At 44.8% G+C, this 64168-nt stretch overlaps 2 protein-coding genes and 1 non-coding gene across 4 annotated transcripts in view; 1 reads left to right on the top strand and 2 right to left on the bottom strand.

Annotated features, from left to right (window-relative positions):
• The first annotated feature begins 16391 nt into the window (after positions 1–16391).
• SHISAL2A (shisa like 2A) lies at positions 16392–38753 on the top strand. 2 transcript variants are annotated; one of them, XM_081818426.1, is made up of 3 exons: positions 16392–16842; positions 23688–23827; positions 38499–38753. In XM_081818426.1, the coding sequence occupies exons 1-3, from the start codon at positions 16661–16663 to the stop codon at positions 38675–38677; spliced, it is 501 nt and encodes a 166-aa protein (XP_081674552.1). In that variant the 5' UTR covers positions 16392–16660; the 3' UTR covers positions 38678–38753. The 2 variants fall into 2 exon arrangements, with proteins under 2 accessions (XP_081674552.1, XP_006730778.1); XM_006730715.3 differs by lacking the exon at positions 38499–38753 and adding an exon at positions 33893–34173 and having other exon boundaries at positions 16403–16842.
• On the bottom strand, positions 32946–33018 carry TRNAK-CUU (transfer RNA lysine (anticodon CUU)). The gene has a single exon. It is a non-coding gene; the product is annotated as a tRNA-Lys (tRNA).
• Positions 38754–58747: 19994 nt separating the features above from the next.
• Positions 58748–64168, bottom strand: part of COA7 (cytochrome c oxidase assembly factor 7) — a 16382-nt gene continuing 10961 nt past the window's right edge. The window contains exon 3 of the mRNA XM_006730718.3: positions 58748–60024. Within this exon, the coding sequence (XP_006730781.1) occupies positions 59576–60024 (449 nt within the window). The 3' untranslated portion in view covers positions 58748–59575. The remainder of the gene's footprint in view (positions 60025–64168) is intronic.

Below are 64168 nucleotides of genomic sequence, written 5' to 3' on the forward strand. Positions count from 1 at the left end.
AAACTAATGATGTAATGTATGGGGATTAACATAAGAATAAAAAAAAAAATAGAAGAGAAAAAAAAATATTTTAAGTAATCTCTACACCCAACGTGGGGCTTGACCTCACAACCCTGAGACTAAGAGTCACACGCTCTACTGACTGAGCCAGCCAGGGGCCCCAAAACGAATGAACTAGAATTTCTAAATGCTACCATAGAAAAAGTTGTCCAAAAGTGAAAAAAGGGCAACTTGTAAAACAGAATGACTACATGCACACACACAAAAATCTGGTCTAGGGGTGCCTGGCTGCTCAGTCTGTACAGCATGTGACTCTTGATCTTGGGGTTGTAAGTTCATACCCCATGTTGGGTGTAGAGATTACTTAAAAATAAAAATATTTTTTTAAAAAATCCAGTATAAAGAAGTATAATATTTTTATCAAAAATTTTCAATATTAAGTGAGAGGGAGAGGAATATAGACCAAACTATTTTTTTTTAAGATTTTATTTATTTATTTGAGAGAGAGGGAGCATGAGTGGGGAGGGGCAGAGGGACAGGCAGACCCCCTGCTCCCTGAGCGGAGCCCGATGTGGGGCTGACGTGGGGCTCAATCCCAAGACCCTGAGATCATGACCTGAGCCAAAGTCAGATGCTTAACCAGTTGAGCCACCCAGGTGTCCCTAGACTAAACTATTAATGGTGGTTGTCAATGAGGGAGTCAGGGGAAAGAGGGGATAACAGGAGACCTTCACTGTCTTTGTTAAGTATTTCTGTAATGTTTGAATTTTGTATGTAAAATATGTATTTCACTTTTATAGAAATATAAAAAGAGGCTGCTAAACACTGAGATGATGGGCAAAGTCACTGATTGATAATTCATTAGCTAATAAGAATTTCATGTCCACTCCTCCCAAGGTCACTCTTCTAGAAGGGAGACTCAAATTTAAGTCCTGGCTGTGCCCCTGACTCATAGACTGAGCAAACTGTTGCCTCTCTGCTCTCTTCCATTTTCCCACTGGACAATGAAAGGGTTGAACTGTGCTTATAGTTCTTGCAGTGTCCCTTAATGGTCCCTCTCAAAAGCTACCCAGAGTAAATGAAGGCTCTCTGTGAGCAGACCACAAGCCCCACTGTGGTGGCCTCCAGCCCGCCCTTACACACCCTGCTCCAGGTTCCAGCTCTGCATATGCTGTGCACACACACATACACAATGAAATGCAGCAATCATAGGAATGTTCGTGATGGACACCTCAGAACCACATTCTCAATGGACGTCTCTCTGACCTATCTGCTTGACCTCTCAGCCACATCTGACATTGCTGACTGCACTCTTCTCCCTGACACATTCTCTTCCCTTTCATGCCACTATCTTTCTTGGTTTTACCCCTTTCTCTTTGAGTGCTCCCTCCTTCTCATATCTGTTGATGTCTCTTCCTCCTGCCCTCTCCTTCCCTGTTGGTCTTCCTTCTTCTCACTCCATGTGCTGCTCTTCTGCAGCCATCTGATTGTTCCTCATAGTTTGAACCACCATCAGTGCCCTATTTTTTAAAAAGATTTTATTTATTGGGGTGCCTGGGTGGCTCAGTCATTAAGCGTCTGCCTTTGGCTCGGGTCATGATCCCGGCGTCCTGGGATCGAGCCCCGCATCGGGCTCCCTGCTCTGCAGGAAGCCTGCTTCTCCCTCTCCCACAAAAAGATTTTATTTATTTATTTGTTTGGAGCTAGCTGGGGGAGGGGCAAAGGGAGAGAGAATCTCAAGCAGATTCCAAGCTGAGTGCGGAGCCTGTCATGGGGCTCAGTCCCTTAACCCTGAGATCATGACCTGAACCAAAATCAAGAGTCAGGCGCTTAACCAACTGAGCCATCCAGGTGCCCCACCATCTATGTCCTACTGACACTCAAATCTCTACCTTGTATCTATACTGGATTCATATTCACCTGCCTAGTGGGCATGTCTACAGACATTTCAGTTCAACATGTCCAGAACTAAACTCATCATGTCTCCCTGACACACCTCTCTCGTTTCCACTCAGCCTTTGCAAACCCCCCCAAAGCCTTTCCTTTCACACACCATTCATTCACTGTGCTATTATTTAAGCAACTGTTCTCCCTCTTCTCCTTAGCACAGCACCTGGCCTTTAGCATATATAATTTAATTCTAAAGTAAGCATTTTGAGCACCAGCTCCATGCTGTCCCTGATTAGAACCTACCTAGAAACCAAAGATGAGCAAACAGTTCCCCCAGAAATTTAGTCCAGCTGAGGATTTTGCAGTCCCAAGTAGGCCTTCATTCCTACGCTTTATCAGCATTCTGCTGCTCCCATGTCCCCTCTAATGTGCAACAGTTCCCTAGGAAAAAAAATCTCACTTTAAATCCTTATCACCTGTTACCTTAGTCATTGGCTAACCAGTATCTGCTAACAACTTAGGTTTAAATTAATCCCTCAGTAATCACCTAACACTTGAGTAGTTAATATTTGATTTTCTACTAGCACTTTATTTTCTAACACTTTATTTATAAGCAATATACTTTATTTATCAGGTTTTATCTCAGCACTTAGTTTAGCTATTTGCCAAGCCTTAATTATTAATCGATATTTTAGTTGTCTGCTTAAATCTTATACTGATCCCTTAGCTATCTGCTATTAGTTTAGAGTAAATTAGCAAACCAGAGACCACCAGTTAGGAGTTTGGACAGGGGTCACTTCTGGCTGTGGATATGATAAAGGCCTTTGTGTTTGGCTGACCTCTCCTTCATCAACTGGTCCCAGGTCCTCCAAGAAAGGGAGGTCCATTCTAATTGCTTATTTACGTCTCCGAGCTGGGCTAGAGTGTGGTGAGTGGAGAGTATGACTATGAGGGTGCTTCCTGGAAAGTTATGGTTGAAAGGGACATTCATTCATCAACAAATATTTCTTGAGCACTGTTTATGTGTCAAGTTCTGTACTAGGTTCTAGGGATACATCAGTGAACAAAACAGGCATGTCCTCAGCTGCCATGGCACTTAGAGAAGAGTGGGAAAGACAAACATCAGTGAGAAAGACATGCATTAAACAAATAATTACACCAATTATTACATAATTATGATAAGCACCAGGAAGAAGTATAGGGAGGCTGGCACTTGAGCTATTCTGAAGTTCAGAGGTCTCCCTGAGGAATGACATTTAAGCCAAGAGCTGAAATTTTATTTTATTTATTTTTAATATTTTATTTATTTATTTATTTGAGAGAGAGAGAGCGTGCACAAGGTGGGGTGGGGCAGAGGGAGAGGGAGAAGCAGACTCCCTGCTGAGCCAAAAGCAGATGCTTAAATGACTGAGCTACCCAGGTGTCCAAGAGCTGAAATTTTAATAAGAGTTAGGGGAAAGAGGGGCACCTGGGTGGTTCAGTTGATTAAGCATCTGCCTTTGGCTCAGGTCATGATCTTAGGGTGCTGGGATGGAGCCCCACATCGGGTTCCTTGCTCAACGGGGAGTCTGCTTCTCCTTCTGCCTGCCACTCCCCCTGCTTGTGTTCTCTCTCTCTCAAATAAATAAATAAAATCTTTTTAAAAAGTAAATAAAAAATTTAAAAAAAAAAGAGTTAGGAGAAAGAAGTGGGAAGTTCCTAAGTAGATGGAGGCCCTAAGGAAGGAAGATACTCAATAGGATGGTACCAGTGCTGTCTGGAGCCATGTGATAAGGTGAAGGGCGAGAGAGGTAGTCGGGCCAGATCATTCAGGGCCTTGTGTAATCCAGGTAAAAAATGATAGCGACCTGACTTAGCATGACAGAGCCTGTCTTCAGTCCCAAATCTGAAGGCCAAAAATAAACTCTGGGGCAGAGGCAGACACTGAACTACCAATAGGAGAAGCAGGCTGTTCTGCTGGCTGCCTGGAGGATAGATCACTATGGAGACCCCTGCGGAAGGCAGGCAGACCTGGCAGATCCCAGTTCCAGCAGGGCCAGCCTGGCAGTTGAGGGAGGGGATTGCCAAGGCCTGGGTCCCTATAAATCACCCAAGTGGACTCCACCCTGAGAGATTACACTGCAGGTGGTCAAAAGGGTACATTTCAAAAAAGAAACACTGCCTTGGGTATAACAAAAACCTCTGCAGCTTCCTCTCTTCCCCACGTCTCCTTTAGTCCCTACATCTTAGCTCTCACCTATGGCTTTTACCTCTTTATGTTAGAAAGGAGATTGGGCAGCTATAATAGGAAGCCAAAGTAAACACGCCCTCAAATAAAGTAAAAGTTTATTTTTATCCCATGTAAAGTTGGACCTTTAGCCAGGTTAATGGCTCTGCCATCCTTAGGATATTGCCATCATCTGCACGATCCAAGACAGCTGGCCACCTCAACCCTGTAGCTTTTTTTAAAAAAAGATTTTATGTATTTATGTTATGTTATGTTATGTTACGTTATGTTATGTTATGTTATGTTATGCTATTTACTGCGAGTGTGTGAGCAGAGACGGGGCAGAGAGAGAGAATCTCAAGCAGACTCTGTGCTGAGCACAGAGCCCGACATGGGGCTCGATCCCACCACCCTGAGATTATGGCCTGAGCTGAAACCAAGAGTCGGATACTCAACCGACTGAGCCACCCAGGCGCCCCTCAACCCTATACTTTTAAGTTAGGGCACTACAGTACATCCTACAGGTCAGAAGAACTTAACCAAATAGCCACTCTGACAAGGATCACTGAGAAATAAAGTTTTTATTTGTGTGGCCATGTGCCCAGATGAAAATTGGGAGTTTCATTAACGCCCACAGAAGAAGGGGAGAACAAATAGCCCCAATAGTTGTGGCGCAGGAAAAAAAAGCCCCATATGTTAACATCTTTCAAATCTTTCCCCTCTCCTTCTTCCTGCTACCATTATCCTAACTCAAGACTTATCATCCTTGGGGCACCTGGGTGGCTCAGTCGGTTAAGCGTCTGCCTTCGGCCCAGGTCATGATCCCAGGGTCCTGGGATCGAGCCCCGCATTGGGCTCCCTGCTCTGCGGGAAGCCTGTTTCTCCCTCTTCTACTCCCCCTGCTTGTGTTCCCTCTCTCGCTGTGTCTCTCTCTGTCAAATAAATAAATAAAATCTTAAAAAAAAAAAAAATAAAGACTTATCATCCTTCTAGCTCATCAGCTTGGTTCTAACTCCCTCCTCCAATTCATCCTTCACATCCTTCACAAGCTAAATGATGTTCCAAAAAGCAAATTTGAGCATATCATCTCTCTGCTTCAAAAGGAACTCCATTCCTATTCTTGGAGTAAATGCTCAGTTCCTTAATCTGTCATTCCAAATCCTTGTGCCTCATCTTCCATTTCTTGCGGTATTCTATTTACTGCTTCCTCCCATTGCACAGGTAAAAAATTTTCTCACTTTCCTTGATATTGCTATATTGATATTGCCTTATCCCTCTTGTATTCTTTGAGTATAAGAAATGCTTGTCTCAGAGTGGGTGTTCAAAAGGCATTTGTCAATTGACTGACCTCATTGTTGTCATCTATGTTTCTGAATGTGCCAAGGACTGTCTGAGGCCCTGCATCAGGTAGGCTCCTCCCACAGAAGGGGTGACCCATCTCAGCGAGATGGGAAAGCCCAGTCAGAAGACCCCTTCCTCTAATCCTTTAGAATATAAGTGTTCCACTCTGATCGCATGGCCAATCGAGCCCTGCTCATCATTCTCCAGAGGGAGTGCCAGGACCACCATTGTCTTTGGTACTAGTGATGCTTACATGGGGCACACTTCTTTTAAAAAATTATTTGTTGTTGGAGCGCCTGGGTGGCTCAGTCAGTTAAGCTTCTGTCTTCGGCTCAGGTCATGATCTCAGGGTCCTGGGATCGAGGCCCGAGTCAGACTCCCTGCTCAGTGGGGAGCCTGCTTCTCCCTTTCCCATTCCCCCCTGCTTTTGCACTCTCTCTCTCAAATAAATAAATCAAATCTTTAAAAAAAATTATTTGCTGTTTACCTGAAATTCAATTTTAACTAGCCACCCTGTATTTTATCTGGCAACCCTTCCCTGGTTTGAACACCATATAGTAGGGAGTTGAGCTAATAGCCTCTAAGATCCTTTCAACTCCAGGAAACAAAGATTCTAACTCTTCTGATTTACCTTGTTCCTCCCAATGAAAGCAGAAACTCTTGTCAGGATTAAAGTAGAAAAGCTGAGAACAATAGTTAACAGGTTAATCGACATGACCAATGACAATATCCACTTACCAGCTTGTGTAACCCTGGAACTATCACTTAACCTCGTGAAACCACCATCTAGCCAATAAAAGAAAATCAAGATGATATCTAATAAGTACTGTGCACTGTGCTAGACACTTCTATGTGTTCTCTCACCTGGAATATTCAGATAAACTAATGTATGAGAAGGCACTCTGTAAGTGGAAGTGGGCTGTAACAAATATGAAACAGTATTATCATCAGTGTAGTACTTGTCTGCAGTTGATTTCCTTTACTGACTCTTGTGGGGAAAGAAGCTTCCCTAGCTTGGTCACATTGCAGAGGAAAGACATTGTCTAGGACTCTAGAGTATAGACAAGTGGTTTTTAATTAAGGGTGATTTTGCTTGCCAGGGAACATTTGGCAATATCTGGGGACATTTTTTGTTGTCACAACTGGGGAATGGGTACTACTGGCATCCAGTGGGTAGGGGCCTCAGAAGCTGCTAAACATCCTATAATGCACAGGACTGCCCACCACAACAAAGAATTATCTCAAAACGTCAATAGGTTGAGAAATCCTAGTCTAGAGTATTGCAAAGCAGGATTCACATCCCAGCTCTGCTGCTTAGCAGCTGGGTGACTCATAAACAAAGTACTTTACCTCTCTGGGCCTCAGTGTCTTCCTCTGGAACTTGGGGGATATTGATAGCACTTAACTCATAAGCCTATTGGGATGATTAAATGCTAATACACCCACAAACCACTGCAGTGTCTGACACATAGTAAATATCCAGTAAATGATAGTTCTTCTTGTGGGTATTTAGATATTACTGTCTCCATTTAAAAGACGGGTAATTGAGGCTCAGAGAGGGGAACAGACTTGCCCAAGATCAAGAGAAAAGGCAGTTCCAGTCCTAGGGTTGACAAACATCACTAAGAATCTTTTGTAAACAAATGCTGCAGTTTTTTTTGTGTGTGGCCTTGCTCTCAGCAACGTGGAAGGAAGAGGAGGACTAACCTTTCCCAAGTGCTCACATACCTCTATCTCATTCCTATAAGGTAGGTATTTTGACGTCCATTTTACAGATGAGGCTAAGTAAGAACTCCAGATTCTCCCAGGAAGTGAACTGCCAAGTAGAGACAGGCTGATCTGGTACCAAAGTCCTTGCTTTTCCCTATTCTCTGCTTCCTGGACTCTGATAACACTCCAGCTAGGACAGGGGGTTTAGGGTTAGAGACATAATCCTGGAAGAAAGTAAGACATCCACTCCAGACTGCAGAAATCTTGGAGTAAATTCCAGAAGTGGCTGACTGGGCTGAAAAAGAACTGTGAATATGAAAAATGCTTACTAACATGTAAAGTGATGGATTCATGTTGAGACTAGAGAAGGAGGTAGTCATAGGAGTGTTTCCTTGAGCTTTGGGGACTGACAGATCCAGGACAAAACCGACTGGGTCCTCAGGTGAGTAGTTTAACCTTTCTGAACCTCGATATATATAATACCTACATATTTATATATGTAATACTCATATTTCAGAATGATTTGTTCAGTTATTAATTGCTTCCTTGAGGGGACACCTGGGTGGCTCAATGGGTTAAGCATCTGCCTTCGGCTCAGGTCATGACCCCAGGTTCCTAGGATTGAGCCCCGTGTCGGGCTCCCTGCTGGGTGGAGTCTGCTTCTCCCTCTGCCTATCCCCCTGCTTGTGCTCTCTCTCTCTCTGTTTCTATCTCTTGCTCTCTCAAATAAATAAATAAAATCTTAAAAATAAAAAAAAAATTTTTTTTAATTGCTTCCTTGAGGCATAGTTGACCCTTGCAGCCATGCAGGTTTTGAAGATGTGCAGCGGAAAAGACAAATGGAAATTGAAATCTGACCTGAACTCTAATTACCCAGCCTTACCTTTGGCATAGAGCTACATCAGGCCAGAGGAAGGGTCACTTTTTTTTTTTCTGATATGCACAAAGGAACCAAGGCAGCACCAAGCAGCAGCCCTGCCTTCAAGAAGAAGACCCTAAGCTGAGTGCAGTGAAACTGGGGCTGAAGCAGGTACAACTTCCCTAAAGAGGAGCCTGTAGTCTGAAGCTATAATTGCTAAATAAGATGATAGCATATGGAGGGTGCTCAATGAATGGTACATACAGTCAGGACAACAGATACTGCAAAAAACAATGATACCCCGAGAGTTGCTCACAGAAGGGCTTCTGCAGAAGGGGTTTTTTTAAGCTGGACCTTGAAGTGTGGAGAGGATTGGGATAGGCACAATGGGGGGAACTACATGAGCAAAGACTTGGGAGAGGAGGCTCTTTTCTTAGGTCAGACTGGTTAAATCAAAAGCCTCCTCTAGGAAAGAAGAGGCAGGTATAGTTGGAGAGTTAGGGAGAGTTCAGATTTTAGTGGTAAAACTGGAATCACTGGGGCCATTTCAACAGCTCAGGACAAGCCTTCAGAAAAATCTCTGTTGATGAGTGTGTGGTGGAAAATAATCAAGTGCAGGAAAAAAAAGAGAAAGAATTGCACAATCTGTCTCAAAACTCAAAAGAAAAAAATTTTGACATTATACTAGAGATCCTAGACAATGTAATAAAACAAGAAAAAAACTAAAAGGCATAAACTGGAAAGGAAAAGTAAAACATTATGTTGTCTGTGAGTAAATTACACTTTTATGTGAACATAAAAAATCTTATGGTAGTCTACAAAAAAGCTACCAGAACTAATAAGTGAATTTAGTAAGTTCTCAGAATATAAGGTGAATACACAAAAATAAATTATTTCTACATACTAGCAACAAACAATTGGACAATCACATTAAAAATGTCATTCACAATAGCATCAAAAACAGAGAAAAGGGACAAGTTTTACAAAATATATACAAGACTTGTACATAAGAGTACAAAGCATTGCTGAAAGAAATTACAGAAGAACTAAATAAATGAAGAGATATACCATGTGTATGGATGGGAAAACTAAATATTAAGATGTTAATTCTCTCCAAGTTGATCTATTAATTAAATGTAATCCTTTTTTTTTTTAAGATTTTATTTATTCATTTGAGACACAGAGATAGAAAGAGAGCATGAGCAAAGGGAGGAGCAGGGGGATAAGCAGAGGGAGAGGGAGAAGCAGGCTCCCCGCCGAGCCAGGAGCCCAACGTGCGGCTTGATCCCAAGACCCTGGGATCATGACCTGAGCCGAAGGCAAACGCTTAACCATCCAAGCCACCCAGGCGCCCCAATTAAATGTAATCCTAAGCAAAATCCCAGCAGGGTTTTGGAGGGCAGAAATTGACAAGCTGATTCTAAAACTTACAGGGCACCTGGCTGGCTCAGTTGGAAGAGCATTCAGCTCTTGATCTCTGGGTCATGAGTTTGAACCCCATGTTGGGTGTAGAGATTACTTAAATAAATAAAACTTTAAAACAAAACTTATATGGAAATGCAAGGACCTAGAATTACTAAAACAATTCTGAAAAATAGGGACAAAGTTAGAGGATTTACACTATTTGATTTCAAGACTTACTTATAAAGCTACACTAATTGAGACAGAATGGTATTGGCTTAAGGATAGATTCAGATCAATGAAATAGAATAGAGAATCCAGAAATAAATCCACACATTTATGATTAATTGAGTTTTGACAAAGTTTATTTATTTAAATAAACTCTACACCCAACATGGGGCTTGAACTCACAACCCTGAGATCAAGAGTCACTCACTCTTCTGACTGAGCCAGCCAGGTGCCCTTGAATATCCATATGTAAAAATGCACTTCAACCATTGCTTCACAGTAGACACAAAAACTAACTCAGAAAGATAAATGTAAAACTTCTAGAAAAAACAGAGGAGAAAATCTTTGCCATCTTGAGGTAGGTGAAGATTTTTTTAGATAGAACCCAGCAAGCACAATCTTAACAGAAAAAAAGTGATAAATTGGACTATTAAAATTTTTAATTTCTGCTTTTTTAAAAAAAGATTTATTGATTTATTTGAGAGAGAGAGAGCGCACGAGCAGGAGGGGGAGAGGGAGAGGGAGAGAGAAATTCTGAAGCAGACTCCATGCTAAGTGTGGAGCCCTATGGGGTCGAACTCACCCTGAGATCAGACCCGAGCCGAAAACAAGAGTTGGAAGTTTAACTGACTGGGCCACCCAGGCACCCCTAATTTCTGCTTTGGGAAACCACCTTTAAGAAAATGAGAAGGCAGAGGTGTGTGGCTGGCTCCATCCATCTAGCATGTGACTCTTGGTTTCCAGGTTGTGAGTTCAAGCCCCACACTGGGTGTAGAGATTACTTTAAAAAAAATAAAATTTTTAAAAATTAAGAAGGCAAATCACAGACTGGGAAAAAATATATAGCAATATATTTGATAAAAGGTTTTGTGTCTAGGATATATAAGAACTGTTATAATTCAATATGAATATAATGCAATTTAAAAATAGGCATAACAGACATTTTGCCAAAGAGGGTATCTGAATGATTAATGAGCACATTAAAAGATGTTCATCATTAGCCATTAGGAAAAAGCAAATTAAAGCCACAGTGAGATACTACGTCGTATCTATAAGAATGGTCAAAATAAAAAATACTGACAAAACCAAGTGCTGGGGTGGATGTGGAACCCTGCCTCTTTTTTTTTTTTTAAGATATTATTTATTTATTTGAGAAAGAGAGAGAGTCTGGGTGAGCAGGGACAAGAACAGAGCAGGAGGGAGAGAGATGAGCAGACTCTACACTGAGCACGGAGCCCAGTGTGGGACTGAATCTCAGGATCATGACCTGAGCTGAAACCAAGAGTCAGATGCTTAACTGACATAGCCACCCAGGTGCCCCTGGAGCCCTGCCTCTTATACATTGTTGGTGACGATACAAAATGGTACAGCCACTCTGAAAAACAGTTTGGTAACTTCTTATAAAGTGAAACATACGTCTACCCCATTACCCAGAAATTCCACTCCTAAGTATTCACCCAAGAGAAATGTAAATATATGCGTACACATGGGTGCACACACACACACAAAAGCATACATGTAAAAATGTGTATAGCAACTTTATTCATAATAGTCCCAAACTGGAAACAATCCAAATGCCTATTAATGTTGAGTGGATCAACAAATTGTAGTATTTCCATATAATGAGTATATTTCCACGTATTCAGCAATAAAAAGGAAGAACTATCTGTACACGCAACAATCTCTGAGTATCTCAAAGGCAGTATGGTGAGGAAAAGAAGTCAGACACAAAAGACTTACTATCCAATTCCATTAGCAAAGTTCAAGAACAGGCAGAACTTATCTACAGGGACAGAGAGCAGAGCAGTGGTGTCTAAGGCAAAGATGGGGGTGTAAGGGGGCACAAGGGATGGCAATGGGAGATGGAAATGTGTCGTATGTCAACTGTGGTGGGGGTAAAATGAATGTATATATTTGTCAAACTCACCAAGCTATACACTTAAAATGGGTATGTTTTATTGTTTATAAAATATACCTCAATAAAATTGATTTTAAAAAAAGGAAAAAAACCTCAAGAGAGGCATCACTGTATAGCAATAAAAGAAACTGAAAGGAATCTAAATGGAAAACTACAAGGCAGCAAACATGGATGAACGAGATTGAGCATATACATCAGTACAAAGCTCACTAACATAAGATTGAGTGAAAAAAAAATAGGTTCCAGAAGAATACATGCAGTATAATGATTTCTTTTTTTTTTTTTTAAGGATTTTATTTATTTGACAGAGAGAGAGAGCACAAGTAGGCAGAACAGCAGGGAGAGGGAGAGGAAGAAGCAGGCTCTTCACCGAGCAGGGAGCCTGACATGGGGCTCGATCCCAGGACCCTGGGATCATGACCTGAGCTGAAGGCAGCCGCTTAACCGACTGAGCCACCCAGGCGCCCCGATTTCTATTTAAAATTTTATCACATGTAGGGGTGTCTGGGTGGCTCCACTGGTTGAGCTTCAGACTCTTGATTTTGGCTCAGGTCATGATATCAGGGTCCTGGGTTCAGCCCCTCCTCAGGCTCTGCTCTCAGCGAGGGGTCTGCTTGAGGATTCTCTCCCTCTCCCTCTGCCCCTCCCCCTGCGTGTGCTCTCTCTCTCTCTCAAATAAATAAATAAATCTTCTAAAAAATTAAAAGCAGGGAGAGTAATACTGCATAGGGTTGTAGTGGGTTTTAAAAAGAGTGGATGAAAAGCACAGAACACAATCTTGAGATTACAGTGTTATCCATAAATGTGAGTTCTCCCTGCTCACCCCTCCCTCCTATAGTTTCTTTCCCTTGTGGTATTGGAGACTCTGGTCCCCGGACCTCAGTTGGGGAGGAAGGAGTTGGTGGCACAGGACTCTGATCAGTTACTGGCTGTGTGGGTTTGGGTAAATCACTTAACCTACCTGAGTCTCAGTTACTTTGCAAGATGGGAAGAATAACACCTATCTCAAAGGAAGTTTTCAAGGACTATATGACATACAAGATGGGAAACTACCAGGTATTTAGTAGGGTTACAATAAGTGCCTGCAAGAAGAACAAGCACTAGAGTAGGATTTAGGCCAAAAGAGCTAGAGGATTTTAGCATAGGCTCCACAGAGCTCAAGGGCTCCATGGTTAGAGTTCAGGGGGGTGGTCCATAAACTTGTAATGGGTAAAAATTACATCCTGTTTTCACTAACCTGTAATTGGAATTTAGTATTTCTTTCTGTCATGCAGGTAAGCAACAAATCACAGTACTATTCAGCAGTACCTGTGACTCTGTCACCAATAGAAATCATAGTTTCGTATTATATTACAATAGCAATATCTTGAAGATACTGTTTACACTCATTCACCACCTCAAAATTACAATAGCTAATAGACCAATCTCTAGATCTTGCTATTTAATGTTTAAGAAACAACATTCATAAAATAAATATACTTTTAAAGATTTTATTTATTTATTTGACAGAGAGAGCACACAAGCAGGGTGAGCAGCAGAGGGAGAGGGAGACACAGGCTCTCCGCTGAGCAAGGAGCCCAGTGTGGGGCTCGATCCCAGCACCCTGGGATCACGACCTGAGCCGAAGGCAGACACTTAACCGACTGAGTCACCCAGGCGTCCCATAAAATAAGTATTTTTTAAAAAATATTTTGAGGGGTGCCTGGGTGGCTCAGTCAGTTAAATGCCTGACTTCAGCTCAGGTCATAATTTTGGGGTCCTGGGATCAAGCCCCACATCAGGCTGCGTGCTCAGCAAGGAGTCTGATTGTCCCTCTCTCTCCCTCTGCCCCTCCCTCTGCTTGTGCTCTCTCTCCCTGTCTCTCTCAAATAAATAAATAAAATCTTTAAAAATATTTTGATAATGATTCTATATAACTGGTATTCTTGTTATCCTAAGTAATTTACTTTTTGTGGTTAAGAAGTACTCTTCTGAATAGGGGTCCATAAGTCTTCATCAGACCGCCAAGGAACCCTTGGCTATACAGACCTGGGTGCTTCCTGCCTGGGCCATCGACTGTTGTGTGACACTGGGTTTGTTATTTTTCAGGGGCACAATCATCCCTGCTTGGCTCACCCCACAGGGTTGTTGGGAGGAACAAATTAATTCTTGGCTGGGAAAGGGTTCTGGAAACTGCTGGCAGCTTCACAATTTTCCCAAAAGTCAGAGCAGAGTGCTTTCTACCTCCCAGCTAAACCCTGTCTCCAGGAGACCTCTATCCTTTCCACAGGATTTCCACTCCGCCCCCTTTACTTTCCATCTGGTAAAGAGGCCAAAGTGCACCTTCATTAGGGTATGCCATCCAGCCTCCAGGTGCACAGCTCAGTAGAAAGGTTTTCTGGGGGACAGTAACAATTCCCTCCAATTTTCATATTTGACCTTATAGTGACCCTTGAGGACACTACCCCCTCAAAATTCTTCCTCTCTCCTTCAGACAGTGACCACTCTGCAGCCATCGTCCCCACATTTCCCCTTTCACTGCCCTGTCCTATGATCATCTTGTGACTCCTCCACCATACTGTGTGTTTCTCAAGGGCAGACCCAGATCTGACCCCTCTCAGGGACTCCAGTGCTCAGCTCAAAAGCATGGCACACATTAGCATCTTAGAAGCTGGCCAAATGATGAAAGGTAACCTGAAACAGAGAGAAAAATCGGGGAAGGGGGAGAGCTAGGGTTTGAGTCCAGATTGCCTGATGCCCATGTTTATGCCACACACACCCAAAGCAAAGAATGGAGAAACTGGGGAGTCTCAAGGCACCACAATAGCTATTTCCTACTCTACCTACTCCTGTGAAAAATTAGAAGAGCTAAAGATCTTGTCATCTTAAGCTAGCCCCTGCCCATCTGTCCAATGAGAAATTCAGTGGCTTTCAAACCTTTTTGACCTGACTCAAAAGAAATGCACTTTACATTGTGATCTGGTCCATAATACATACATACATATGTAACTGAAATAAGCATTTTATGAAAGAATACTTAGCTTTACTATCCGCAGTGCACTTTTTCTGTTCCATTTAATTATTCTTTTTTATTTATTTATTTATTTTAAGTAGGCTCCACGCCCATCATGGAGCCCAACACGGGGCTTGAACTCACCACCCTGAGATCAAAACCTGAGCTGAGATCAAGAGTCTGACAACCGACTGAGACACCCTGGCATTCCTAATTACTATTTTTTAGAGCTAGCTGTGACTGATTAATTGGTTACATGTCCCACAGGTCTTTTTCAGTCCCAATACCCTGTGACTAGCTGAATGGGATATAAAATGGGACAACTAGGGGCAGCTGGGTGGCTCAGATGGTTATGCATCTGCCTTCAGCTCAGGTCATGATCTCTGGTTCCTGGGATGGAGCCCCACCTTGGACTCCTAGATTAGCAGGGAGCCTGCTTCTACCTTTGCCTCTCCCCCTGCTCACACACTCTCTCTCTCACAAATGAATAAATAAAATCTTTAAAATTTTTTTTAAAAAGTGGGATAACTAAAGCTCAGGAGTCTCTAGTCCTGGATCAGTGCAATTGGGGAAAGCTGTGTACCTCTCAAAGCCTCAGTTTCCCCACTGTACCCTGAGAGGACAGGCAATTTCTAAGGGCCACATATGGCCCCTTCAGACTGTGATCCCCTAACCCTAGTGAGAACACTGCTCTTGTGATCTGGAAATAATTTCTGAGAGTGGAAAGGTGTGCCGGCTTTGCTTCCTGGGGGGTGGGGTTCCATTTGGGATCATGTAGCCTCCTTGTCCTAGGCCAGGGTGGCAGGGAGTCTGAACAGAAGAGTGTGAATATGTCAGTACGAGTTAGCTGCTCAGGGAAGGAAGAGACAGACAGGCCAGGAAGCCAAAGGTTTAAAACTCCACTGGAGGGATTCCTGCCTGGCTCAGTTGATGGAGGGAACGACTCTTGATCTCAGGGTTGTGGGTTGGAGGTTACTTAAAAATAAAATCTTAGGACGCCTGGGTGGCTCAGTCGGTTCAGCACCTGCCTCCTCTCAGGTCATGATCCCAGGTACCTGGGGTCCAGCCCCTCCTCCCGTCTGCTTCTCCCCCCTCCCCCCACTCCCTACACAACGGTGAGTCTCCTTTTCCCTCTGCCCCTTCCCACCCTCCCCCCTCCGGCTCGTGTGTGCGCGCGCGCACGGCGCGCGCGCGCTCTCTCTCAAATAAATAAAATCTTAAAAAAAAAAAAAAAAGTCCACTGGAAAAGAGGCACAGTGAGAACCCCAGAAAGAACAAGGGCTTGGGGACTAGACAGACCCAGGTTAAAATCCCACGGACTTGAGGACTGGGGGAAATGACCTCTCTGGCACTTAGCTCTCATTTATAAAATGGGTTTGAAAATCCCTGGCCCTCTGGGTTGGTGTGAAGGCTAAGTGAAGTAGTGTACTAATCATCCCATACCTGACCCTGCGGTGTGGTCGCCGGCTGGCCGCTTGTGTCCCGCACGAGCCTGGGCCGGCCCTGAGACTGCCGGCGTCGAGCACAGCGCCGAGCACCAGGAGGGTGCTCAAGGGCAGCTGTGGAATCCGCGGCGGTGGCTTCGATTCCCGCCCTGCCACCTCGGACATGTCTTGTAGTCTCTCTGCGCACTCAGCACCCTCGTGCATAAACTGGGAACGCGGTGAGACGGGTGGGGGAAGCGCAGGACAGACTCGCGCCCAGGAGGCTCCGCCGGGTAGCTCCCTCCTTTCGGCTCCGCGGGTCGCCCTCCCATCCGGTCCCCCCGCCTCGCGCTCGCGCTCCGGCGCCCGCTGCCCCCCACCCCCCGCCTTCGCGCCACTCTCCACTCCCACCGCTCCTCCGCTCTCCTCCTCCTCTCTTTCCTCCTCCTCCTCCACATGCCCTCCCGCCGCGCCCGGTCCGCGTACCTGGTCGCCTTTCCCGGTCCTCAGGGACTCTAGGTCTCTAACTGCTGCGTCTCCGCGCCTCTCGCCGCGTCCCTCTGTCGCGCTGCTCCTCTCTGCTTTTTCTCTCCCTCAGTCTCTTTCTCCGGCTTAGTTCTGTCTCCGTCCGTTCCTCGCTCGCCCGGCCGTCTGGCGGCCCGAGGTGGCGGCGGGCCCGGCGCGGGGCGCGATGAGCGACGCTTGCACGAGCTACGTGAGCGCAGAGCAGGAGGTGGTGCGTGGCTTCAGCTGCCCGCGGCCCGGGGGCGAGGCGGCCGCCGTCTTCTGCTGCGGCTTCCGCGACCACAAGTACTGCTGCGACGACCCGCACAGCTTCTTCCCCTACGAGCACAGCTACATGTGGTGGCTCAGGTACCGGCCGTGGCGCTAACCCTAGCTAGAACCCCACTCCAGTCTTAGCCCCTCACCGCACCCTCAGTCCAGCGCGTGCAAAACCCTCAGTCCTCACCCACGTGCCCACCCCAGCATCAGCATCGACCCGCACCCGCCCTTTAGCCCTTCAGGCCCAATACTGACCTTTGCTCTCACCAAGCCAACTCCCTCTGTAACCCTTTCCCCCATCCTGACCTGAACCATTATTCAGATCCAAACTTGAACCTCACCCCCAACTCCACTGGAGAAACTTCAGTCCATCCCTACTCCCAGTGTCATCCTCTGCCACCCTGAACCCAGCCCCACATTACACACCAACCCTCTCCCTGACAAAATACTCCCATCTCCCACATTACAGGAAACCCAAACTCTACCCTAATCCAAGAGCTCACCAGGGTCCCCATCCTAATATTAGCCTGACCTCATCCCTGACTTTACTCACTCCCCAGTCAATATCCATCACCAGCCCCAACCCCCCCCCCCCCCCGAGTCCTCAAGGCAACCCACCTTGACTCCAAACATGGTCTATCCCTACACCCAGACCTCAGCCCCAGGTCTTACTCCTCACCTCATGCTACACCCCAAGTCAATCCCAGCCTAGCTGAGGCTCAACCCTTTCTTCCTCCTCATATTTAGTCATTCTTTCAGCTACCCCTTACTGAGCACTTAGCTGTGCCAGGCTGGGGGTGGGTACTGGGGATCTACTCTACTCCTGAGCTAAAGCAGAGGACCAAGGAATCAGAGCTGCATGCAATGTCATAATGCCACAGCAGAAGCCAGCTCAGTATAGATTAATAGAAGTGTAATTTGGGTGAATCCCCACCCAAAGGACCTCAGTTTCCCTGCCTGTTCAAGAAAGGGGGTGGATAGGCCAGTGTTGACATTCCTGGAACCAAGAATGGTGCTGAGAGGGCAGTGGGTCTCAGTTCCTAGCCGTCTCCAAAGGCCTCACCCAGAAAATAGGACCCGAGCCTGTGCCTGCTCTGGGAAATAGGTATCGGCAAAAATGGAGTGGGCCATCTCAGTAGACAGTGATTTTCCTGTTCCTGGAGGTATATGACCAGAGGCTGCATACCCTCTGGGTGGGAAAGGACATTCTGCCAAAGAAACCTCTCTGAGCCTGTCTTTATAACTGTCAAATGAAGAGGATGATAAATGATTGCCCTGATTTCTGACTAGGACCAAAGAGATAAAGAGGTGAAATCAACTTGACATATGCCACTGACAATTATAGATAATCACTTTTTCTAGACTGCTCAACCTGTAATTCTTTTTTTTTAATTTTTTTAATTTACTTATTTGACAGAGAAAAACACAGCGAGAGAGGGAACCACAAGCAGGGGGAGTGGGAGAGGGAGAAGCAGGCTTCCCGCAGAGCAGGGAGCCTGATGCGGGGGCTCGATCCCGGGACCCCGGGACCATGACCTGAGCCGAAGGCAGACGCTTAACGACTGAGCCACCCAGGCGCCCCTCAACCTGTAATTCTAAAACTATTTTCAGATGGCCAGGTTTTCCAGTCCTGCACATTCGGCTGCCATCTGTAACTGAGGATTTAATTTATTTTCTATTCAACCATATATTCATTCATTCCTTATAGCCTTTGCTTTGTGCCAGGTGCCATGCTCAGCAATAGGGAGACAAAAATTAATTATTCCCTGTCCCTGAGGAGCTCATCATCCATTCAGAGAGATATGACATGTACCTAGAGTATAACAATGGAGTATTTGCTGAAGACCCACTGTGTACTTAACACTGAGCTGGGTGCTGAAATATGGTAGCACTGACCTCCCTTAGAGGTATAGAGACAGTGTAGAACTTTGGGGCTGATTAGAACCCAGTCAGTCCAAACCGTGGCTCTGTCACTTAATAGCTATGTGAATTCGGCCAAATTATCTCCAAAGCTCTTTTCTCATCTTCAAAATGGCAATCGTACTACCTGTCTCGTGGAATTGTTGTGAGGATTAAGTGAAATAATGCATGTGAAAGTGACTAGTACATACTATATGTCCTCAGTAGAAGGGAGTTTCTTTCCCTGCTTCACAGGTGGGAAAGTGAATCTGGGAGTACAAAAGTGAATTGTCCAAGATCTTCTAGCGATGCCTTTATAGACTGAGATTTAAAGAACATCACCTAGGACGAACCAAGAGTTAGATGTATTCACACGTTCACAACCCTGGCATGTCTTCTGTCCATTTTACAGATGAGAACACTTGAAAGCAGTTAAGTTAATCTCTGGTAAGGCCCTGCTGAGAGCAAGTGGCAGAGCTGGGATGAAAACTCAGGCCTGTCTGGCCAAAGTCCGGGCTTGTCCTGTGGCACAACTGTCTAAATCTAGCCTGGCCCTCTCATAACCCCCTTCACTCAGATCATTTGAAAAGACACTCATTGACCCTCTACTATCTTCTGGGCACTGTGCTGGCCCTTGGAGACACACACCCCCTCAGCACCTAGCCAAGATCCCCTCCCTCTTCTAACATCTCCTTCCCTCTAACACCCCTGTGGTCCCTCCTGTTGCCTTCGCCCCTCGTGATATGTGGAATGCTTTAGTGGCTCAGACAATGAGGTGGAGGGTTGGATGGGGTGACCTCTGAGGTCACATCACATGTCAGTGTGCTCCCGTTCTGTGACCTCAAGGGCAGTGGAAAGGTTTAGCCCGCAGGGCTGACTTTTCTTTTCTTTTTTTTTTTTTAAAGATTTTATTTATTTATTTGAAGAGAGAGACACAGCGAGAGAGGGAACACAAGCAGGGGGAGTGGCAGAGGGAGAAGCAGGCTTCCCGCCGAGCAGGGAGCCCGATGCGGGGCTCGATCCCAGGACCCTGGGATCACGACCTGAGCCGAAGGCAGACGCTTAACGACTGAGCCACCCAGGCGCCCCTGGGCTGACTTTTCTTAGGCTTGGACATAACATGGTTCATAAACATCACAGACAGTTACAAAGTGGAGGAGAGGACCGGAGGGTCCCCCAGGACATCTAGGTAATCAATGTAGCTTAAACCCTAAAACAACCCTTCTAGAGTGCTCCATTGCAGGGTGGAGACCTTGTTTTGCTCTCAACTCCATTTGGCCTTTTTCATGAAAGTTGGTCCTTAAAAATATAAGATCCCCAGGTAAACAACTGTTTCCTTGGGTAGTGCTCAAGGAGAACTGCTGTCTTTAAAAGTGTGTCTCAGGAAGTGAAGACTCCCTGTGGAGAAGCAGCTGGTGCTATCACATGTCTGGTCCACTTTCCGAACACCCTCTATTAGCAGCCCTGTTTTTTACCAGGATGTGAGCCAAAAGGCAGCAGCCTTGCTGCAGGGCAGAATCGGTTGTCAGGCACTGTGTGTACACCACCTCATTTAATCTTTAGGGACACCTGGTGAGATAGGAACCTTTACAAATGAAGAAAATGAAGATCAAGAGATGAAGGATTTTTCAGTTTATATATGACAGAACCCAGATTTGAACTTAGAACAGCCTAACTCAAAAGCCCTAACGGAGAAATGTTGGACCGCCTCTCCAATTCTCTCCCAGGGGTCACAGTGTGTTATCTCTCTGAGAGTTATGGATCTGTGAACTCCTAAAAGGCTAGCAGCTCTTCAGTTTCCCACCCAGGGCAGGAAACTCTAACTTCACTGAAAAGTGTACTCATCCCGGTATTCTTTTTTTTTTTTTTTAAAGATTTTTTATTCATTGATTTGACAGAGAGAGACACAGCGAGAGAGGAAACACAAGCAGGGGGAGTGGGAGAGGGAGAAGCAGGCTTCCCGCAGAGCAGGGAGCCCGATGCGGGGCTCGATCCCAGGACCCTGGGATCATGACCTGAGCTGAAGGCAGACGCTTAACGACTGAGCCGCCCAGGCACCCCTCATCCCGGTATTTTTTACAAACCCGTGCAATAATAGAAAACTTACCACCTCTCAAGGCAGTCCATTCACCTGGGACAACTCTAATCATTTAAAGTTCATCTTCGGCCAAGCACAGATGTTTCCCCTTGGAGCTGCCTCGGTTGTTTCCAGCTCTGTCCTTGGGCCCTGATTCCTCTGTCCCCAGACAGACCATCAGAGACAGCGCCCGCTCCCTGTCTGACTGCTAATCTGGGATATCTCCTGCCAGCTCTCTCACCCATTCCTCAAAGGACCTTCTTTTTAGAGGGCCCTTTCCATCCAGGCAGCCACAGAGGTACCATGTAAAGTGTGGGGGCCCAACTGGAGCCCAAGTCTTCCAGATAATAGCCTTATAAACAGCATATCTCAAAAGGGGAAATAATGTTTGATTAAAGTACTTATAAGAACTAAAAGGTACTGCATGCTCAATATGGAAAATGTGGAAAGGACAGAGGAATCATGGGAGATCCAGTGTCTTAGCTTGGATTCCCCAAAAGACTTAGAAACAAGGATTTGAGGGCAAGTGGTTTTTATGGAAAGCCATCCTAGAAAACATGGGTTGAGCGTGGCAAAGTGAGGCAGGGAAGGGTAAGAGCAAATGATAGTGGGTCACCACTGGGGTCACTGGAACTTAAGCCCACTGAGCTCTGCCAGCCCATGTAGAAATTACACCTCAGAGTCATCCCACCTGAGGGCCAGGAAACTGGATATTCACATACAGTCTGTGTCAATCATTGGTTCTGTGTCGATGGGAGAAGGGAGGCATTAGTTTTCCTGCACTTCTCACCTGCTCAATGTACAGATGGAGACTGTTCTGGGCCCAGAGAAAACCCTCAGGCCAAGGGATATAGATGCTGGCATTTGAAACTCTGGCCAGAATATTCTACAATTACAAGACCCCATGGGACATGGACAGGACATCCACAGCCTGCACTACAACCAGAGACAGCCTGTTAGCATTTTGGTGTATTTCTATCCAACCTTACATATGTATAATTATGTATATGTTTATTTAAATTGGAATTATGTTATATATTTAGTATCATGTCCTACTCTTTTCACTTAGCATTATCTCATCAGAACTTATCCTTGATCTTTTTTTATTTTATTTTTTAAATATTTTTATTTATTTGAGAGAGAGAGCACGCACAAGCAGGGGGAGAAGCAGGAAGAGGGAGAGGCAGACTCCCTGCTGAGCAAGGAGCCCGATGTGGGATTCGATCCCAGCGCCCTGGGATCATGACCTGAGCCAAAGGCAGACGCTTAACCAACTGAGCCACTCAGGCGTCCCTATCCTTGATCTTAAATATTATTTGAAAACATGTTTTTAATGGCTCTAAACTATTCCATTGCAGGGGTGTTCAATAATTTATTTAGCCATGGGAAGACAGATTTTCCAAAGCTCTAAGGTGATTCTGCTTAGTGGAACTTAGCTATCAACTACCTGGGAAATAAGTCACCAGCTAGCTGGGAGCAAAATCTGGCAGAAGTGGCAAGGGCAAGAGTCTGGGGGTGGGGTCAGGGCGAGGGGTGGGCAGAAAAGCTGGTGAAGAAGTCATAGACAGGAAGGGCACACAAACAAAGCCTGCTACTTACCTATCCGCTACTGTTGGGAGAATATCTTACAGTGCCTGACACATAGTAGGTACTCAGTAATATTTACTAAATGCTTACTATGTGCCACGGCTTCTGCAAGGGGAGGACAAAGCTGATTATTTATGGTCTGGTTCTGCCTTCAAGAAACACATGAGGAATATGTTGAACACCTACTATGTGTCAAGAATATTACATATATTAGTCATCCTTACTACCTCCTGTGAAGTACTGTGTTTTGGGGTTTTTTTTAAGAGTTTATTTACTTAACAGAGAGAGCGCACACAAGCAGCGGGGAGCAGCAGAGGGAGAGGGAGAAGGGGACTCCCCACTGAGCAGGGACTCTGGGATCATGACCTGAGCCAAAGGCAGACGCTTAACTGACAGAGCCACCCAGGTGCCTCTGTGAAATACTGTGTTTTGACCATTTTCACTTTTCAGACAAAGAAGCTGAGGCTCAAAATGTATAATAACTTCATCAAGATCTCAGAGTGAGTTGTTACATATCTGGGTTCTAACCCAGGTAGGTTTGGTTCCAAAGCCCTTTGCTCTTTCCTGCCACATTGGGCTGCCTGACTCAGAGGGAAGTGCTAAAGGCCCTGAGGAAAGTGTCCTGGGTGGATTAGCCTGGCATGGGTGGGCAAAGGAGAAAGAAAGATGGCCAAGGAAAGCATTATTGAGGTCAGGAGACATTTGAGATGGGCCTTCAAGGACAGGTAAAACTCTAATGTGGGGAGATGATAGGGAGGAATCATATGAAGCAGGAAAGACAGTGACTCCCAAATGAGCCAGGAGGTAGTCGTCTGGAGACCAGGTGACCAGGGCCTGACTTGGGGCAGAGGTGGCAAGGTTGGAGGGTGAGGGAACAGCAGTGGGGAGGTCTTCTAAACATGGAGTCCACACTGGCGTGATGACCCAGTGGAGGGTGAGTCGGAAACTACCTGGAAGGAGGTTGGAAGGACAGCTGGTTTTTAGCTAAGGCCTACTATGTGTCATGATCTTTAAGAAACAGCATCATGGGGAGGGCTCTTTAAGACCATCTCCAGCTCCCTGGGGTGGGGATGGGGGGCGGGGGATGCACGTTGAAGAAAGTAGGGAGGGAAGGAGAAAACAGGAAGGGAAACACAAATTGATTCCCAATTATGTGGTGGCACTGACGCAAGTCGTGTCACATATGTGGTGAGTCCTGGGCACACAGCTAATGCTGTGTCTCATGCTTAGGCCCAAACGGCCTAAGGCAAGTAGAGACAGAACAAAAGTTGAAGGCAGCCTATGCCTATAACACCGACAACACTTCACGTCTAACGGGTTGCCTCCAAAGTCCCCTCCCGACACTCAGCACCCTCTGGTCTTCTCTCCCCAGCATTGGCGCCCTTGTGGGCCTGTCCATAGCAGCAGTGGTTCTCCTGGCCTTCATCGTCACCGCCTGCGTGCTTTGCTACCTGTTCATCAGCTCTAAGCCCCACACGAAGTTGGACCCAGGCTTAAGCCTCCAGCCTCCAGGTAAGAAACAGACCTCATGATTTCCTTGTAGTAAACAGGCTAGCACCTTTACAGAGGGGGGGATATTTTGATGATGTTTGGAACATTTGCCTCACGAGAGTTCCTAGAATATTCCGAAGCAGCAGCACATTTTTTTAGGAGGTTCATGATCTGAACATTTTCATCCCAAACTCTTCATGTGCTCAGTGTTTATCAAAATAACTTGACATAGTCAGCATTCTATTTGTCACACAAAGATTAATCCATCTTGTGGATTTTCTCAGACAGTGTTTTCAAATTCTAGCCTTAGGGAATGAAAACTGATTTTAATATTATCCCAAACAAAATAGAATTAATAAGCAAAATTTGCTGCTCTCCAGCAATTTGTTCAGAAATTAAGTACAGTTATTTTTCAACAATCTGAATTGCTGGACTACCCCCTCCTTCATTATTAATAAGCATAGGCCCTCTAGAGCCTCAAAAGGCCCCCCTGCCAAAAGGGTTGCTTTTTCATAAGTCTTTATTGCACACATTTTTACAAACTCTGCAAGGTACTGTGAAAGATACAAGTGCCTACTGGCAAGTGATCTTTCTCTGTAGTTTGGTAGACAACACTCAAAATGAGTATTATTATCTCCATTTTACAGATGAGAAAAATCAAGGCTAAGACAGATTAGATGACTTACTCAAAGTGTCACAGCTAATAAATTGTAAGGCTAAAATTCAGCCTCTGTTTTTCTACCTTGAATCATGTTCTTTCTTCTGCCTACCACACTGGGTCTGTGCAGATATATAATTAAGTACAAAATTGTTTAATACCAAATGTAAGGAGAATTTCAAAAAGGAGAGTAGATTTGAATGAGTGCTGAATTAGCAAAGGAGTTTGTTGAGTAAAAGGAGAAAAGGCATTCCAGGATAGGATAAATAATGGGTAAAAGTGTGTGGGCAGTTCTGAGTAAGACCTATGCAGTGACTGGGTCATTCACCCTGGGGCACCATAGGAAATAAGGCCAGGCAGGAATTTAAGCTAGGCAGAAGAAGCAGGGTGGCAATTAGAGCAGTAGAAAGGTGGGTAGTAGCTAAATTTCAGAGAAAGACAGAGAGGGCTTTTTTAGTTGTAAAACATTAGTTTTCCAACTTGACATCAACTTGTGCAACAAACAACAGCACAAGGACCCTTCTCAGATCCTGGTGACAATAAATAACCCTGCTGTTGCTGAGCACTGAAAAGCAGGAGGGATGGCTTTTGAGGGTAGAAGGATTCTTCTGACTCGCCTTGTAGTCAGGAACCTGGGAAGCAGTGGCTAGGGCACAGGAAGAAAGCCTGAGCATAGATCCAGACAGCCCAGGGAGACCAGACACAGCCCAGGCTTCAACTTTTATAGAGAAAAATCACAGAAGTTAATGAAATGCATAAAAGAACCTATCTCATGAGATATGGCATGTATGTGGATAGAAGGCTCAATATCATAGACATACCAGTTCTCCCCAAATTAATTTATAAATAAAATTCCCAATAAAATATTTCATGGAATTTGTCAAATTAGTTCTAAAATTAATCTAGAAGAGTAAAAGTGCAAAACAATTTTGGAAAAGAAAGAGGAGGGACTTGCCCTATCAGATAACAGACATTTTTAAAAGATTTAAGAATTGTCCGCTTGATATTGGCACAGCAATTGACAGATAGAATTGGGCAATGCAGTGGTCCTCAGTGGGGTGTACATTTGCTCCCCCCCCGCCCCCGACGCAGGGACATTTGGCAATGTCTGGAGACATTTTTGGTTGTCGCAACTGGGGAAGGTATCTCTTGGTAGAGGCCAGGGATGCTGTTAAACATCCTACAATACAGAAGACAACGCTCCACAGCAAAGAATTATCCAACCCAAAATGTAAATAGTGCCAATGTTGAAAAACCCTAGAACAAAAAGAGAGTCTAGGGGCGCCTGGGTGGCTCAGTCATTAAGCGTCTACCTTCGGCTCAGGTCATGATCCTGGGGTCCTGGGATGGAGCCCCGTGTCGGGCTCCCCGCTCAGCGGAAAGCCTGCTTCTCTCTCTCCCTCTGCTGCTTCCCCTTGCTTGTGTGCTCACTCTCGCGCTCTCTCTCTCTCTGTCAAGTAAATAAATAAAATCTTAAAAAAAAGAGAGAGAGATTAGAAACAGATTAATTAAAATACAGGAATTTGAATAAAACATCTAATTTTTTTAAATAAGGGGAAAAATTGGCAAATTTGCCTTCATCAAATGCAAATAGTCATGAAATAAAAATAAAACAGGGGTGCCTGGGTAGCTCAGTCAGTTAAGTGTCCAACTCTTGATTTCAGTTCAGGTCATGATCTCAGGGTCATGGGATGAAGCCTGAGTGGGCCTCAGTGCTCAGTGGGGAGCCTGCTTAATATTCTTTCTCTCCCTCTGTCCCTCCCCACCCCACTCCCTCTCTCTCTCCCTCTCTCTCTCTCAAAAAAAAAAAAAAGACATCATACATAATGTTATAAAACAAATGATGGACTGCAAGGATATTATAAAGATAAATACACACATGTAAACAATCCTCATTATTCACAGAGTTGATATTTGCAAGTTTGTCTGCTTGCTAAAATTTATCTGTAACCTCAAAATCAATACTTGCAGTGCTTTTGAGGTCATTTGTGGATGTGGATATGTGAAGAGCAGCAAAAAATTTGAGTTGCCCTATCACACACATTCCCAGCTGAGGTTAAACAAGTCTACGCTCTGCCTTCTTGTTTTCAGCTCTCATACTGTAAACAAGTGTCTATTTAGTGCCATGTTTTTTGCATTTTTGTGATTCTTGTTAACTTCACTGTTTAAAGTGGCCCCCAGGGGCGCCTGGGTGGCTCAGTTGGTTAGGCGACTGCCTTCGGCTCAGGTCATGATCCTGGAATCCCTGGATCGAGTCCCGCATCGGGCTCCCTGCTCGGCAGGGAGTCTGCTTCTCCCTCTGACCCTCCCCCCTCTCATGTGCTCTCTCTCATTCTCTCTCTCTCAAATAAATAAATAAAATCTTTAAAATAAAAAAATAAAAAAAATAAAGTGGCCCCCAAATGTAGTGCTGAAGTATTCTCTCCTGTTCCTAAGCATAAGAAGGCTGTGATGTACCCTGTGGAGAAAATACATGTGGTAGATAAACTTTGTTCAGGCAGGAGTTATAGTGCTGTTGGTCATGAGTTCAATGTTAATGAGTCAATAATATATACTAAACAATGTGTCTTCAAACAAAACACACAAACAACAAATTTATGTATTGGTCAGTTGACAAAACTGTTGTGACCAGAGGCTCACAGGCACCTAACCTTGTATTTTCCCTAGGAGCAATGATTCAGCATTCATTAATTCAGTGTTTGTGGTAACTTTATAGAATATAACTACTGTGAATAATGAGAATCAACTATATATAAAATAGAGATGAGGCTGATATCCAGAATATATAGGCACATCTTTAAACAAATGAGGAAAATGTAATTTACAAAAAAAGAAATACAAATGCTCAACACATATGAAAAAATGCTGCTCAACCCTACTAATGAGAAGAATGCGGGGCATCTGGGTGGCTCAGATGGTTAAGTGTCCAACTCTTGAGTTCTGCTCAGGTCATGATCTCAGGGTTGTGAGATTGAGCCTTGTGTTGGGCTCTGCACCAGGTGTGGAGCCTGCTTAAGAGTCTCTCTCTCCATCTTCCTCTGCCCTGACCCCCAATAAAGAAAGAAAGAAGAATCCAATTAAGGATGATGTAACTTTTTAATTTTTTTTAACTTTTTAATTTTTTTTTAAAGATTTATTTATTTTAGAGAGAGAGAGAGGAAGATGTATTTATTTGGGAAAGACTGAGAGAGAAAGAGAGTATGTGCACAAGTGGGGAGGGGAAAGGGAGGGGAAGAGAGTGAATCTTCTAGAAGACTCCCTGCTGAGTGCTGAGGGTCACTCAGTGGGCTCGATCTCACAACCCTGAGACCATTACCTGAACCGAAATCAAGAGTTGGATACTTAACCCACTGAGCCACCCTGGCGCCCCAATTATATAACTTTTTTAAACAATTACATTGGCGGGGTGCCTGGCTGGCTCAGTCAGAGGAGCATGCAACTCTTAATCTTGGGGTCATGAGTTCAAGTCCCACATTGGGGGTAGTGATTACTAAAAAAAATAAACTTTTTTTTTTTTAAAGATTTTATTTATTTATTTATTTTGAGAGAGAGAATGAGAGACAGAGAGCATGAGAGGGAGGAGGGTCAGAGGGAGAAGCAGACTCCCTGCTGAGCAGGGAGCCCGATGCGGGACTCGATCCCGGGACTCCAGGATCATGACCTGAGCCGAAGGCAGTCGCTTAACCAACTGAGCCACCCAGGCGCCCTAAAAAAAATAAACTTAAAAAAAATCAATTACATTGGCAAAAGTCCCAAAATGGATCATATTAATAGTGAGAAATTTGGGTGTGAGGAATTGATACTGTCATATGCTACTGGTAAGAGTATAAATTGGCACAACCACTTTGTGGACCAATTTGGCAATATCTATTTAAACTAACAATATCTATACCCTATACCCCATAATTCCACTTCTAATTATCTGCCTTAGAGAAATAGTTGCACTAGGAGAAGACTTGTACAGAAAGATCCATGATAGCTTGTCATATTTAAAACAAACTAAATGTCCATCAGTAGAGGAATAATGAAATATGATATCACAGTTAAAAAGAATGAACTAATTCTAAATAGACCACCTCATTTGCTCTTCACAGTAACTGGGCAGAGTATAGATCTTATTACTATGCATTTTACAGTTGAGGATTTTGCAGACGGGGACCCAAAGTCACCTAGTGAGTGAGTGACAGAGCCAAGTCAGCCTTACCTGCTCCTTTGTCTCCTTATCCCTGTGCTGTGACAGGGAAGTCCTCACTGTGTACCAGACGCTGAAACTTGACATGCACGATCTCATCTCATTTTCCCAACTATCCCAGTGCGGTAGATATTATTGCCCCCTGTCTTACAGATGCAAAAGGCAGGTGTCAGGGAGGTTAGATGATTTGCCCAAGGGTTTACAGCTTATAAATCGTGGAACTGGAATTCAAACACGTGTTTCTTTTTGTGTCCCCAAAGTCCCATTCTTTCTGTGTCACCAGGCCCGGTCTGTGGGGTGCTCCTGCTTGTGTCCTGCTCCCCTCCCCTCTCCCCACTTTATCCCCCCAAACCTTTCTGACTCAAACGAAATATAGTTCATGCCTTGGCCCTGTGAATGAAAACCACCCTCCTACTTTTCACTGCTCAGCCACCAGCTGGATTATTCAGTCTCTAGGGCTTGAGACAGCTTGTGTTCTTGCTTTTTGCTTCTTATTTTTAAGATGGAAAATGCATTTCCTGACCTTTTACTAAGTGATAGATTTCAGCTCTCTCTGCCTTTTGCCCAAACTCAGCTCTTAGTTCCTCCCCTTCATTAAGTGCCACGCTCTCCTTCCTCTGAACTCACAGCATCTACCAGGAGCCTCCTGTCCCTCCTGCATCTGAGACAGTTTACAGGCCCACTGTCTTACATTCATCAGAGCTTTACCTTTACAAAAATGTTTCATTTCTGTCTCCCTCTCTAGTAGGACATGTGCAGAGATCATTAGCCCCATTGTATAGCAGAGGAAACCAAGGGTTAGCCAAGGGAAGTGAATTAGCCAAGTCCACACAGCTAGTGAGCTTGTGTTGCTGAGGAGTCAACCCCAATCTCCCAGATTCTAAAGCCTACAATCATGGCACTGTATCTTGGGGCCATGATATCTGACTAGGGGGATAAGAGCAGAGTGGAAATGGACCAGAGTTTCTGAAAATAGATTCCTCCTGCTGCCCAGGCATTCTGTACTATCCCATCACTCCCACCCCAACCCCATCCCCCAAACTCAGGATGCAACATAGACCGTAACTTTCTTACTCTGGTACTCTGTGAGGAACTAGCTTGGTCAGAAGGGTGACTGAGTTCCTACTGTTATGCTAGGTGCTATGCTTTAAACACCTTATCCCATTTAACCTGCTCAACTACTCTGCCAAGTGGCTATTATCAACTCTATTTTGCAGATGAGGTGAATGAGGTAAATGTAGAGGTGATATTCCAACCTAGACACATTTAATAAGAGACAAAAAAAACAGGGGGAAAATGATAGGCAAGAGTTCAGTTCTCCCTCTAAAAGGTGTTGGTGGGAGATCCCTAATCAGCCATTCTCACCATCCATCAGCTTGGTGTTTTCATAAAGTTAAGCATACACTTACTCTATGTATTAGCTTCCTACAGCTGCTGTAACAAATTTCCACAAGCTTAACATAACAGAAATGCATTATCTCACATTTCCGGGGCCCAGAAATCCAAAATCAGTCTCACTGGGGTGAAATTAAAGGCTCCAAGGCAGAATCTGTTCCTCGCCTTGTCCAGTTCCCTTTGCTTGTAGCTGTATCACTGCAATCTCTACATGTCTCTTTACATCACTCTGTGTGTGTCCGTCTCCCTCTGCCTTTCTCTTATAAAGGCAGTGGTGATGGCATTTAGGACCCACCCAGATAATTCAGGATAAGCTCCTTATCTCAAAATCCTTAATTTGGGGCGCCTGGGTGGTTCAGTTGGTTAAGCGTCTGCCTTTGGCTCAGGTCATGATCCCAGGGTCCTGGGATCGAGCCCTGAGTCGGGCTCCCTGCTCAGTGGGGAGCCTGCTTCTCCCTCTCTCTCTCTCTGCAGCTCCCCCTGCTTGTGCTCTCCCCCCCACACCCTCTGTCAAATAGTAAATAAAACCGTTAGAAAAAAATAACACCTTAATTTAATCACATCTGCAAAATTTTACCATATAAGGTAACATTCACAGGTTCCAGAGATTAGGACCTAATATCTGGGGGCTACCATTCAGCCCACTGTACCATGCAAATCAGCAATTACACTCCTACATATTTATCCTAGAGACATGAAAATGTATGTCTGCACAAAACCATACATGAATGTTCATAGCAGCTTTATTTGTAATTGACAAAAACTGGAAACAACCCAAAAGTCCTGCAATGAACAGATGGTACAACCACCCAATGGAATATATGCAGCCATAAAAAGGAATGCACTATTGATACACACAACAACTTAAATGGATTTCAAGGGTGTTATATAGAGCGAAAAAAGCCAATCTTAAAAGGTTGTATACTATATAGTTCCATTTATATCACACTTCTGCTATGACAAAATTATAGTAATGGAGAACGGGTTAGTGGTTACCAGGAGTTAGGTTTAGGAGGAAGGTCCGAGTATAAAGAGGAAGCATGAAAAAGTTTCTTTGTGGTGATGGAAGAGTTCTTTATCCTGACTGTGGCAGTGATTATATAAATCTATATATGTGATAAACTTTGACAGTACCATACACCAAAAAAAAATATATATATATAAAAACTGGTAGAAATTGAATAGGATTTGTAGTTTAGTTAATCATATTGTATCAATGTCAGTCTCCTAGTTTTGAAGTTATTCTATGGTTATTTAAGATGTTATCATTGGGGAAAGCTACCTTAGGTGAAGGATAAGTGTACTATTTTTGTAACTTCTTTTTTTTTTTTTTAAAGATTTTATTACTTATTTGAGAGAGAAAGAGAGAGAGAGCTCAGAGGGAGAAGCAGACTCCCTGCTGAGCAGGGAGCCTGATGCGGGACTCAATCCAGGGACTCCAGGATCATGACCTGAGCCGAAGGCAGTCGCTTAACCAACTGAGCCACCCAGGCGTCCTATTTTTGTAACTTCTTATGAGTCTTCAATTATTTAAAAATAGAAAGTTCAAAACAAAACAAACAACAAAAAAGGAAATTTATTGGCTCTGTGGGTAAGAAGTCTAAAAGTGAGGTAGGCTTTATGCATGGCTTGAATAGAAGTTCACTATGTCGGGGCACCTGGGTGGCTCAGTCGTTAAGCGTCTGCCTTCGGCTCAGGTCATGATCCCAGGGTCCTGGGATCGAGCCCCGCATCGGGCTCCCTGCTCGGCGGGAAGCCTGCTTCTCCCTCTCCCACTCCCCCTGCTTGTGTTCCCTCTCTCGCTGTGTCTCTGTCAAATAAATAAAATCTTAAAAAAAAAGTTCACTATGTCGTCAGGCTTGTGGCTCTATCCTCTAAGATTCTTTCAACTCTACCCTCTATTTTGAGTTGGCTTACTCCTCAGGCTGACTTTTCTTATGGTAGAAAGTTGGCTACCAATAGTCCCTGGGGCCACCAGCTTTTTGTTTCCCTCTAGCCAGGAGAAGAAAGAGGGAACTAGCTCTTCCTTCAAAGTGTGTGGGGGGAGCTGAGCTCTACTCTGATTGGACCATTCAGGTCATGTGTCCACCCCTAAACCAATCATTGTCCCCAGGGAAATGCTATGCACCCATCATTACCAATCCATGTGGCAAAGGAATGGGATTATCTGATTGGCTCAGATCAACCCTACTCCTAGAGCTGGGATGGGACCAATACCACCCAAATATAATTGCTATTACCAGATGGGAAGAGGTGGAATGAATGTTAAGTAGTCAACTCCAATGTCCAATATAACTTCCTTCTTAAAATTCACTCTTCCCCTAGTTTCAGAGGCATCATTCTTCCTGGGTATCCCCAATCAATGGAGTTTTCTAGACAGAGAAGGTATAAAATGTCATTCCAGGCAGAAGAAACAGCACAAGCAAAAAATCAGAGATGTAAAGGAATGGCACTATTTAGGGCACAATAAAAACCTTGGTGTCGCAAACATCGAGTTCTTAAGGGAAGAGTGATAGTAATGAAGCCAAAGAGAAGGGAAGGGACAGTATGTGAAGAGCCTTGAATGCCACCCCAAGGATGACAGGTAATGGGAAGACATTGAAGGCTTTTGAGAAAGAACAGTACATGGACTCACTTGACTTTAGAAAGCTCTCTCCGGCTACAAACTGGAGGGTAGACTGAAGGAGATCCAACTAGAGGCTGTTCCAGTGGTCTGGGAGGAAGAAGATGAAAGCCTGACTGAGGGTGGTGGCCCTGAAGATGTAGAGAAATGGGTGAATATGGAAGATGGTAATTGGTGGAATCAGAGGGACTTGGTGACTCCCATTTCCGGCTTGAACAGTTGATATGCTATTTTTTTTTTTTTTTAAGATCTTATTTTAAAGTAATCTCTATACCCAACATGGGGCTTGAACCCACAACCCTGAGATCAAGAGTCTCATGCTCCACCAACTGAGCCAGCCAGGTACCCCTGAACGCTTGATACACATTTTATCCAAAAAGGCAGGAATGCTCAATTGTGTTAAATGCTCCTAATAAGTCAAGGGAGGTAAGGATTTGTAAGTGACTGTGGGATTTAGTGACAAAATGTTTTGAGGTATGTTGGGAGCAGAAACCAAGTAGATTTCGGCAGAGTAAGTCATGAACGAGAAGTGGGGAATACTAATGCCAAGTGAGCCTCCTTTCAAGCTCATATACAAGAGGAGGAGAGGATAAATCAGTAGTGTGTCATGGAATCTGTTCTTAAAGAAGAGAATAATGTATGTTTTAAATTTTTCCAGCACTTCTCTGCATGCTAGCTGTGTAGTCAGCCTGTATCCTCATCTATAAAATGAGTTTTTAATAGTACCTACCTCATGGGTTTATGGCCAAGGTCAAGTCTTCATTTTTTCCTAACAATTATTTATTGTCTGTCTCCTGCACTAGACTTTAAGTTCATTAGAAGCACTGACAGCTCCTAGTGAATGATGTAGTATGTTGTTAATAAATATTTGTTAAGCGAATGATGCATTTAAGACTGAGTGAGTCCGGGGGCACCTGGGTGGCTCGGTTAAGCGACTGCCTTCTGCTCAGGTCATGATCCTGGAGTCTCGGGATCGAGTCCCACATTGGGCTCCTCGCTTAGCGGGGAGTCTGCTTCTCCCTCTGACCCTCCCCCCTCTCCTGTGCTCTCTCTCATTCTCGCTCTCTCAAGTAAATAAATAAATAAATAATCTTAAAAAAAAAAAAAGACTGAGTGAGTCCTGCCCAAGGTAAGCACTCAGGAAAGTTAGCCAGGGTGCATGTGACTGTCAGGGAGGAAAGTCTGTAAGAGGAATGCCTTCCGCTTGCTGTTTTCCAGACCCCAAAGAGGAGGCGCCCCCTGACTGCCAAGGTGGAAATGCAGGCAATTCGATGGAGGTGCCAGGAGTGAGCATTCTTGGGCAGAATCACCCCTTCCTGAACCCATGGCTAGACTGCAATGAGGAGCAGGCTGTGGACCCCAAACTTCTGCTCCAGCACTGCTTCATGGCCACAATGACTGCCAGTGACATCCCAGGCAGCCCTCAGGAGTCCCTTGTCCCAAATCTAGACCCATGTGGACCAACCCCATAAACATCCAATAAATGTTTCTACACCATCCTTTTCTGGAACCTCTTTTCCATGAAAGGTGGGGGTGGGGATGAGCAAAGGGACTTTGGAGACTGGTGGGATAAATGAGGGCTTTTCCCAGCAAACCCACCCAGGCCCTGCTTTGGACCCAGTTATACTGCTCTGCCTGGCCTATTGTGGGTCAAAGAGAGTTTAGACATGAATCCCAGGGAAATGGTCAGTAACAACTCCAGGCAATCAGGGGGGAGTCTGGGGCCAATGGAGGCTCAGAGGAGCCCCTCACCTAACTTAGGGAGTCAGAGAACTCTGACTTGGTCTTCCTGTCACAGAGCAGGTATACTCAGGATCCCCCAGGAAGATGGCTGGGACCCAGAGGCAGCTGACTCCTACTTCTGCAGCTCTGCTACGAGGAACAGAATGAAAAGGAGTGTAGAGTTTGGTGGGGGGATTAAATTACTTAGTCCACACAAGGTACTTGAACAGTATTGGCTCATGGAAATCACTATGTGTTAGCTATCATCATCATCATCATCATTATTATTGTTATTGTTATTATTTCATTGTTAAGGAATCTTAGGGTAGGATGGCTGACTGCCACCCCTCTCCTGGCTGTTCTCTTCATCTTAACTTTGGCAGTAGCTTTGGGCTTTGCCTTGGAAGTGCAAGGCAAGGACTGAGGAGACTCAGTGGCCACTGAAAGCAGTTCTCAACATTTCTGACAGTGATATGACCTGCTGCTAGATTTGGCAACAGTAAAATGGCTACTCTTATTTGTGCATGGGAACTGAGCCAGCCAAGGGCACACGGTGGGGTGGCAAGGCAGGGTGAATCACCTGCAGAAGTGGCCTAGGCCAGAAGTCGAGAGACCTTGGTTTTGGTCTTCATTTGTTGTCTACTGTGTGTATAAGTGTGTGTGTGTGTGTGTGCATATGTGTATGTGTGCATATATGTCTCTTTTATGTGCGTGTGTGTGTGTATGTGTGTTTTATTTTCAGTGCTCTGAACCCAGCACCTTCGTCCACTTATCGTACATCCAGCAGTGTCTATTCTATGCTAGGACTTGCATGGATTACCAGAAACAACAGTGAATCAGCCAGAGCTGCTGCCCTCAAGGGGATCCCATGGAGGGCAAGGAGAGCACACAAAAGGGAAGTGGGCCCAATGGTGGCCCCTTATGCAGTCTGAGCAAGGAATAAGTGATGTCTGAGCTGAATCATCAAAGATGAGTCAAAATTTCCAGGTGAGACAAGGTCAGAAGACATTATGTTCAGAATACAACTTGTTCCAAATCAGAGCGAGCCTAACCCAGCTCAGGAACGGCAAGTTATCTTTTGGACAGAGAGCTTAGGGTACTTGTGTGTGTGTGTATGTGTGTGGCACGAGTGGGTGACAGACGGGAGGTTTAGTCACTAATGTTCTTCATGACCTTTCACAGGACAGATCCTGTCTCTCTTCTTAGTATCCCCATCAGTAAATTTCAGTTTTCCTCCAAACTTCCTGTGCTGAGCCTTCCAGGAAGATTCAAAGAAGAATCCAATACTGCCCAGTAATCCCCAATACTTTAGGCTGCTCATGGTCTGATGGGGGGACGTAATCTATAAATTGTAAAAACTCAGTTGGTCATCAGAGGCCTAAAGCAGTGGTTCTCACACTTCAGACTGCATCAGAATCAGATGGAGGACTTGTTAAAACACGGATTGCTGGGCCCACCTCTCTCCCACCTTGCAATGTCTGAATCTGTAGGTCTGGAGTAAGTCCTCACAATTTTAACTAGTTCCAGGTGAGGATGCTGCTGCTGGTCTGGGCCAGCGTTTTGAACATGACTGGCCAGGAAGAACAAAGAGGACGCAGCTAGAGAGATTAAGAGGAAACCTCACACTGAGCAGGTTCCCTAAAGGTCCAGTAGCACTTCCCAGCAGGAGCCTGTGTAGATGGGGTGGGAATAGGTAGAAAACAGACTGTGTGGGGCACCTGGGTGCCTCAGATGGTTAAGCGTCTGCCTTCGGCTCAGGTCATGATCCCAGGTTCCTGGGATCGAGCCCCATATTGGGCTCCTGGCTCAGCAGGGAGCCTGCTTCTCCCTCTCCCTCGGCCTCTCCCCCTGTTCATGCTCTCTCTCTCTCTGTATCTCGGTGTCTCAAATGAATAAATAAAAAAATCTTCAAAAGAAAAGAAAAGAAAACAGACTGTGTGTTACCTTTGCTGACCTATACATCCCAGACCCCATAAAGCTCTTCCCATCCCCCATGTTTCAGGTTCTCCCATTTGAATTCAATCAGTCCTCAGAGCTGGCTCTCACTGGGGTTGGCTTGTCTGTGTCTGGGGTCAGAAGCCAACTGCCCTCCCTGTGAAGTGGGAGCCCCCTTCCTCAGGGCCGTGGAGGAGGAAGGAAGCTGGGAGGGCTGACGCACAGACAGAAATAGTCTGCGCTCACCGCTGCTCCCAAGCACACATCGACCAGCAATTATCTCTTGTAAATTGCTTTCCCGGTTCTGTTCAGAACATGTGTGTGTGCCTGCCTGCCTGAGAACAAACACTCGGAAGGCACAGGGTGGAGGTGGCTAGCTGGGGAGTGGGCTCCAGATGGAGGGAAGCCCAAGTTTGAATCTTCAGCCAAGAATTAGGGAACTGTTGAATCTTAGACCTCAGAAATACTAGAACCTTGCACTCGCCCTTATAACATCCTGCTAGTTGGTTTTCCAGCCTCTCAAACACTCTCATTTGTTTATTCCTTCAACATTGACTGCCAGGGATTCTCTGCCAGAATCTGGGCTAAATGAAGTCCCAGTCCCTATCCTGAAGGAGCTCATGGCTATGGCATCTACAGGAGATCCCTAACACAGCTAAGGGCTTCAGGGAAGCTTCTTGGAGGAAGTGATGTCTGAATTAAGTCTTGAAGAACCCACTGACAGGTGAAAAGGGGTTTGTGATGCAAGATGGGGAACAGCATTTAAGGCACAGGGAATAGTATACACAAAGGCCTGAGCTAGGAGAGAGCAGATGGTGATTCAAGGGACAATAAATAGATCAGTTTGGGTGGACACTGGAGTCAAGGTGGGATGGTGAGAGATGAAGCTGGAGGGGTATGTGGGCCAAGTCCTGAAGACTTTGCCATAGTAAGGGTCTTAGGCTTTATCCTGAGGGCAACAGAAGTGACTGGAAAGGGTTTAGCATGGGAAGGAACTCAGAACCTTATGTGATAGCTTGCTTTCATGTTCTTCATGACACTGAAGTAAAATGTGTTACCCAGGAGCTCTGCTTTGGGGGCCTATTGAACACCTGCTCTTTTGGTTCCTGAGACCTCAGAAGTCTGAAGGGCAGTGATGGCTCACGTGTCCACAAGAAATGACTCAGGCCCTGGACTCTTATTAGGGGGAGGAGACCATTCCACTGTCATTAATGGTCTATGCCCAGTTAGCTCAGGGGCCAGAGCCTGGTACAACAAAGGCCCAGGCCATAGACCAGAGCCCAGAAGAGTGCTGTGCCTCACTCTGTCCCAGAGACCCAGGAGGCTCTCATGTGCATGGCACTGACAAGGGTACGAATGGCTCCTTGCATACCTTCTCCACACCTCACAGGATTAAGACCACCCAGAGTGGATGGTCCACTCAGGGAGTGTTGACATCCTGTGGTCCCAGCACTGTGACAAGCCCTTTAGGAGAGAAGATATAGCTCTCTAAGTCTTGGGGACTTACCACTAGGGATGAACCCCTAGGGAGCAGTCAGAGAATTCAAAAGCAAATGTCAAGCTGTGGGTTAAGAGCCATTAGAGTTGCAGAGAGTTTATAACAGAAGAAAAGAAATAGCCTTGGAAGCCTTTATGGAGGAAGTGGGGGTTGAATTTGATCTTGATGGATGATGGCAATATTTGAAGGGTCTCAATGAGGTAGAGAAAGTGTTCTATAATGTCAACTTTATATTTAAAGAGACTACTACTTGTGGCTCTAGGGCTTTGGACAAGTAGATCATTCATTCACCAGCCCTACCCCAGCCATAGTCATTCAACAAACACACACTTAATATCTTTTGTGTGCCAGACCTTGCTCTGAGCACAAGGAACGAAGTAATGAGTCAGTCAAAGTTCCTGTCTTTGGGGAGTTCTCAGGCTACTGGGGAAGCCTGATAACTTAAAGAGACAGTTACAATACAGTGTAGAAAGTGCTTTGTTCATTCACTGATTGAAAGGTGGTTATGCTAACTTTGTACATGGTGTTACATTAGTGCAATGTAACTTTGCCACCCCTCAGTCAAGGGATGCAATGTATTTTCCCATCCTTTCTTTCTATGCTGACTTTGTGATTTGCTTTAAAAAATAGCAAGTGGCAGAAGTGACACTGTGCCACTTTTGAATCTAGGCTTTAAAGAGACTTTGCAGCTTCCTCTCTCAACTTCTTGGAATGCAGTGTCACTATGCAAGGAGCCTGGGCTATCCCACTGGAAGACGAGACCACGCAGAAGCTACATGAGCTCTCCCCTGAGGCCCTCTAGACCAACCAGCTCCCAGTTGAGTGACCAGAAGAGTGAAACTACATGAGTGACTCCAGGTGAGATCAACAGAAGAACCACCAGCTAAGCCCAAAGTGCCAATCCACAGAATCATGAGCAAATAAATGGCTATTATTTTAAGCCATATGTTTGGGGTAGTTTGTTACATAGCAAGAGATTAGCGAGGCAGTTCTTTTCACATATTTTGTTAAAACTGTGAATGTGTGTACATGTCTTCTCCATTTGTCTGTGAGCTCTTCCTTAGAGGAAAGAAACTGTGCTAAATATCTTCTGTTTGCCACTCCAGATCCACTCTCTTCCCTTCTCCACCTCGCTCTGTACCTTGAGAGGGTTACACAAAGAGGCTACCTTGCCCTCTGCAATCTGGTAGGGTCTGGCCAACTGGAGTCCCGGCAGACATATCCTCCTAGCTTCCTCCCTGAAAGTTCACCACGGGTGCATCTCTGGACCAAGGGATAGGATTCCTGTCACATAGCCCTTACAACAGCTCTCTTTGTCCAGATTCTAGTAATTGCTCCCTCCCCTGCTCCTTTACGCCTAAGGGTAGTAACTAGTGCTCTAACATGATTACTAACAAATTACCCAGTTTGAGAATGCCACCTATTTCCTTCTGACATCCTGAATGATAATTTCTTATTCCTTATTCTATCCTCAGCTGCCACCTAGCTCACAGTATATGCTCAATAATGCCATTTGGTGGAGGAATGAAGATTCCAAGGAATCTGCTGTTCAAGTTACACTTTGATCAGAAAGACTGGGGTTTGGATCCTGACCCTGTAGTTTCCTAGCTATATGGCCTTAGGCAAATTTCTTCACTTCTCCAGAAGAGTCTCAGTTTCCTTATGTGTTAAATTTGGATAACAAATACCAACGCTCCAGGATTGTTGCTCAGATTATAGATAATGTTTGTAAAATGTCTGGTTCACAGTAAATGATAAATATGACTTTGGTGAGGAGGTAGCAAGGATTTCACAGCCATTTTCCCATTTCATTCTTATTACATCACTATGAAAATCCCTATCCATCTATCTCTCTCTCTTAGCAAACTAGGACCAGGAAAGGAAAACAGCCTGTGGAAGGCCACACACTGAGCTGGAAATAGTCAGAATTTGAATCCAGGTTTCTGATTCTTGGTTCAGCGTTCATTTTTGCCACACCAGGTGAGAGGTGGGGAGAGGCATGGTCTTGACACACCTCTCCAATAAGCCAACGGGGAAAGAAAAATAAATAAAGTGGGACCTCCCAGGAGAAGCCAGCAGGGGCCACCTGCCCCACCCTCTTCTTCAACAGAACTTTTTGGATTTTTCCAAGAAAAGGTCTTAGCTCGGCTGCCTACCTCATTGCCCAGCAGGAACCTTGAGAATGAAATCATCCTTCTGGAGACAGGATGAGGAAAAGTCATATTTGTCTGGAAAGCCCCAGGACATGAAAGCAGTGCATTTAGTTGGGCAGCTCAAGGCACTGAAGTCTTCTCCCTCATCTCTGCCCTCTTGAGCACCCCTTTTCCTTGCCCCACACTTCCTTCTCCAACAAAGCTTCCGGAACACTCCAGTCCTCAGTGACTGAGCCTTTCTCTGAGCTATCACAATGCCTGCCACATAGTAGGTGCTCTTTAAACCTTGTGGAACCAAAGAATGAATGTGTCCCTCCACATAAATATTCGTTCCCCAAATACCAATGTCCACTCTGCCTCCCCATTTGTTGGGGTGGGGGATCCAGAGACAAATCAGACAATGCCCACCCCTCACATGATCCTCATCTTAGCATTCGCCATCTCCAGTGTGTTTGCTAACAGTTTCATCAAACACTGTGAGAACTCAAAGAGCCCTCAGAGACCTATTCCTTTCAACTGTCTCATTATACAACTGGGGAAACCAGGGTTCAGAGAAACAGCATTCTGGTACAGAGAGGGGCACTGATTAGGGGTCAGGACAGCGGGGCTCAGATGCCGGCCCTGCCAGTGACTTGCTGCCAACGTGGGTCCTCCGGCTGGGCCGCGTTCTCCCCGTGGGCAACAGGGGGCAGGAATCACCGCCCGGCAGTCAGTGCTAGCGCGGAGAGAGGGATCTCGGCGAGGCCTTTCTCCCAGGAGGAGGGAGCTTCCTTTGTGAAACCTTCATTTTCAAAACCTCCAGCCCAGGGTTCCCAAACCCCGCCTTCTCTCCCGGCTGCCGTGTGTTACCATGGAGACCGTAAGCCCCTCGCGGCTCCCTGCTGTTCGGAACCCTTCCCCCTCCTCCATCTCTCCCAGCTCTTTCTCCCGCAGCTGCAGATTCCCCAGGGCTGATAAGCTCCCGAACTTCCCGAGGACAGGAATTATCCCGGTATGAAATCGGGGAAAACGGAGACCCAGAGAAGGGGAGGGGCCTGCCCCAGGCTGCACAAGGCGCCCGTCGCCCTCACCACAACCACCCTCCTGTGTGGCGGCGCGCTCCTACCCAAGGAGGCTTATTGTTCCTTTTTTTCTTCTTTCCGCATTTTTGGTAGTTTAGCTTTTTGTTCTAAGGAATTCAGAACAGGTTCTGACCAAATGCGGAGTGACTTGAAGTTCTGTCTTTACATTAGTGACTTCAAATCTATTCTTGGATAAGTTAAGTCCTTTGTGAACTGAAATAGTGCTGGATTGTAAAACCTGCCAAAAAGCTATTGCAGAATGTGCCCGCCCTGATTATGCTGATGCAACAAAGATAATCACATCTTAGAGCATTGCAATTTTCCAGAATGCATTAAGAAAAACAGTATAGGACCATGCAGAGTTTACACAACAAACGTCTGAGAATTTGGACACATTATGTATGCCAAGTAGTTAAAAGTGTTTCTATAACTCTAAAGGACAAGGGTATCAAAACCTTGGCATATGGAAAATAGAATTTATCCTGCAAAGCTGGATTCCAGTCCCAACCTGCTCATTTGGATCATCTTCTGCACATTACTCAGCCTGAAAGTGGAATACCACCCCCTTCTGTGTGATGGCTGTGCAGATGTGAAAGTACTTTGGAAGTTGTGATAAGCTCAACACATGTTATTTATTGTTATTAAATGAAGGCTGGAGAAAGATCTCCTAAATTTTTTCCCAAGGGCCTCCTATTGTCAGATTGTTAGATTCCGAAGTTTTCTATGATTAACATGTGTGATGCTAAAGGTCTAGATTCTAGAATCCTAAACCTGATTCTAATCCCAGAACCCTGTGAGTCTGACATTCTCTGATTCCATGCAAGTGTGAAGGCAAGGTCTGAAGGCCAGGGAGGGTGAAGACCCAGGTCAGCATTCTAGGCCCCTGGGGAGGAGCAGCTGTCCCTGCTGCCTGTCTGGGCTCACCCATGGAACCATAGCCTAATTCCCATCAGACCTGTCTTCAGCTCCTACCCTTCCTCCAACCAGCTTTCCTTGGGGCTTCATCACCTGTATTATCCATATTCATCACACATAGTCTCACATTAGGCCCAATTAAATCACTTTGCCAACACTGCAGGAATCAAAACCTCCCTTAATTATTAGGCCCAACAGAGGAGGCCCCCATTTAGGATGACTCCACCTGTCACCCCCCTTATCCCATACTCCAAGCACCATCCCCCAATCCCCCCACACCCATTAGCATAGCAGCTACAGGAGCATTCCTTTCTGCAGGTTCTGGTACATGGTGTTCCTCCCCAGTGGCCTCACAGGCAGCTGCTGACTCACCCCAGGTCGCTAATGCAGCAGGTATCCACGTATTTAGATGGGGCCGCTTCACTAGCTGCAGCAGCGTGGGTACATGTGAGCTTATACGTGTGGACAACACCAGGACACTAGCCCTGGGCTGTAGGCTTCAGACCTGGCTCCCAAGCCATGACTGTTAACAGGGTTACATTGAGCTAATACCTTTTTCTCTGTCTAAAGAGAATATTCTGGCCCTGTGAGCCTCACAGGGTGTTCTGAAGCTTCTGAACCAATGTGTCAACAGTAAATTGTTAAATTGTTAAAAAATGATGTGTTGTGATGAAAGTGATATCTAAATACAATATACCACTACAACGTTCATGGCCAAACGTTCATGGTCAGCCCCATACCAGCACCACCACCTAGCTATGTGACCTCAGGCAGGTCATTTTACTTTTCTGAACCTGTTTCTGCATGCATGCATGCGTGTGTGTGGTTTTTTGAGTGCTTAGTATATGCTGGGCACTGTGTCTGGCATGTTACATGGTTTACTCTATACCAGTCAGGATTCTCAGCTGCAAACAACTGAAACCATCTCTGGCAAAACTAAGCAAAAAGGAACTTTACTGGAAGGCTGCTGGATGGCTCACTGAAATGATGAGGAGACTAGAGAGCCAGACAGAAATCAGGAGTAGCTGGGCACAGCCAAAGTCCTCCGCAGGATCTGTCTGTTTAGGACAGACTCCACTTCATGCTACGCGGCCACGTGCTACTCACCACTGCCCTGCTGGTCTCTTGTCCCCACTGCAGCCTCTTGACATAATCTCTGTCCTCACCTCTCTGCCTAACTCCCACTGGACTCAAAGCCCTGGGGGGTGGGGAGGGGATAGACTCGGCCCAGGCCAGACCCACGTGGGTCAGGGGAAGAGTTGCTGCCCCCCTCAGCTTCCATATAGCTTGGAATTCCTCCAAATAGGCAAAGTATCTGGATGCTGGACAGCCATACGTGGTCAATGTCCACCAAAGGCTTCAGCAATCTTGAGTCAGGGAATGTTGCATTTTACAGAAGAGACTGTCTCTGAAGGGTTTGCTTACTGGTCACCCAGCAGGTAAGTGGGTACATTAACACTCACCTCACAGGAATGGAAGGAACAAATGGATGTAGGTAGTCAGCAAATATTAATTCCCTTTTCCCCCTGAGTAATAGATCTTGCTGGGAATGTTTGCTCAGCCATGGGGAAGGCTTTCAAAGACTTGTTCACATTCCCTCTGACTCTGGAGCTGGCCCCTAACTTCCTGGCAATACCCACAATTGTAGTTTATACCAAGGGATTGATTCCTATGCACACAGATCATCATCACCATCATCATCATATTGCCTTTGGCTCACTGGAGCCTCACAAAACCCGAGTTAGGTATTACTTGAGTTTACCATATGAGAACACAGGGGCTCAGAGAGGTTAAGTGACTGTTTCAAGCTCACAAAGCAAGTCAGAGCCCAAATCATATCCAGGTCTCCTGTTTCCAGGGTCTGCTCTCTTACATGGCCTCTGTTTCAAAGAAGCAGGCTGAAAGCAGGACATTCAGGATTCAATATAGACACAGAATGCCATGGCAGGAAGAGGCCTCAGAGTCTTTGCATTCTTTCTCCCTTTTTACTAATGGGAAAGCTGAGGCCTAGAGAGAAGTGCCCTGCCCAACTTCACACAGCACCGTCTGTGAAGCCTCTGTACAAGAGCCAGGGTTTGAATACAGCTCTCTTGCCTCTCAGTTTAGTGAGAATTGCCCACACGGCTAAGGAAGCTCGTTTGAAACTTGATGTAACTAAGATGGACAAAAGGGGGAGTACATGGCCCACCCAGCTGTTGGGATGAGGGCCTGGCTTAGGTGTGGGCCCAGAAGGAAGGACATAGCAGCAGGATGGCTGAGAAGTAGGAGGGTTTGAACCTCCAGAAAATCCTGTTCTCTCATAATCAGGAAATATCTCCAAACGTTAAGAGCCAATTATCTCATCCTGGTTGGAACGGACTGATACAGACTTAAATTTGTGGGTTATTAGAATAGTTGGGAGGAGGGATCTGAAGGCAATTAGATTAGACCTGGACAGATCAAACTCATGTGGCCCAAAGAACTGGACAGTCTGTGATCATTAGTACCTTCATCTGAGGCCCACACCCAGACACTGGGAATTTCCATCTGCCTTGGCCCTTGAGGCAGCGTTCCTACCACACAGGGGGCCCCTCCTCCCCTCCTGACTCCTTCCAGAGTCAGCTCAGATTGCATTCCTCTAGGAAAATTTTTTGATTCTTATGCTGGGTTGGGACCTACCCTGGTCTCCCACAGCCCCTACAGCTTTCCTATGTATGTCACATCCGTGACCATACTGGGTTGTCACTGTCTATGCGCCTGTCTCCTCCATTACAGACTGTTAACTCCAGCGTATGGAAGTCTGCTGCAGAGAGGCCTCAGCAAATGTTAGCTAACTGAGGGAGTGGATGGAGAAAAAGGGAAGAGAACACCCAGGAACACAGTCCTTACCTCAGTTCCTCCTCTATTCCCACTCTAAACTCCAAGCTAAGAGACATCAGTCTCTGTCCCATCCTAATTCCTGGATTTAGTTTCTGGATCCAGTTTCTTTGATAATGAAGCCTCAACTCTCTCCCAACTAACTCTGACCTGGCTTCCCCTGCTCCTGACCAGCTACGAGGACCCTGAGTTGCCTTCAGTCTAATGTCCCCAGAAAGTGAACTCTAATCCTGAGAGCCCCATCTGTAGGTAGCTTTCTGGTCAGCAGCTTTGCCAAGCTACCCTAGAAGAAAGGACATACAGGAGCCACAGACTGGCATGCCCTCTGGGCAGGCCCCGACATAGACATTGAGGACACAGAATTGAACAAGGTAGTCTACTGGGGTCTTGAATATGCAAGGTATTTGAGACATATCTCAAAGGAAAGTGGACAAATGCAGAAAGGAAAAGGCATCTCAGTGTGAAGTTGACAAAAACCCATGAGCCAGCCAGGTGCCCATAAATGAGAAGCTCTAGCAGCCAACTCGGTCTTTACTGGGCTGTTATAGGGCACTAAGCTAGGGTATATGGGAGTTAGAGTCTGAATCAGAGGCCCAACATTGAGGTAAAACTAAGCAAGGAAGATGCCAGAACATGTAGAAGGAGGTGTTTTAGGGAACCGGTTCCATCAACATTCCTGAACGTACTAATATTCTAACACACTCATGTTCCAGCACACTGCATTCTGTCACCTCGCCATTTCATTATGGGTGACATTCCACCCCTGCAACATTCCTCTCTGCCATTCCAATGTTCTGCCCCACCAACATTCCTCCATACCACCACTCCAACATTCTCAAATACCAGCACAATAGGAACTTCCAACCTTCCAACTTCCTTCTACTAAAAGCACTTATTTGTTTCTTGGTTCACTTATACCAATGGCTCTTAATATTTGGGAGAACACAAACTCTTTTAAGAAATTATTAAAATCTCTGTCTCCTTCTTGCCCAGGAAAAAAAAACATATATGTACATAAATTTTGCATATCATTTCAGATTTCCAGTGACCCTCAGCAGGGTCCATGAACTCTAAGGTAAGAACTTTAATTTTACCCTGCCTTAATCCAGAAAGACATTTAAAATAAAACAAGATCTAAGTTTAAGATGGGATAAGATAGAAAAAAAAAAAAACATGGTAGGGACAAAGTGGAGCCTGGAATGATGCAAAAAGTGCAGAACATAGTGACCTACACACTAAATTTGTATCCCACATATTTAGCTCTAAGACTTCCAGCAGCCAAGGTAAAAAGGGAAACCTGTTCACTTGCACAGTTCACAGTGTTCGTAAGATAAAAACAAACCACTTACTCTTTAGGGGACATACAACTATTCTTGGTATAAAGACCAGACAAGAATTTCTCCTGAGATCCTCATAAAGAATGATGTAATGGACCACGGCCTCAACAGGGCTCCCTCACAATAGACTCAGAGATGTGTTCTGTAGTACAGTGACCAATTCGTGTCAATTGGCCTGACACTTTCTCAGTTGGGTTTTTTTTTTTAAGATTTATTTATTTTAGGGCACCTGGATGGCTCAGTCGGTTAAGCGTCTGCCTTTAGCTCAGGTCATGACCCCGGGGTCCTGGGATTGAGCCCTGCATCGGGCTCCCTGATCAGCCAGGAGCCTGCTTCTACCTCTTCCTCTGCCCCTCTCCCTGCTTGTGCTTTCTTGTGCTCTCTCTCTCAAATAAGTAATCTTAAAAAAATTTTTTTAAACCCCAAAACCAAAAGATTTATTTACTTTATTTTTTTTAAAGATTTTATTTATTTATTTGACACAGAGAGAGAGAGAGAGAGAGGCAGACAGAGGGAGAGGGAGAAGCAGGCTCCCCGCTGAGCAGGGAACCCAATGTGGGGCTCAATCCTAGAACCGGGATCATGACCTGAGCTGAAGGCAGACGCTTCACCAACTGAGCCACCCAGGTGCCCCAAGATTTATTTACTTTAGAAAGAGAGAGTGAGTGTGTGTGTGTGTAAGAGAGCAGGGGGAAGGGCAGAGGGAGAGGGAGAGAGAGAATCTCAAGCAGACTCCCTGCTGAGCGTGGAGCCCCAAATGGGGTTCAATCCCAGGACCCCGAGAGCATGACCTGAGCCGAAATCAAGAGTTGATGCTCAACCAACTGAGCCACCCAGGCCCCCCAACATTTTCTCAGTTTTAACACTGAAAGTCTTGTGTCCCATGAGTCCCTTTGGTCCCAGACAAACTGAGATGGTTGACCACCTTATTTGTTATAGTTCAGTCAAAGCTTACCTAGGGTAAGATTCTAAGGTATCATGTATAATGAAAATATCCTTGGAAGTCCTTTCAATCATTCAACAAGTAAAGTACAGAACCATCACTCAATAGCACAGCCAATTTTTCCTCTAGTAATACAACAGACTGCTGTTTCTTTGATGGTATATCTGAAGAGACTGGCTTGCCTTAAATACTAGAATCATACTCAGTGTGGCAAAATGTGCACAAACTAAGGATTTTATGAGGCATGGAGGAACTGATACCAATGGAAGGAACAGCAGATTTACCTTTCCCATAACACACCATTCTGGGGAATATGCTAAATGAGTGAAATAATACTTAATATATTATTGGTCTTTCTCCTCCCATCTGTCTCTTTTTATTCACAGCAAGTAAAATTGAATTTCTGTAAGTTAAAAAAAAAAAAACAGGACCTATCTCATAGGGTTGTTGTGAGAATTAAGAGTTAATATTTATAAAGTACTTGAAAGAATACCTGGTACAGAGTGTTTGCTCTCATTGTTGTTAAATATGGATATGCTGGTGGGGCACCTGGGTGGCTCAGTCATTAAGCGTCTGCCTTCGGCTCAGGTCATGATCCCAGGGTCCTGGGATGGAGCCCTGCATCGGGCTCCCTGCTCGGCGGGAAGCCTGCTTCTCCCTCTCCTTCTCCCCCTGCTTGTGTTCCCTCTCGCGCTGTGTCTCTGTCAAATAAATAAATAAATCTTAAAAAAAAAATATGGATATGCTGGCACTCCACTGTATGTCCTACAGCAATCCTGGGTATTAAGTTGATGGCAATTTGGGAAAGATACTCTGTGGCAGGGATGAGAATTAGGACCCCAGCCCTTGGTAGTTCCAACTTCATGGAGGGTATAACACTTCCTAAACTTCTAGAGTTGTTAAGGGACTGCCTGCCTTCAGACAGTTCTCCCCAGCTACTGGGGAGAGGTCTTAGGTGTGAGTGGCCAGAAGACATCCTGGTGAGGGTTTTGCCCCTCTTAGTCCACTCCTTGACTTGGAAGATCCCCAAACACCAGCGAGAGGATAATAGCTCACCAAGCTCCCTCAGAGTCCAGATCACACACCCCTCCCATGCGGTCTGTGCTGGTCTTGGCGGGGAGCCCAGGCTAGCTGGGGTCTGTTCAGAGGCCTGGCATGAGGACTGAGCTGTCTGCCACACAGACCAATGAACTACCAAATGGGAAAACAGTTTGTACACTGTGAAGTGCTGTTCAGGTAAGAGACCAGGATTAGTATATAGTGGTGCTGAGTTCAGAGTCCAGAGAGATGCTGAGACTGGAGCTTGGGCAGTGACCACAGGATGAAAGGAGGGAGCAAACAGGTAATTATTTCAGAAGGCCTGGAGTGAGACACACTTAATACTTAATTATGCCAAGGTCAACAAAAGGCAAGAAATCCCAAGCAGCTGGGTTCCTGAATCCTTCTCCAGGCAGAGCGCACATTTCCCTGAGAATCTCAGAGAGGAAAGAAATAATAATTACTTGATTAGTTTACCAAAAATTCACCAGATGCCTACTCTGGTCTATGCACTGTGCATAATGGACATGATGTCTGACCTAACTCCTAAGGTGGGATCTCCTTGAAACTTCCTTGACTGTTGGCCACATTCCAACTCCATCACTTACCAACTCTGTGATCAGCAAGTCACTTACCTCTTCTAAGCCTCAGTTTAAATATCTATTAAATGAAAATAATGCTAAATAATACCCACATCATAGGATTGTCCTGATGATTAAACAAAACAATAACTAACAAACATATACAGTGCTTAGCATGTCTGACACTAAGTGTTTTTCGTATGTAAACTCATTCAATAAAAATAACCCCAAGAGGTAGGTACCATTCTCACCTTTTCCAGTTGATGAAAAGGAAGCACACAGAGGTCAAGTAATTTGCCCTAGATCATAGAGTTAATCAGTGGTGGAGCCAGGACTGAACCCAGGCAGTATGGTTCCAGAGCCTGTGTTCTTGACCACTCTACCAGCCTTCATTTCTTTTTTTCTTTTTTTCAATAAGCTCTATGCCCAGTGTGGGGCTTGAACTCATGACTCCAAGATCAAGAGTCACATGCTCTACTGACTGAGCCAGCCAAGAGCCACTATCCTTCATGTTTTCAATGAAGTGCTTAGCATAATTCCTTGCACGCAGTAAGCACCCAGCTGATATTAACTGCCATTATTATGACTATATTTTTAACAGCTTTACTGAGGTATATTTTACACATTATGATTATGTTTTGACTATTAGGAAACACTTTCTCACACTGAGCTGAAATATGCCTCAGATCATCCCCCTCCTCTGTGGGTTCCAGTTCTACCCCCAGAATCTCCTGAAAGCCCGTCTTCTCCCTTGCCCCATTCCAGTCTGTTACAGATTTTCAGTCACAGGCCAGACCTGCAATCTGGCCTCTTTCCTGTCTGGTGGTGACTCAGCCTTGGTCCATAGGGATTGACAAGCCTCTGACACATCCCAGGATCACTGTAGGTCAGGGACAGCGGCCTCCTACCTCAGAGCATAGAACCTACATCAAGAAACCACATAACCTGTAGGCCCAGTGAAATGAAAATGAAAATGCAAGGTTCCTTGTTAAGAAATTATTAAGAATTTTAAGGCTGTAACAGCGGAGCACTAAACCAAGCGTGGAGCTCTATAAAAATGAATGAAACCAGCCTGAGTAGCATCCTGTCTCTCTGGCTCTTCACCACCCACCCCACCTTCAGTCCATCCAGCCACGCTCCTGAGAGGCTGAGCCTGGAAAGCTCCTGGCATACCTGAGGAACACAGGAAACATTTGGCACCAGAAGAGTTAAAGCCCACTTGGAAAATCTTTAAAAAAAAAAAAAAAAAAATGAGACGCCTGGATGGCTCAGTCTCTTAAGCGGCTGCCTTCAGCACGGGTCATGATCCCAGGGTCCTGGGATCAAGTCCCACATCGGGCTCCCTGCTCAGCAGGGAGCCTGCTTCTCCCTCTCTCTCCCTCTGCTTGTGCTCTGTCAAATAAATAAAATCTTTAAAAAAAAAAAAGCCCACTTGGGCTCTGGAGTCCATCAATTAGCCTAAGTCTACCTTGAACCTCTCTGGCTGTAAGAGTTAGTCTGCCCACTTCCCCCCTGGCTCCCTTTGTTGGAGGCAGCCCTATGGGTTTAGTGGATGGTAATACAAATACCAGATTAGGATCTGGGGACCTATCATTGCCTTGCTGGGCAACTGGAGGAATTTCATGTCCTCTCCGATCTCAGTTTTCCTGTCTATTAAAGTGAAATGGTTGAATTCAATATCAAATTAAATATTCTTTCACTGAGCACTGCCCAGGCATGTTCACATCATAGTGATCCTATCATTAAATTGAGCACTTATTATTCACCAGACACCATTACATTACCAGACACATTATACCATTGTACATTCCTTGGTTTGATCCTCATGACAATCTAATGAGATATTTTTCAGAACTCTAGAATTTAAACTTGACAGGAGTAGTGATGTTTGTCTTTTTTTTTCATGATGTATCCCCAACTGCTAGAATAATGCCTGGCATATAGTAGGTGTTCAAAAGCCATTTGTGGAACAAATGAATGAGGAAAAAGTCCAGAGAGGCAGTGATGTGATTTGTCCAGGGTGTTAGTTAGAAAATCCACAGCCAGGATTCTAATCCACACCTACCTGGCTCCAAAGTCTATGCTTATGCTTTTCCACCCGCCATATGGGTGTGATTCTCATTTTATAGATGAGGAAACAGACTCAAGCAAATGGAGCTCCTCTCCATCATCTCTACTGCCTCTCTGATCTTGTGGTTCTAAGCGCCTGGGCCCCACCCTGCTGGAGTAATATCACTTTGAAAGCTAATGCAGTTTGTCACTTCTGCCGAAGATTCTTCTCAGGCCTCAAGAATAATATTCTTCTCTTTTCACAAAAGCAGGGTCACTGGCATAGGCAGCTCAGGTTCGAATCCTGCTCTGCTACATATTGTTGTGATCTTGGGCAATTTCTCCATATCTCTGAGCCCCCAATTTCCTCATCTGTAAAATGGGTTCCATACTTCCTAGACATCTCTGGATGTCTCCTCCTCCAGAAGGTGCTCTGCACACAGTAGGCCCTTAGTGAATGTAGCTGTAATTACTCTAGCCCAGAGCAGCTTCACGGTCAAAGTCTGCTGCCACTGATGACTGCTGGGGCCACCTAGGAACTGATTGGAGGCCACGGGCTCAGCGAGAGTAGGGCCAGCTGCTATTCTTGGAGCTGATGGAATTCAGCTGGTTTCAAGTTCCCTCAGAAAGCCCTGGCCCAGGCAGCTTGGCTGGTTATGTGAGCACTGAGATCTGACCTCAGCATGTTCTCCTGGGCTCTCTACATGGCCCAGACTGGAGAGAACCTTGGGGCACAGAGCACGCTGCAGGGAGACCACGTCCTCCTAAAGCTGACATCGGCCTTTTAACTCTTGTTCATCAGCATCTCTTTGGTGCCCAGAAGAACCCTGGATGCTGTTTTGGGATCTCCCAGAGATTGTAGAAAGTTTTCAACCTCTGGAAGACAGGCAGCCTCAGGAAGTGGGAAAAGGGGTCAGGAGACACGCAGGACTCGTTTAATCCCAGCTGTACTCCTCTCTGGGTCTGTGTCTTTTTACATGTCACTTTGTCTATCTGAGCCTCAGTTTCTTTGCCTGAGAGCTCCTCAGAGGGCTGCTGAGAGGATTAGAACATCTGGCACATAGTAGACGTGAGCTCCTAAATGACAGAGAACTTGTTACATTCAACTCATTCTCAGTGTTTGTTGAATGGGTAATGAATTATGGAGGGCACTGAATGGAAATGCCTTATTGGGTTCCCATCTTTCACCAGACTCATCCCTGACCACAATCCTCATGTAGAATCAGTTTCCCCTGCATCAGCCCTGACAGGTGGGCATCTCCTATTGGCTTGCATATCCTTGTGATAGGAAACTCACCTCTTCCTAAGGCTTCCATCCATCGTTTCTAGTTCTGAGGTCTGTCTCCTTGCAGCTTCCATCCATCGGGCCTAGGTTTGCTCTCTGGAGCTATACAGAACAAGCCTGGCTCCGCTTCCAGAAGACAGTCCTCCAGTGATTTATTACACAATTACAATGTGCCAGGCATTAAACTAGGCATCTCCCTTACTTTATCTCATTTAACCCTTCAACCTTCACATTAGTCCTGAAAAGTAAACATTATCTCTACTTCAGTGATAAGGAAAATGAGGCTCAGAGGTAGCAGAACACATTTGTATGTGGCAGAGAAATGATTTAAATACAGATCCTTCTCCAAAATGCTACCTTTTCAATGTTCAATTGATCCACTGGAAGACAGAATTTGTGCCCCAGAGTCCCTTCCCTTTCCTTTAGTAAAGATTTTTTATGTACCTTACCTGTACCAGATCCTGAACTAGGCACTGGGAAGAGAGATGAGTCAGACATAACCCATACCCTTGAGGCACTTACAGCCTGTCCCAAACCTACTGAAAAAAGCCAAGAAGTACAAGCATGGTCAGAGCACCACAGACCCTGGGGATCAAGGAGGGTTTCCCGGAGAAGGTGACATTTGGGCTGAGTATTGAAGGACTATTAGGAATTGGCTAGGCTTGTGTCAAGGAGGGTAAGAAAGCAGATGCTTTGGTGGAACTGCTGTATAAAAAGCTGAAGCTGTGGAGCCCAGTCTGCAGAGGATCGTGGTGCCAAACCAAGGAGCTACGACTACAAACCACGTGAGTGGATCATCTGCTTTAGTATGTGTAAGAATCTCCTGGGGTTTGCTTATTTAAAATCCAGATTTTTGGGGCGCCTGGGTGGCTCAGTCAATTGAGTGTCTGACTCTTGATTTCCGCTTAGGTCGTGATCTTGGGGTTGTGGGATGGATCCCCGTTTTGGGCTCCGCACTCAGCAAGGAGTCTGCTTGGGATTCTCCCTCCCTCTGCCTCTCCCGCTTGTGCTCTCTCTAAAATATTTAAATAATTTTTAAAAAAGATTTTATTTATTTGACAGAGAGAGACACAGTGAGAGAGGGAACACAAGCAGGGGGAGTGGGAGAGGGAGAAGCAGGCTTACCGCTGAGCAGGGAGCTCCACATTTGGCCCCCTGCTCAGTGGGGAGTCTGCTTCTCCCTCTCTCTCTTCCTTTCCCTCTGTGTGCTTGCTTTCTCTCTAATAAATTAATAACTAAATCCTTAAAAATAAAATAAAATAAAGACACTGTCCTGAACACAGCCCGAAAAAGTACTGATCCATCATGTGTCAGCTCCAGCTTAGACAGGACCTTTTCTTGATGAGCAGCTTCAAAAACAGTACACCCCTGTGGCTTACAGTTCCTAGATATGAAGATGAGCTTGGACCCGATTTGTCTTGGGGTGGTTGGAGGCTGCTAAGGTGCCACACTGCGCTGTTCATCTCAGCAAGCAGCCACTGATGGTCTAGCATGTGCCCAGCCTCATTCTGGGCACTGAGGATAGAGATGAAGCCAATCAAGTCCCTATTCTCCAGGAACTCACAGTCTTGTGGAAAGTGGAGGCCTCAATACACAAATGATAATAGTGTGATCAGCGCTGTGATGGATGAAATTCAGGGCAGAGAAAGTCTCTAACCAGCCTAGGTGATAAAGGGAATGCTTCCAGAGTGTTAAAAGATGAAGAGTATTCTACTTAAAATGTAGAAGGGGCAGGGGCCCTCGCTCTCTGGCCCCAGTGTTGGGGAGAGAGTCAGGGATGGGGATCGGGACTTGGGAGGGGTGATAAATAAAAATAAAAAATGAGGGGCGCCTGGGTGGCTCAGTTGGTTAGGAGACTGCCTTCAGCTCAGGTCATGATTCCAGGGTCCTGGGATCGAGCCCTACATCGGGCTCCTTGCTCAGCAGGAATCCTGCTTCTCCCTCTCCCACTGCCCCCTGCTTGTGTTCCCTCTCTCGCTGTCTCTCTGTCAACTAAATAAATAAATAAAATCTTTAAAAAAAATAAAAAATAAAAAAATAAAAAATGAAAGGTAAAAGGGCATTCCAGAGAGAGCAACCAGCATCATAAATGGTTGGCAGTAAGAAACAGCCTGGGTGTTTTCTTTTCTTCTTTTTTTCTTTCTTTTTCTTTCTTTTCTTTCTTTCTCTCTCTTTTTTTGGCAGTGGTGCAGAGACTACAGGCAGCTCCCAAGTTAGGAAGAAGATGGAGCTAAATATGGAGGCTGGGAACATATCATGGGGGTGGAGAGACTTATACGTTAGGCAAAGAATTTTGGCCTTTCCCCTTTAGACAGTGGGGAGGCCTGATTTATAAACTGTAATACAATCACCATTCCTTAAGCCTGGGAAGGGGCACCAGCTGGGAATAGTTTCCACTCCAGGCCCAGGCAGGTGCAAGTCTTCTCAGTGACTCTCTCCCCACTGGGGCAGCGGTGGGGGAGGGAGGAGGCGGGCCCCACCCCTTCTCTGGGCCTGTCTCCAGCAGCTGTTTTATGCCCCGAATACCTCTAGAGAGCCTCACCATCAGCTCCCTGGATATTAAAAGAATGGCAGCAAAGGCAGACCGTCTTAAAAGCTAGACTCCCTCACAAGTTAACACCACCATGTGGAAAGAAAACAATTATCTAATCATAAAATATGGTCCCATAAAAATCTTTTAAAAGAAACATTAATCATTCTCTGATAAGAGCTCCTATTTAATTCTCCTAACAACCCTAGAAGGCATCGTCATCCCCATGTGATAGGTGACAAAACCAAGACCCAGAGGTCAGATAAACTTGTGCAAGGTCACTCAGCCAATAAAAGGCAAAACCCAGATCAGAATCCAGATTAAGACCTTTAGATCTAAGAACTGGAAAAAGCCTGGTACCCCCCCATCCACCAACCCTAATATAGAATTTAAAATGAGAAATCTAAACTGTAACATCAATGTCAGGAAGCCAAAAATGTTTTCACTTTTCCCCCCAACGTGATTACTTGATGCTTTTTAAAAATACAAAATAATTTTATTAATTTATATTTTCTCATTCTTTGTTAGGTGCCCTAATCACTCATGCTTAGTACGCCTTTGACTAATCCAGAGTTGCCCACATCTGTAGGATCTGAAATCTAGGCATTTGCCCTCTGCCATGTTGCCTCTCAATTTTTTTTTCTTTTTTTTTGAGAGGGAGAGAGAAAGGTGGGGAGGGGCAGAGGGAGAGAATCTTTTTTTTTTTTTTTTTTAAGATTTATTATTTTAAGAGCACCTGGGTGTCTCAGTTGGTTAAGTATCTGTCTTTGGCTCAGGTCATGATTCTGGAGTCCTGGGATTGAGCTCCATGTCCTCACTGGGCACCATGCTCAGCAGGGAGTCTACTTCTCCCTCTCCCTCTGCTCCCCACCCCCTTATGCTCCTGCACTCTCTTTCAAATAAATACATAAAATCTTTATAAATTTTTTTTAAGGGCGCCTGGGTGGCTCAGTTGGTTAAGCGATTGCCTTCGGCTCAGGTCATGATCCTGGAGTCCCTGGATCGAGTCCCGCATCGGGCTCCCTACTCGGCAGGGAGCCTGCTTCTCCCTCTGACCCTCCTGACCCCCCCCCCCACCATGCTCTCTCTCTCTCAGTCTCTCTCTCTCAAATAAATAAATAAAATCTTTAAAAAAAAATAAAAAATTTTTTTAAAAAGACTTACTTATTTTAGAACGAGAGAGCACAGGGAGAGGAAGAGGGAGAGAGAGAATCTCAAGCAGACTCCCCACTGAGCACAGAGACCGAAGTGAGGCTCAATCTCATGACCCTGAGATCATGACCTGAGCCAAAATCGAGTCAGACACTTAACCAACTGAGCCACCCAGGCGCCCCTACCTCTCAAAATGTTTTCAAGCAATTTCATAAAACTTCAACAAATTGGGGCGCCTGGGTGGCTCGGTTGGTTAAGCGACGGCCTTCGGCTCAGGTCATGATCCTGGAGTCCCGGGATGGAGTCCCACATCGGGCTCCCTGCTCAGCGGGGGGTCTGCTTCTCCCTCTGACCCTCTTCCCTCTCGTGCTCTCTGTCTCTCATTCTCTCTCAAATAAATAAATAAAATCTTTAAAAAAATAGATAAAAAAATAAAAAAAAACTTCAACAAATTAAAATGCAATTTATTTCTAATTTTTTAAAAAAATGTACCAAACAGTTCAAAAAAGTTTTTTGTCCCCATCCCCACTCACAGGCTCCAAATCAATATGAATGGCACCCCCTGTCCACCCAAGTGCCCAGGCTGGAAATTTCGGTTCTTTTTAAATCCCAAGCTGTTTCCACCATCCTCCCACCCCCACATTATTCTCCCATCCATTTTCTACACTAGGGTGATCTAATTTCCTGCTCAAAACCCTTCAGTGACTCTGCATGACCAACAGGATAAAATCCAAATCACTAGACCCTCCAGCCTTCCCCTCCCTCCCTCTCTGAAACTCTTGCTTCCCTTTCTCACAACACTGAGCACTGCACTGTGAAATTTTAGTGAGAACACTAATGAGAACACAAACCACTAGTCAATTACGAAACTTCGTCTTCATTAGACCATCCAGCCCAAGCCTGGCACAGAGAAAAAACATTAGAAATAGTTGCTAATGATGATTCAAACGCCTGCTAGTCAGAAGACACAGTAATGAGTAGCTTGCTGTGACCAGAATCTGAAAACCCGCTTTCAAGCCTTGCCTCAAAGGTTGCACAAAAGTGAGAAACTCAACCATGCTGGCTCTCATCAACCCATTCCTTCCCAGAGCAACCTGGGCATGAAACGGCCTTGGACCTTTCTGGACCTTTCCAGACGGTAAATTATTGCTCTTTACATTTTAATACCTTTTGTGAAATGTTACATTTTGAAACTGTTAATGCTTACTCCATGTTTCCAACCCCATCTCAATATATGATCCAAAGTAGGCAGGCACCTTGGGTCCCAGGCAGGAACTGGTCCATTAAAAAAATAACCCAGCACATCTGCCACCAGAAATCAAATTAACTCTTCAAAATTACAAAACCAATGATTTAACTGGAAAGATGCGATTCTTTAAAAAGTAATTAAGCAACAACACTATTGGGCCAAAGAATGCTAGTAGGCTGTAAAGGACAGTGAGGGGTAATTGTTTCCTCTGCCATGTTCCAAACTGCATTTCATGTAAACATATTGCTTTTATAAACAAAAACTTCAAACCTTGCATTAAAAAAAATTCAATGTTTACATTTTTTAAAAACTGGGTAAAATACACATAAAATTTACCATCTTAACCATTTTTTTTTTTTAAGATTTTATTTATTTGAGAGGGAGAGGGAGCAGCAGACTCCCTGCCAAGCAGATAGCCCAACGTGGGGCTCGATCCCAGGACCCCGAGATCACAACCTGAGCCAAAGGCAGACGCTTAGCCAACTGAGCCACCCAGGTGCCCCATCTTAATCATTTTTAAAGGCACAGTTCAATAAAGAACTTTCACATTTTTGTGCAAGTAATTTCCAGAACTTCTTCATCTTGCAAAATTCAAACTCTGTACCCATTAAACATAAACCCCCTTTTTCCCTTTCCCTAGCCTGTGGCAACCACCATTCTGCTTTGAGTTTAGACACCTCACATAATTGAAATCACACAGTATGTCTTTTTGTGATGTCTGTTTCACTTAGCGTGTCTTTTAGGTTCATCCATGTTGTAGCATGTGTCAGATTTTCCTTCCTTTTAAGGCTGAGTGTTATTCCATTGTATGTATACACATTTTGTTTATCCACTCACCTAGACATTTGGGTTGCTTCTTCCTTTTGGCAATTGTGAATGCTGCTATGAACATAGGTATACTCAGAAATGGAACTGCTAGATCCTACAGTCATTCTAGGTTTAATTTTTTGAGGAACTGCTATATTGTTTTCTGTAGTGGCTAAACAATTTTACATTCCCGCCAACAATGTATAGGGTAATTCTAATTTCTCCACATCCTTGCCAATGCTTGGACTGGCAGCCAATGCTTGGATAAAACAGCCACCCTGACAGGTGTGAGATAATTATCTCATGTTTTTGATTTGCATTTCCCTAATTATTAGTGATGCTGAGCATCTTTTCTTTTTTTTTTTAATTTTTTAAAAAATATTTTATTTATTTGACAGAGAGAGACACAGCGAGAGAGGGAACACAAGCAGGGGGAGTGGGAGAGGGAGAAGCAGGCTCTCCGTGGAGCAGGGAGCCCGATGTGGGGCTCGATCCCAGGACCCTGGGATCATGACCTGAGCCGAAGGCAGACGCTTAACGACTGAGCCACCCAGGCGCCCCCTGAGCATCTTTTCATATGCTTGTTGGCCTACAGAGTTTATATTAAACAAAACAAAAGCTACTTCACATTTAAAAAATAAACTCACTTTTTAAAACTTCTTGTCCGCTTCTGGGAAAGTCCCTCTCCTCTATCAACTTGAGAAGCTGGCAGGCTGTGCTTACAAACCTTCATCCACACAGCAAGCCTTCCTTCTAGGACAGCTGGAAAACTGGAAGCCCAGAAACAGTAGGTGGTGACAGATCAGACCTGTTATTGCAGGAAAATGACAAGCTCGCCCCCTAGTGACAAGTTAGAAAGATAATAAAAAGAGCAAATGTTTATTTTAAAAAAGCACAACCACCATGTAGAACATAATGTCTACCTTACCCAGAATCTGGAGAGGAACTAATAACACAAACTATTAATCGACCAAAATAGTTTATTCACAGGGACAGTTAAAAAGGTTCAGTTCCAAGGGACAAAATGTGTCACAATATCCTTGCTTACAAATCCCTAGCTGAAGTTGCCTTGGGAATAATCTGCTCCTTAAGCATGGTGAGCAATGCCAGGGGAGTGGACTGGGGATGCTAACTGTCAACTGCGAATGCCTCCACTAAAGGCAGGCTTACGTTTCATCATCTTTGGCAACCCTTACATATAACGACCTTTAATTTTATGTTGTACGTCCCTCCTAATCTCTGTGAATTTATTGAAGATCTGACTCTAAAGGCAAAAAGGAAACCCACACCAATGATTACATAAGTCAGAGGGTGGCAGTTGTGACTATTTGACTTGTTCTTAGCTCCTTAAGCCCTCTATTATGTAAATCAAGATACTTTCTGATTTTCAAGCCCTCCCAACTAAAATAATAATAATAACAACATCTGATTCCTTCAGGCATTATGGCTGCTGATTTTTCCAACTTCCTGCTCTGTCTCCCCTCCGTACCCCCCCCAATCTCTATGGCTCCCTAGTTTGCTGTTTTTCACTGAGCTATAAGACTTTGAGAACAAAAATCCCGTATGTGCGTGCCTTCACAGAACACAACAGATAAAAAGAACACTGACTGAAATAAACATTTTAGGCTACAACCCAGTAGGTGACACTCTGGGTCAATGGGTCTATGTAACCAGAGCTACTGACATTAAGTCCCAAGTCTTCCTGCCCCAGCAGGTTGACCTTTAAGGGCTACATAAGACATAGGAGGTGCCAGCCTCAAGATGTTTGTTGCTTAGGAATATGGACCACACTACCCAAATGTCAAAGGCTGGACATTTTTCTGCTGTTCTTTGTGCAGCTGCCGGGCCCGATTTTTTAGTACCTCGGCCTTCGCCTCGTCTTTATCTACGCCATCCCCCAGCCTGTACATGCGGCTGGCATTGGCACAGGCCCAGATGTGGCCCAAATCACAGGCTTTCATTGAATATTTACATGCCAGGCCCATGTCCTTGGGAAAGCCAGGGGCACCCTGCAGGAACATGGCACTGAGATTGAAGCAGCTGGAGGCATAGCTGCCTTCGCAGGCCCTTGTGTAGTAGTCTCTAGCCTTCTCCAGGTCAGGCTGGCCGTCCTCATTGACCTGTCCATCATGTGCCAGGAGACCAACGTTGTGACACGCCTCCACAGACTTCTTTCCGGGCCTCTCACACGCCATCAGAAAGCAGCTGGAGGCAGCCTTCAGGTCCTGGGTCAGTCCACCTGGGAGGAGGGAAAGGGAAGAAAAAAATAAACCCAAGCCAGGGCAGAACCTGAATGTCTCAGGCCAATGTTAGAGAATAATTCTGAATAAAGTTCATATATTTTGATCTAAGGCAGCACAAAAGGAAGGTAGCCTGGTATGATGCACAAACCTTCCAGCTTTTTTAGCCTTGGAATCTTTTGTTCAAGTGATATCTTGTGAGATAGGCCACCCCTAAAGGAGCTGAAAAGTGGGGATTATAATAATAGCTACCTCATGGGGTTACAAGAACTTGTGATCTTATCAGCACTTCGTTCAATGTTCATTAATTTAAATGTATAATGAATACATATTATTTGCCAACCACTGTGCTAGGTTCTGGACAATAAAGAGACACTGTCCCTAACCTTGTGGATTTTAAGTCTAATGAAACAATTATTTAACAACCACACAACTAAATGTATGATTTTAAGTGTGACAAACATGTGGAAGAAAAGTACAGGATGTTATGAGAATGTATGAGGACTCTGACCTAGACCTGGGGATAAGGTCAAGAAAAGCCTCCCTGAAGAAGTGACATTTGAGCTATAATATAATGGAAAAAAAGAAGGAAAAAAATACGGGTTGAGGGTTGTTTAGGCAGCAGGAATAGGATACAAAGAGAAAAGGAGCTCATACGGCTAGAACCCAGAAATCACTAGGGAAAACAGGCTGTAGAGACAGGCAGGGGTCAGATCATGCAGGATCCTGTACTTATCCTAGGAGCAATGGGAAGCTGCTAAGAGGTGATTGTAAACAAAGGTGGTGACAGTGCTTAATCCCCATGTATGATTGATGTGAAATGTTGGGGCTCAGGAGCAAACGGTCAAGAAAGAATTTTTGAGGCATCTTCAGTGCAAAAAGGGTGGTTTTATTAAAGCACAGGGACAGGACCCGTGGGCAGAAAGACCTGCACTGGGGTTGTGAGGAGTGACTGATTATATACTTTCAAGTTGGGAAGGGGTTAGGGATGGTGTAAGTCTCTAAGGAATTTGGAAGCAAGGTTTCCAAGACCTTGAGGGACTAACTGTTGTTAGAAAGTGTCATTTACTATCTAGTAAAACCTTAGTCATGAGACCCTTCATGAGACCCTTCAGATGTGTATCAATGGGCCATATGCTTGGAGATTGATCTCTAACATGCATCTTGGGGAGTGGGGTAGAGATAAAGGATTGCTAACATATATCTTGGGGGGTGGGGTAGAGATAAAGGATTGCTAACAATTCAATTACTTCAACTTAGGAAGACAGCACAGCACAGTGGTTGACAGAAGCCTGGGCCCTGTAGCCAGAAAACCTAGGCTCCAGTCCTGGCTCCATTTCTTGTTGGCTGTGTGACCTTAGGCAAGTTACTTAACTTGTACATGCTGTTTTCCTCATCTGTAAAATAAGGATAACAGTATCTACACTTCATATGTCAGAAGCTTAAATGTGTTTTTACAAAGAACCTGGCACATAATAAGTGCTCAGGAAATATTATGGGTTTTTTTAATGCCCTAAAAGTTTACATTATTTACATTCTATTTGGTATCCCTAATTAGCCCAATAGTCATTCTATTGAAAATGAATTTATTTCATCTTCATTTTTAAAGATATTTTTGCTAAAGTCAAATTCAAGCAGTTCAAGGGCTGACAGTTTTTTCTTTCAGCCCTTAAAAGATGTTGTTCTTTTTCTTCTGGCTTATGTTGCTTCCGACGAGAAGTCATGGGTTGTTCTCACCACTGTTCCTTTCAGTGTCTTTCTCAGATTGCTTTTAAGATTTTCTCTTTACCTTTAGTTTTCACCAAATTGGTAATGATGTCTCTAGGTGTAATTTTCATTGATTATTCTGCTTGAGGTCACTGAGCTTCATGGATCTGTAGATTGATACTTTTCATCAAATTTAGAAATTTTTCTGCTGTTATTTCTTCAAATATTTTCCCCCCCAGTCTCTTCTCTTTCTGGGACTCCAATACACATATGTTAGAATGATGAATACTGAACCCCACAGGTTGAGGCTCTGTTCTTTTTTTTCCTTAGCACTTTATTTTAGATAATATCTATAATCCTATTTTCAAGTTCACCAATCTTTCAAATTTACTTTCTGAAATATCTATTTTGCTGTTAAGCCTGCCCAGTAAATTTCAATTTCAAATATTATGTTTCTCAATTACAGGATTTTTAAAAAAATTGTATTTGTTTTGTTTTGAAGATTTTATTTATTTGCGAGACAGAGAATGAGAGACAGAGAGCATGAGAGGGAGGAGGATCAGAGGGAGAAGCAGACTCCCTGCTGAGCAGGGAGCCTGATGTGGGACTCGATCCCGGGACTCCAGGATCATGACCTGAGCCAAAGGCAGTCGCTTAACCAACTGACCCACCCAGGCGCCCATAAATTGTATTTGACAGAGAGTGCGCACTCACACGCATAAGCAGGGGGAATGACAGAGGGAGAGGGAGAAGCAGACTCCCCACTGAGCAGGGAGCCTGACATGGGGCTCGATCCCAACACCCTGGGATCATGACCTGAGCCAAAGGCAGACACTTAACTGACTGAGCCACCCAGGCGCCCCTCATTTATAGGATTTTATTTGGTTCTTTTTAAGTGTCAATTTCACTAATGTGATTTCCCATCTGTTCACTTATTATGCCCATCTTTTATTTAAACCCTTAAAAATATTTATTATACCTGTTTTAACAGTTTTTTAAAAAAATATTTATTTATTTATTTATTTATTTATTTATTTATTTATTTGAGAGAGAGAGAGAGTGGGCACATGCCTGTGCATACACATAGGGTGAGGAGTGGAAAGAGAGGGACAAACAGAATTCACACTGAGTGTGGAGCCTGACGCAAGGCTCAATCCCATGACCCTGAGATCACGACCTGAGCCAAAACCAAAAGTTGGCTCAACCAACTGAGCCACCCAGATGCCCCTTATTATACCTGTTTTAAAATATTTAACTGTTAATTCCAACATCTCTGTCATATCTAGGACTGCTTTTGTTGTTGTTGTTTAGCAATTTCTTACTTTATGCGAAACACTGTAAATGATACTTTGTTCAGTCTGAATTTTGTTGTATTCCTTTGAAAATTGTTGAATTTTGTTCTGGCAGGTAGCTAACTCACTGGTGAATCAAGCCAAAATGTCTTTGGGACTTGTTTTTTTTTTTTTTTTTTAAAGAGAGAGATAGCAAGAGAGGGAGAGGAGAGGGAGAAGCAGGCTCCCTGCTCAGCAGTGAGCCCCATGTGGGGCTCAATCCCAGGACTCTGAGATCATGACCCGAGCCAAAGGCAGACACTTAACCAACTGAACCACCCAGGCGCCCTTGGGAATTGTTTTTAAGTTTTGTTAGAGCAAATCTAGAATAATCTTACTACTAAGGCATGGCCTTTTTGGAGTCTTAGTTGAATGTCTGTGAAATTCGATGTCTCTCCACTCTGGCTGATTGGAATTCAAACCACTCCAATCACTGTGACACATATGGAATCTCTTCTCAGTTCACAGCTCCCCAGTAGCTTTCCACTACAAGGTCTCTCAGTCTCCCTCTATGCATGTGCAGCTTAACTTTAGGCCAAAGACAAGAGCATCCCTATATGGATTTCTGGAGCACCTCCCTCTCCATCTGCCTTGCCCCCCACCCAGCTCATGTTCGCTTTCTCTCTCTCTCAAATAAAATCTGGAAGGAAGGAAGAGAGGAAGAAAGGAAGGACCTACACAGAGAAGGTGCTTAACCAACTGAACCATCCCTAAGTTTCTCAGTTTCACCTAGTTTCTCAGTAGCCTGAAAGATATCTGAAAAGATGTTCAGAATAACCACAGTATCTTCCACAGTTAAGAGGTTTATCAGTGGTTATATTATACCACAATGAACAGGGTTTATAATCCATTCAACCGGTCCACCAGTTGTATAGTTGGTCACAGCCCATACAGCTTCCTTTTGTGTCTTTTTTTTTTTTAAGATTTTATTTATTTATTTATTTATTTAAAGATTTTATTTATTTATTTGAGAGAGAGAGAATGAGAGAGAGCACATGAGAGGGGGGGAGGGCCAGAGGGAGAAGCAGACTCCCTGCCGAGCAGGGAGCCCGATGCGGGACTCGATCCAGGGACTCCAGGATCATGACCTGAGCCGAAGGCAGTC

This window comes from Leptonychotes weddellii, chromosome 4, assembly GCF_054177405.1.
Source record: "Leptonychotes weddellii isolate Sample4059 chromosome 4, ASM5417740v2, whole genome shotgun sequence".
Lineage (NCBI taxonomy): Eukaryota > Metazoa > Chordata > Mammalia > Carnivora > Phocidae > Leptonychotes > Leptonychotes weddellii.

Coding starts and splice junctions, on each gene's coding strand:
- SHISAL2A (XM_006730715.3), top strand. CDS start 16,661: ATGAGCGACGCTTGCACGAGCTACGTGAGCGCAGAGCAGGAGGTGGTG. Junction 16,843..23,687: donor AGCTACATGTGGTGGCTCAG/GTACCGGCCGTG, acceptor TTCTCTCCCCAG/CATTGGCGCCCTTGTGGGCC. Junction 23,828..33,892: donor CTTAAGCCTCCAGCCTCCAG/GTAAGAAACAGA, acceptor GCTGTTTTCCAG/ACCCCAAAGAGGAGGCGCCC.